This window comes from Syzygium oleosum, unplaced genomic scaffold (genome assembly GCF_021117445.2).
Source record: "Syzygium oleosum isolate NSW1041296 unplaced genomic scaffold, Sole_v2.1 Sole_v2.22, whole genome shotgun sequence".
Taxonomy (NCBI): domain Eukaryota; kingdom Viridiplantae; phylum Streptophyta; class Magnoliopsida; order Myrtales; family Myrtaceae; genus Syzygium; species Syzygium oleosum.
The window spans coordinates 4,422,459-4,473,729 of record NW_026607506.1 but is presented as its reverse complement, the minus strand read 5'-3'; the positions used below and the strand labels follow the sequence as shown (position 1 = coordinate 4,473,729).

At 38.8% G+C, this 51,271-nt stretch overlaps 2 protein-coding genes across 2 annotated transcripts; both read left to right on the top strand.

Annotated features, from left to right (window-relative positions):
• The first annotated feature begins 22,655 nt into the window (after positions 1-22,655).
• LOC115669850 (wall-associated receptor kinase 5-like) lies at positions 22,656-27,080 on the top strand. Its single transcript, XM_056321407.1, has 5 exons — positions 22,656-23,508; positions 24,327-24,476; positions 25,139-26,228; positions 26,657-26,783; positions 26,937-27,080. Exons 1-5 carry the CDS (start codon positions 22,656-22,658, stop codon positions 27,078-27,080), a joined length of 2,364 nt encoding a protein of 787 aa, XP_056177382.1.
• A 10,284-nt stretch (positions 27,081-37,364) lies between these two features.
• On the top strand, positions 37,365-42,132 carry LOC115669165 (NAC domain-containing protein 58-like). The gene is made up of 3 exons (XM_056321405.1): positions 37,365-37,769; positions 38,438-38,446; positions 41,497-42,132. Exons 1-3 carry the CDS (start codon positions 37,365-37,367, stop codon positions 42,130-42,132), a joined length of 1,050 nt encoding a protein of 349 aa, XP_056177380.1.
• The last annotated feature ends 9,139 nt before the right edge of the window (positions 42,133-51,271 follow it).

The window sequence follows — 51,271 nt, the reverse complement described above, 5'->3', positions numbered from 1 at the left end:
TGCTTTGTTTCACCAACTTGTCAAAAGAATCTAAAGTTATAGAATCTTTAGTCTATTTTACAACATAGTCACAATAAAACATCGACCTTATATTGTATTGAAAATAGAAAGATCGACAGAAAGGTCAACTCCAATATTTTTAGAAAGTTCTATAAATCAGTACACTATTTTATTGTAGTTCTAACTAATTATATCAGTAAAAAGGGTGTTTGTGCATGGCACGGTTCCTCAAACTAGCCTTCCGCAAAAGTTTGATAAAATATCAGCTGATATTTGAGAGGACTAAGAAACTTTTCTGGGTCAACCTCCCTTCTAATCCTCAATGGATAAGAAGTTTTGGCGGACTGCGTCTTCCCATGAGTAGTGGTAGGGAAATGGACAAATCTCATGTCTACGTAGCAAACAAAAACTAGCAAGGACTACTTTATCACTTCTTCTACGAAATGTCATTTTTTCTTAATGAATGCAGGACGGAGACAGGTTTGTGAAGTCCGCCTTCTTTTGTTGAAATGTCCAAACGACGAAGACTTGTCAAGTCTTCCCCCCAGGTCGCTACGGAGCCACTGTTCTCACTTGACACTGTTGGACTTGAAATTCCTGCGCTCCCAACATTACCCGTATTTGCGACCTAGATTGTCAAATACTGAGGGGTCTTATACGGTCTACGGATCTTGTATTGTAACATTCCAAGAACCTATCTTGAGATTGACTCGATGATAAGGGCGTTCCCATGCTTTCGGTTAAAAAATCGATGATTGTGCATTCAATTCTTGCCTTAAGGAACTCAACTTTAAGCGAGTGATCATGGCGGTGGGTTAATGTGCCGGTTCTCCTCCATAGCCTGCTAATTATGGTCATGTCCGTAGATTATTAAAAAAAAACAAATTATGAGAACCATTGAGAAAAAAAAGATAAGAAATCAAGAACGTCTAAAATGTGCTAGCACTATCCTCAAGGATAATAGCGTAGATAAGATATGCAATATGGATTTGGCTCTTTAGTCCCCACATTTAGACAGCTTTTGCCTGGAACTGGATGTCATGGTAGTTGGAGTTAGGCTCTTGGATGAGGAGGTAGTGATTCCATGGGAAGAGTGTATAATTGAATAATCGAGATTGCAAGCCCGAGATCTCAAATGTTAGAATGAGCGGTATTTTTCTTGAAATATATTGAAATTGACCTTGATTTAAAATTCTAATATATACTATTTTCATGGTATATGATCTTTCGTAAAGAATAAAAAGCATGTTGTATTGCAAAATTAGGAAAAAAGTAGATATCTATTTTAATTACCCTCGGTTAAATATAATATAACATTGCTTCATATCCTAAATGCACATAACTCTTTCTTTATAAAGAAGTTTACCTAATATCGATATTATATTATTCTATAATCACCATATTACCGGTTTCCTTAATGTTTATATTAGTGCTTTATGCTTTGTCGCATTAATTTGTCAAAGGAATTTAATGTTATAGAATCGTAAGCCCATTTTACAACTTCATCACAATAAACATCGACATTATATTGTTGCATTGAAAATGGAAAGACCAACAGAAAGGTCGATTCTGATGTTTCTAGAAAGTGCTAATAAATCAGTATACTATTTTATCCTAATTCTAACTAATTATATCAGTGAAAAGGGTGTTTGTTTCTGCAAATTTTTTTGATAAATATCAGCCGATATTTGAGAAGACTAAGAAACTTTCCTGCGTCAACCTCCCTTTTAATCCTCGATGGACGAGAAGTTTTGGCGGACTTTGTCTTCCCATGAGTAGTGGTAGGGAAATGGACAAATCTCATGTCTACAAAGCAAACAAAAACTAGCAAGGACTACTTTATCACTTCTTCTGCGAATGTCATTTTTTTCTTAATGAATGCGGGACGAAGACAGGTTTGTGAAGTCCGCCTTCTTTTGTTGAAATATCCAAACGACAATGACTTGTCAAATCTTCTCCCCAGGTCGCTACGGAGCCAGTGTTCTCACTTGACACTGTTGGATTTGAAATTCCTGCACTCTCAATATTATCCGTATTTGCGACCTAGATTGTCAAATACTGAGGGGTCTTATACGGTCTACGGATCTTGTATTGTAACATTCCAAGAACCTATCTTGAGATTGACTCGATGATAAGGGCGTTCCCATGCTTTCGGTTAAAAAATCGATGATTGTGCATTCAATTCTTGTCTTAGGGAACTCAACTTTAAGCGAGTGATCATGGCGGTGGGTTAATGTGCCGGTTCTCCTCCATAGCTTGCTAATTATGGTCGTGTCCGTAGATTATTAAAAAAAAAACAAATTATGAGAACCATTGAGAAAAAAAAGATGAGAAATCAAGAACGTCTAAAATGTGCTAGCACTATCCTCAAGGATAATAGCGTAGATAGGATATGCAATATGGATTTGGCTCTTTAGTCCCCACATTTTGACAGCTTTTGCCTGGAACTGGATGTCATGGTAGTTGGAGTTAGGCTCTTGGATGAGGAGGTAGTGATTCCATGGGAAGAGTGTATAATTGAATAATCGAGATTGCAAGCCCGAGATCTCAAATGTTAGAATGAGCGGTATTTTTCTTGAAATATATTGAAATTGACCTTGATTTAAAATTCTAATATATACTATTTTCATGGTATATGATCTTTCGTAAAGAATAAAAAGCATGTTGTATTGCAAAATTAGGAAAAAAGTAGATATCTATTTTAATTACCTTCGGTTAAATATAATATAACATTGCTTCATATCCTAAATGCACATAACTCTTTCTTTGTAAAGAAGTTTACCTAATATCGATATTATATTATTCTATAATCACCATATTACCGGTTTCCTTAATGTTTATATTAGTGCTTTATGCTTTGTCGCATTAATTTGTCAAAGGAATTTAATGTTATCGAATCGTAAGCCTATTTTACAACTTCATCACAATAAACATCGACATTATATTGTTGCATTGAAAATGGAAAGACCAACAGAAAGGTCGATTCTGATGTTTCTAGAAAGTGCTAATAAATCAGTATACTATTTTATCCTAATTCTAACTAATTATATCAGTGAAAAGGGTGTTTGTTTCCGCAAATTTTTTTGATAAATATCAGCTGATATTTGAGAAGACTAAGAAACTTTTCTGGGTCAACCTCCCTTCTAATCCTCAATGGACGAGAAGTTCTGCGGACAAATCTCATGTCTACATAACAAACAAAAAATGGCAAGAACTACTTCGTCACTTCTTTTGCAAAATGTCGCTTTTCGTAATGAATATTCTGCGGCACGGCAGAGCGGGAAGAAGAGCTGCTGCTTGTGAAGTCTCTGTCTTTTGTTGAAACTTCCAAACGACGACTTGTCAAGTCCGTCTTCTACGACGACTTTGTCAAATAATCTCCCTAAGTTGCTATGGAACCAGTATTCTTGCTTTTAATCGTTGGATCTGAAATTCCTACGCGCGCAACATTACCCGTCGCACACACTAGATTGTTAAAATACAAGGGGTCTAATAATAACACCACAACTGCAAAATTTACTCTATACAGACAATTTTACGTGTCGTCGACACATGCTTATTTTCCTACTAGATAACTAATTAGCAGTTCCGACCACAAAAAAAACTAATTAGCAGAAAAAGTGACGGAACATGAGACCATGCTAAACTTACCGTCAAATATTTAAACTATGAGAAAAATATCAACAATATATTTATCACAAATTAGTTCACAAAATAATGCGGCATCATACACTCTTGTGGTCGATCAATTGTCAAAAGCATGAGACCCGACACAAAGTTTACCTTCATTCAATTATCCAGCAATTACATGATGCATCATCTAGCAAGCATAGTTCAGAATTTCTTTTAGGAAAAATTAGATTATACACCGCCGGTGGTGTAAAGAAAATTTTACATAACCAGGCTTATCCATTCTTGATTTGAGGATTATAACTACTCTCTTTCAAATCATCAATATATGCAGTCACTTATGTGGCACTTAAGTGATTGGATTTTCCGGCTAGGCAAATTGTCGATGGTACTTAAGTGATCGATTTTTCAAATTTGTACAAAAATTGTCCATGCCGGCGTCGTTGGTGCCACGTAGGACGACCGGCATCCACTTCGGATTTTCCGGCAAGATAAATCGCAGATGGCACTTTCGTGATCAATTTTTCAAATTTGTGGTACTTAAGTGAGCGAAAAAAAGTTATAGAACTCAGTGCCGTACGAAAGTTATGGCACTCTTGCTATTCTTATCCCATAATTTCCCGTAGGTTAGTCTAAGAGGACTGACAAACATTTGTGATGTAGTCCTACTGGTCCTCCATAGCTATAGACAATGGCCATCACCCAGACCAAACCAAGCGAGGGTAGCTTTCAATTGTCTCTCTCACGTGACGTCCTCAATTCACGTAATACACATTTCGCCGTTTTATTTGTCAAATAAAATGGGAGGAAAGGGCATCCAACGTTGATGACTTCCTCTAAGCATTACCATAAGAGTTCCATACACGCAATATGATGTTCCATTGGAAATGCTGCTAATTCGAGCAAACTTGTCACCGTCAGCTTACCACAACATGGTGAGATTATAATCGGGATAATCCTATAACACCACATAGTTTAACATACACAACAAACGAATTATGGATTCCTGAGGTCAAGAAGCAACTAAAAAGTTTCGAACTTGTCACCAGTATGTCTCAAGAGGTCCAAAACTACTAAGTAGTAATTCTTACCCAAATGGTGATAATCCGTATAGTTCATTTTACTTTGTCTTGCAATGCTATATGTACTAAGAAATCATATTAAAAAATTTATAATAAATAATATGGCAATTTTGTCATTAGTTTCTTAAGCAAGCCAATCATTTAAAGAATGGATCTCATTTGTTTGAAAGCTCAACTGAAACTTTTATCACTTATTAATAAAGTTCTAGTAGGATTTCTTTATTCGTATTAAATTTCTTATGCTATATACTCTTATTTCTTCTTAAATACAAGATACAGCAAATTTGGTACGCAGCCTCAATACCATAGTCATGTAATTGTAGTAGTCTTCGGTATACTGTGACCATCCTTTTCACTAGGACAACGACGAAGGGCGCATGGCCCTTCATACATAAGCTGTCTTTTGCACCGGAATTGAATAAAAATCCTTTGTATATTGGTTTCTTTATTCTGTATTGCATTTCTTCATAAATGCAATCGGGTCCCTCCAATTTGTTCTGCTGATACAATTAGCCCTTCCGCCCTCTATTATCGCGCTTAATGTGTGCCTATAATTGGTTGCTGCGAACGGCTCACGCTTGAACTCCACCCTATGAACAAGGGCAGAAGCACAAAGGTCCGAAAGGGGTAAAAAAATTTGAGAGAGAGAATCTGACATTTTTTTTTTTTTTGGAAATGAAGGTAGTGCAGTGGCTTCTACCGGTGGCCATGGCCTGGTGGTTGGGCCAAGGCGGCGCTGTAAGAATTTCCTAATGTGGGCTTCATTAATTGAAATTAACTGAATTAGTTTGGTCTAATAAAGGTAAGATATATGGGTTCTTAATGAGTCTAATATTGGGCTAGCTGGTGTGGGCCGAGTAAGGCCCGGCCCGTAATGAGAGGGCCCGTGGTCGAAGACTCTATAAATAGCGCTCAAGTCCCTCTCCTAACTTGATGATGCACAATCTGACTCACATACGGATCAAGAGAGAACTTTCTTCTCGTGAGTGGCAATCTCATTAGGCCAGTGTTCTAACGAAGGGTATAGAGGAGAAGAACTTGAGTTCGTGTTCGGAAACCATCGCAAATTTCGCGTCAAGTTCGATGGATTCCAAACCAGGTACGCAAATCGACAATTTCTCCATTATCATGTTTCGATTTCTAATTATGGTGATCCTGGGCGTGCCATTTTCGTGACCAACATGTGGTATCAGAGCCTGCCATAGATTAGAACTGAAACATGCGGATTAGGACCGTTTTCGTTATATCCGAGAGGTTTTTACCCATTTTCGAAATTTTTTGTCGGTTGAATGTAAAATTTTATTACATATTCGGAATCTACTCGTCGAGACGAGAAGATTGATGGGCGGCGCGTCACCGGAGGATGCCGCACGCGCCTTCACGCGCCGACACGTGCCGTGGGCGCGGCGGCCCGTGACGGCCACGCGCGGCCGTGCCAAACCGGCACGTCTTTCCGCCGGTTACCGCAGGCTGACGTCAGCGAGGGACCCGGATCCAGCTCTTGACCCAGATCCTGACCCGACCTGACCGTTGACCTGACCCGAGTTTCGACCCGACCAGACCGTTGACCGTTGACCGGTCGGACCGGCTGTTCAGACCGGTTTGACCGGCTGAACACGCGCGCACGCGCCGCGCATTCTGACGGCGCGTGAGGGCGCGTCCGACGTCCGTTTTGAACGTTCTTGGTACCGACGCGCTCGTATTAAAATTCTCTACATTGTGGTGTATTTATTTTACATGTTTGAAGCTTTTACAGATGTGAAAATATGTATAGAACCCTATATCCGCGTATTTTTAGGGTATTTTTGCGTATTTTCTTGTATTTCTCTATGGTTTCGGAAATACATATGATAGCTCACGTGTATATCACCACATAAGGACTGTGTAGAGTGTAATTCATTGTTTATTAATGAATGGAACAATATAATTAGCATGACATGTAATTTCAGAGACATGCGCCCCTGTCTTTACGTCTAGCATTACATGTATATAGTGAATGTGATACATAAAGCTCATATCCCTGGTATGAGAGATTTTCAAAAATTCAGTTGGGTAGTGACCGCCAAAGCGGCACACTTGACTGGCTTTGAGAAATATCGGTCTCATATTGTGGTGGGATGTCTCCTGTTCTATTGCATGATTATACTCCCAAAGGAGGTGATCTCCTACTGGTTCATGGAGGGGTACATGTCTAGCACGTGCTTGAGAAATGACTGATCTTAGTGGTTCATACATCCAAAGGTGATGATTTCACAAAAGATTAGAATATGTTCTCATGGTCGCTGTCATGTGGAGAGTGTACAACTGTATGTCATATTCTCTGCCCAAATGTGATTATGTGATTATGTATGTAACTCTCTGGATAAGTACTCACATGATGCTGATTGTATTGTTTGTCTGTTTTCCAGTCACCTTTTCTATAAATGGCAATTCCGTTTCCATTGAGGTCCTTACTGGGTTGAACTTTAAGAAATGGAAAGAGGACTTTCTATTTGGAATGGAGCTGGCGGATGTTCACATTGCTCTTACAAAGGATAAGCCGGCAGATATCACGGTCACCAGTACTGAAGCTGAGAAAACGGACTATGCTGCCTGGGAAAAGAGCAATCGGATTTGCTTATTGACAATGAAGAAATCCATTCAAGAATACTTAAAAAGTGGTTTGCCAGCTGACTGTACTGCTAAGGAAATGATGACAACCTTAGAGGCTAGAAACCGCATTTCATCTAATGCTGAGATTGATACACTTCTTCAAAAGCTCTTCAATACGAAGTATGATGGTACTGCTGGGGTTAGAGATGATGTCCTTAGGATGGTAGACCTAAAGACAAAGCTTCAAACTCTTAATGTTTCCATTCCTGATGCTTGCATTATGCATCAAGCACTGAACACCCTTCCACCTGATTTTGGGATTATAAAGACAAATTACAATTCCTAAGATGAGACTTGGTCAGTGAATGACTTGATAGCAAGGGTGGTGGCAGAGGAAGAGAAACTTAAGAAGGAAAAAGGGCATCTAGCCTTATATGTTTCTGGTTCCCACAAAAGAAAGGATAAGAAGTCCAGAAATCGTACTCATAAAGGTACTCATGACACTACCGGTCAATCTGACAATATGGGTCCGAAGAAAACATCATTCAAAGGGATGGTGACCGCTGCTTCTTTTGTAAGAAGAAAGGTCACATAAAGAAGGACTGTGGAAAGTTTAAAGCTTGGTTGTCCAAACGTGAGCCTATAGGTAATGATTCTTTGGCACTTGTTTGTGAATCCAACCTATCATAAGCACCATCCAGTTCTTGGTGGCTCGATAGCGGTGCAACTAATCATATTGCGTTTACCATACAGGGATTCATAAACCGGAGGAAGCCAAATCAAGATGAGTCAAGACTCACTGTGGGAAATAACGAGAAAGCTGATGTTGTGTTTGTGGGAGATGTAATCTTGAATCTAGACTCTGGTTTTAGATTAATGTTGAAAGACACTTTTTATGTACCTTCATTTAGATGAAACTTAGTTTCCGTATCGTGTTTGGACATGTATGGCTACTCTTTTGAAATCAAGAACAATGTTATTTCTTTATTTCTTAATTCAAATAAGGTTGGGTGCTATTATATGTCCAACGGATTGTACAGATTGTGTTTGTCTCCCAATGACATATACGTCGCTTATACGGCTGAAAAGGTTGTTTCTAAGAGACCACTACCTAAGGAACAGTCTTATACATTGTGGCATAAATGGCTTCATCATATCTCTAAGGATAGAGTAGAAAGGCTGATAAAGACTAACATCATGCCTGCTCTTAAAAATGACCTAGAGACATGCGTAGACTGTTGTAGAGGTAAAATGACCAAGATAAGGAAGAAAACTGCAGTCCAAAGTTCTGACCTGTTGGAGGTCATTCACACTGACATAAGTGGACCCTATACGGTAACCTTGTGTACAAATTTTTATTTCATCACATTTATTGATGACTATTCTCGATATGCTATCTGTACTTGATTAAAGAAAAGTCTGAGTCTCTTGACAAGTTCAAGATTTTTCGGACTGAAGTCGAGAAACAGTTGGGCAAGGTCATAAAGGTTGTTAGATCTGACCGAGGTGGAGAGTATTATGGCAAGCATGGCGATGCCGGACAGCTTAAGGGGCCATTTGCCAAATACTTAGAGGATTCTGGGATAATGGCTCAGTTCACTATGCCTAGGAGTCCTGAGCAAAATGGTATAGTCAAAAGGCGCAATCGCACCCTTATGGAAATGGTGAGGAGTATGATTAGTAGGACAAATTTACCTGGTTTTCTATGGGTTGAAGCTTTGAAAACAGCTTTGTACATTCTGAATCGTGTACCTACTAAAGCTGTTCCATTGACTCCTTTTGAGTTATGGACTGGACGTAAGCCTAGTTTAAACCATCTTAAGGTTTGGGGATATCCTGCAGAAGTGAAGTTATATAATCCAACATTAAGTAAGTTGGACTCCAGAACCACTCGGTGTTACTTTGTATCTGACCCAGATCATTCGAAGGGATATCGATTCTATAATCCCAATGGAGGTACAAGAATTGTGGAATCACAAACAGCCAAGTTTCTGGAGTTTGATGTGGCCGAAGAAAGTAGCTGCTCACAGACTATTGAGGATAATAGTACGGTGGGTAATGTTGTATCTTTATCTCCTCCCATACAGATAATTGTGGAGACTCCCGCACCACAGACTAAACCTGTTGAGGTTCAGGATCCTGTTATCGAGACAGCTCCTAATGAAGTTTCTCAAGGCTCTCAGGTGCAGGATGAGGCTGCTGCTGCTCCAGTAAGGAGATCCATTAGGGAGAGACGATCAGCTATACCACCGGACTATTTATTCTATATAGGAGAGCAAGACTACGATATCGGTTCTGTGGCTGATCTAGTGACTTATGCGAAAGCTGTTTCTTGTCCTCAGTCGGAACTATGGTTGGATGCAATGAGAGATGAAATACAGTCTATGAAGCATAATGGTGTTTGGGAACTTGTTGAATTACCTGAAGGTCATAGACCCATTGGCTGCAAATGGGTGTATAAGACTAAAAGGGACTCCAAAGGAAAGATTGAGAAGTTTAAAACCAGACCGGTAGCCAAGGGTTTCACTCAGAGAGAAGGAGTAGACTATGAAGTAACTTTTTCTTCAGTCTCTTTTAAAGATTCTTTCAAAGTGATCATGGCATTGGTAGCTCATTTCGATATAGAGTTACACCAGATGGATGTTAAAACTACCTTTCTCAATGGAGATCTTAATGAAGAAGTCTATATGATGCAACTAGAAGGCTTTGCGGCAGATGATTCAGGTATGCTTGTATGTAGACTGAAAAAATCTATTTATGGTCTCAAGCAAGCTTCTAGACAATGGTACTTGAAGTTTCATAGTGTTGTCGCTTCATTTGGTTTTGTTGAGAACAAAGTAGATCAGTGTATATACTATAAGGTCAGTGGGAGGAAATTCATTTTCCTTATACTCTATGTGGATGATATCCTGCTTGCAAGTAGTGACCTTGGTTTAACTGCATGAGACAAAGTGGATGTTGTCAAAGAACTTTGATATGAAGGACCTTGGTGAGGGGTCTTTTGTCCTTGGCATTGAGATTCATAGGAATCGTTCTCGCCGACTATTGGGTTTATCTCAGAGAGCATATGTTGATCGTATCTTAGAAAGATTCAACATGTAACAATGTAAGCCAGGAATTGCTCCTGTCAGTAAAGGTGATAAGTTGAGTCTGTCACAATGTCCTCATTCAGATTTTGAGAAAGCCCAAATAAAGAATGTACCTTATGCTAGTGCACTTGGGAGTATTATGTATGCTCAAGTATGTACTAGACCAGATATTGCTTTTGCAATAGGACTTCTAGACAGATATCAGTCAAATCCAGAACACGATCATTGGGTTGCTGCTAAGAAGGTTTTGAGGTATTTAAAGAGAACAAAAGACTATATGCTGATTTACAAACATCTTCAGGACCTACAGCTAGTTGGGTATTCGGATTCAGATTTTGCTGACTGTCAGGATGAAAAGAAGTCGACAACAGGTTACATTTTTAAGTTAGCAGGAGGTGCAGCATCATGGAAAAGTGAGAAACAGAAATCAATGACATCCTCTACCATGCAAACGGAGTTTGTAGCATACTTTTCGGCCGCTACTCAGGCAATTTGGCTCCGGAACCTCCACTACAAAAAAATATGTAATTTACAATGGAAATTTGCGACGGAAATTTTCAGTCGGAAATTTGCGACGGATTATATTTTCCGTCGCAAATTAGCGACAGTTTTTTATTTCCGTCGCAAATTTGCGACGGAATTTGCGACGGATGAAAAATCCGTCGGAAATTTGCGACGGAATTTTTATCTGTCGCAAATTCCGTTGTAAATTTGCGACGGAAATAAAAAACCGTCGCTAATTCCGTCGTAAATTTGCGACGGAAAAAAGTTCGTCGCAGATTTCTGACGGAAAAAAAAAACCGTCGCAAAATATGTTGCAAATTTGCGACGGAAAAAAGTTTGTCGCAAATTTGCAACGGAAAATAAATCCGTCGCAAAAAAGTTCATCGCAAATTTCCGACGGAAAAAAAACCGTCGCCAAATCCATCGCAAATTTGCGACGGCAAAAAAGTCGTCGCAAATTTGCAACGGAAAATAAATCCGTCGCAAATTTGCGACAAAAACGAACATCCGTCGCAAATTTGTAGTTTATTAGCCCGTGATATTCCAACCCTATCTCTCTCTCTCGCTCTCTCTCGCTTTTCTCCCTCTTTCATATGTCTGAAATCAGCAAAATCCGCGCACGCACATATTAATCTCAGTGAAGCTTTTGTACCGGTAAGTATCATAGCTAGCTTCGTGACTATTCATCGTTGGATTGTAATTTCTTTTTTTTTATATATGTTTATGTTTGTTTTTTTTTCGTATCTGCATCACCGGTTTAACGACCGGCCACCGGCGACACCTCGCCGGCCTTTGGATGGGGCCGAACGGCCACGCCGTTTTGCGACAGAAATAGTTTCCGTCGCAAATTTGCGACGAATAAATGAAAATTCCGTCACAAATTTGCGACAGAATTAACTTTCCGTCGCAAATTTGCGAAGAAATCAAGGATCCATCGCAAATTTGCGAGGGATGAATTCCGTTTCCATCGCACATTAAAAATTATTAAAAAATGATTCTTAAGTGATTATTCTTTTTGGGTATGTGCCTAATTGAAGGTCTCGCAATCCAAGTGGACGTTGCAATTCTCATCAAATTGACAACTTTCTCCTACCAATATTTCAGTCAAATATTTGGATAAGTCTTCTTTACATGGTAATTTTTTCTATTTTTGCAATTTCATATTAATTGTTGCGTGAAGAACAAAAATTATAATTTCCAAAATTTTATGGTTTTAATTAAGAACAATAGATATGATATTTTAAATATTTTACCAGAATTTTTTATTTTAATACAAACACAATGCAAAGAGAAAGGGCTTGGATGTATAATAACAACTTACCTGGACGTCAAGGATTGACAAATGAGTTTCGTAGTGGGTTGGAACTATTTTTAGACTTTGCTAGTAGTAAATATGAGTTCATGGACGGAAATAAGTTAAGGTGTCCGTGTAAAAAGTGCGGTAATGGTAAATTTCTTGTGTGTGATCAAGTAGAGAACACCTTACTAGATTTGGGTTAACTCCGAACTGTTATAATTGGACTTCCCATGGTGAACCATTTATATCTGATGAAGGATATGGAAGAAGTGACCAATTTTCAGTTAGAGAAGAATGTGGCTATTATGAGCAATTAAACCCATACGAGAGGATGGTGATTGATGCAGCTAGTTATAATTTTGTCACAGAATCAAATCATGCAAGTACTAGTTTTACTCCCACACGTGAACAAGTGGGTACTAGTCATGCTTCACAATTGGAAGATATAGGAGTAACGGGTTTTGATGAGAATGTCTATAATGAAACTTTTCAATCTAATCAGTTCTGGGATGTGTTGAAAGCAGCAGATGAACCTTTATGGGCAGGTTGTGAGGACCACACTAAGTTATCGGTGACAGCCCAACTATTAAATATCAAGGCAGAGCATAATGTGTCTGCGGATTACTTCAACTCTTTTGTTGAAGTAATGCGGGAATCATTGCCTCGTGATAACATCATGCCAAGTGATTTTTATGATATGAAAAAGCTAGTGGATAACTTAGGTCTTCCGGTTGTAAGGATTGATGTATGTAGTAGGGGTTGTATGATATATTGGAGAGATGATGAAAATGCAGAATCTTACAAATTATGTAGCCAACCTAGGTACAAGATTAACAGGAGGCCGGGTCGTAATCAGAAGCGTAGACCATGCAAGCAAATGTTTTATCTGCCCTTAATCCCCAGATTGCAAAGGCTTTATGCGTCTAAAGCCATTGGTGAACACATGACTTGGCATGCAAATCATGAAACAGAAGAGGGTCTAATGTGTCATCCTTCAGATGCGGAGGCATGGCAACATTTTGATAGAACATACCCTGAGTTTGCGATGGAGCCTCGGAACATCATGTTAGGTCTTTGTGCCGATGGATTTGCTCCATTTGGGAAAACAGGAAAAAGTTATTTATGTTGGCCAGTTATCTTAACGCCGTACAATCTTCCACCTGGTATGTGCATGAAGACACCTTATATGTTTTTGACATTGATCGTGACAGGGCCGCAAAATCCGAAAAAGTTGATAGATGTTTATATGCAACCATTAATTGAGGAGTTACAACGGCTATGGGTTGAAGGTGTCCCTACGTATGACGTTTCTACCGATCAAATATTTGTAATGAAAGCTGCCCTTCTTTGGACGATAAATGACTTTCCAACTTACGGAATGTTATCTGGATGGAGTACAGCTGGGATCTTAGGATGTCCGATATGTTTGGAGAGGTCAAAGTCATTTAGATTAAAACATGAAAAGAAGCCCAACTATTTTGACTGTCACAAATAATTTTTACCGCCAAGTCATCCTTTCAGAAGGAATAAGAAAGAGTTCATCAAGAATAGGACTGAAAGAACGCGTCCACCATTGAGGTTGACCGGCGATCAAATTTGGAAGCGTGTGCAGGACTTTCCAACTGTTGTTGAGAACCCACACGGCACGACTTTTGCGTACGGAAGTACACATAAGTGAACGAAACGCAGTATATTTTGGGATCTACTATATTGGAAGGCTTATCTTATTCATCATAATCTTGACGTCATGCACATAGAAAAGAATGTTTTCGACAATGTCATAAATACTGTGATGGATGTCGCCGGAAAAACAAAAGACAACTTGAACGCAAGAAAAGATATGAGATATATTTGCGATCGGCCAATACTAGCTGTGGATGCAAGCAGCAGGGGATCAAAACCGAAAGCAGTTTATACATTGGATAAGGAGCAGAGGCGAGTTGTTTGTCAATGGTTGAAATCTGTGCGGTTTCCTGATGGATATGCTTCGAACCTCAGGAGATGTGTTGATTTGAATGAATGCAAGTTCACAGGTTTGAAGAGTCATGATTGTCACATCCTGATGGAAAGACTAATTCCAATAGTTTTGAAGGAAGTTCTACCGAACTTTGTATGGGGCGCCATTACAGAGTTAAGCAATTTCCTCCATGATATTTGCTCGACAGTGTTAAAAGCATCGTACATGGAAAAACTAGAGAGAGATATTCCAATTATTCTTTGCAACTTAGAAAGGATATTTCCTCCAGCATTTTTTGATTCAATGGAGCATCTCTTAGTTCACTTGCCTTATGAAGCCAAAGTTGCAGGTCCCGTCCAATTTCGATGGATGTATCCATTTGAGAGGTAATATTTTTTTTTAAATACAGTTCAAATTAGTTTATCATATAATATGTTCCGATAAGCTTCTTTCTATTTCAACTAGATTCTTATATCATTTGAAGAAAAAAGTGAAGAATAAGACACGTGTTGAAGCTTCAATTTGTAATGCATATATTGTGGAAGAAGTGACAACATTTGCATCATACTATTTTGAGCCGCACGTTCAGTGCAAGAGGCGGAGAGCAGGCAGAAATGATGAGGTCCCCATTCATCCCAATTGCACAACATTCTCTATTTTCAATTATCTGGGTCGACCAAGCGGCGCATGTCAGTTTTGTTACTTATCAGGCGAAGAATTTCATGCAGCCCGTACTTATATTTTACTGCACTGCCCAGAAGTCGAGCCATACTTCAACTAAGTGTAAATTTGCAAATATATATTTTGTGTGTCGAATATTTGCTAATATTTAAATGGTTTTTAATATTAGGATTTTCCAAACTTCAATGTTTGGACTACAACCAAATGAGTTTGACCGTTTGTGCGATGAATAATTTGCAGCATGGTTCAAGACATATGTAAGTTGCCTATGGACCAAAACCAAGTTATTAAAATTATATACATCATTTAGTAAAATATATATTATTGACTTTGCATGTGTAACCTTAGGTTCACAATAATTATGATGAAATTGAAGGGCAAGGATTGCTATATCATCTGTCATGGGGTCCACAGTTAAGAGTTCGAAGTTGGCCAGCATATTTCATAAATGGATATAATTTTCATACTCAAGTATATGGAATGAGAAAATCCATAATGAATAGTGGTGTGTCTGTTCGGTCATCCAATGGTGGCAGTTCAGAAGATGATTTTTATGGCTTGTTGGATGAAATCATAGAGATAGAGTACCCTGGACCATTAATGATGCGGGTTGTGTTATTTAAGTGCACGTGGTTCGACCCCGTCAAAGGAATGAAGGTGCATACGAAGTTTAATTTGGTTGAAATAAATCACAAGAAAATATATATGAAGTATGAACCATTTGTCTTGGCACAACAAGCAATTCAAGTATGTTATGCATCATATCCTAGTTTGAAACGTGACAAAGCTGATTGGTGGGCTGTATGTAAAATCAAAGCACGGAGGAAAATCGAGGAACACTGGAAGGATAGAGCCTACCAACAAGAGGAAGTGTGTAACACGGTTGAAATTGAGGAATATAACATACCAACTTTACGAGATCCGTATGGAGCAATGATAGATGTGGATCCAACTGAAATTTGTGAATTAAATGTATAAGAATGTTCAGAATCTGATTTTCAGACAGATGACGAAGACGAGGACGAGGACGAAGACGAAGACGAAGATTAAAATTTTTGTCACAAAACACTACAGATGTGTAATTATTAATGCGACAAGTGCTATTTTGGTTGTTATCATTATTGTTCTTGTTATTATTGTTATTGTGCTTTTTTATTATTGTTATTGTCGATTATTCTTTTTATTTTAATTGATCGTCCGAAATTTTGTCCCTAAATGCTGACAAGTCAAATATTATTAACGTGCCTTAACATTTCCGATATTCTAATTTCCATTGCAAAATTTGAGATGCCAAAATTTTGGACTGAAAAAAAGACGTAGCAAATTTAGGACCCAAATAAATGAGATGCTAAATTTTTTACCGAAAAAAAGACGTCACAAATTTACAACGATCATTTAGTATGTGCATATTTGCGACAGACATATTGAGTCTGTCGCAAATTTGCGACGGACTAAAATGGTCTGTTGCAAATTTGTGACAGACTATACTGGTCCATCGCAAATTTTGCGAGGGAATTTTTACCGTTCGAAATTTGCGACGGATAATTTAATCCGTCGCAAATTTGCGACGGATTTTTATTTCCGTCGGAAATTTTTTGTCGGTCGAAAATTTGCGACGGACCTAGAAAGTCCGTCGCAAATAGTGGAGTTCCGACGCAAATTTACAGCGGACATAGAAAGTCCGTTGCAAATTTGCGACGGAACTTAAAGTGTCCGTCGTAAATTTGCGACATTTGTACACCCTTCTCCTCCTCCTCCCCCTTCCCCGACGCCTCCCAAGCCTAATCTGCGCAGCTCCCCCGCCGCCGTCACCGTCGCAACCGTCGCCGTCGCCGTCGTCGCCCAGCCTGGCAGCCGCCCTGCAGCTCCCCCGCCCCATCGCCGCCCAGCCCCGCAGCCCCCGCCGTTGGCGGTCGCGGGCCGGCCCCGCCCGTCGCCCGCCCCCCCGCCGGTCACGTCCTCGCCGTCCGCAACCGTCGCCGTCGCCGCCCGGCCTCGCAGCCGCCCCCGCGCTCCCCGCCCGTCGCCGGTGCCCCAGCCCCGCCCATCGCCGGTCGCGGGCCGCCGCCCGCGCCCCCAGCCCGTCGCCCGCCCCACTCGCCCATCGCTGGTCGCCCCTCGTCCCCGCCTCGCCTCGCCGCCGACCAACAGACCGACGCCGTCACCGCCCGGCCTCGCCACCCTCGCCCTCCCGCCGGGGCCGGCCCACGCCGTCGGCCCGCGCCGCCGCCGTCGCCGTCGCCGCCCACCATCACGGCCGAGGCTCTCGCCGGGCAACCCCGCCCATTGCCGCCCTCGCTGAAGCACAGCCACTGTCGCCGCCGCCCAGCCGACTAGTCACCATTTGGGCCCACGCTCACGCCGGGACCGCCACTGTCCGATCGGCCGGTTTTTGTTGTCCTTGAACCAAGTAAGCAACTCCTTAAACCCTAGTTAGTATAATTAGGTAATTAGTCGGACTTGTTTAGGGATTATTTAAGATCACTTCTCGTTGGCTAAGTTACGGGTCGATTTCAGGATTGCATGTGGTTTTGATCGATGGTCGACTGGTTAATTTGTCTATTATGTGGATGATTAAGCGTTAAATGACAATAGGGTGATTGATTAAACGTTTTCACAGAAAATGCTTGGAAATTGAACAATTCTATAAAAAATCATGAAAAATTACGGAAAATTAAAAAAACGGTATATGTTGACAACAAATATGAAATTTGTCCGTAAAAGTTTTTTAAAATTTTTAAAAAACTAAAATTTCATAATATCACAAAATGGCAAAAATTAATAGTGACCACCCATTTTGAGTGAAATTTAGATTTTTTAACTTTCCGGAAAAAAAAATATTAAAAAATTAAAAATTTTCATAACCTTATAAAATGGCTTAAAATAAATGTGGCCACCCATTGTGAGGGAAATTTTTAATTTTTTTGGGTGAAAAAAAAAATTAAAAAAATTAAAAAAAATATAAAATTTCAAAACTGCACAGAATTGCCTAGAAAACATGTGGCCATCAACTTGCAGTGAAATTTAAATTTTTTTAGGTGGCCAAAAAAAATTAGAATTTAAAAATTTTCAAAACTTCACGGAATGGCTTATAAGGCCACCCACTTTTAGTTATATTTAATTTTTTTAACGTGCCCTAAAAATTATTAAAATAAACAAGGACAAAAATTTTGGAAACTTTACCTAATAGCTTAGACTACCTGTGGCCACCCAATTTTAGTATGGAAAAATTTTTTTATTTCACGGAAAAAATTTTATATTAAAAAATAATAATTTAAAAATTCTAAAAAATTTAAATTTTCAAAACTTTATAGAATGTCTTAGAATATCGGTGGCCACCAACTTTTAGTGAAATTTTATTTTTTTTTAGGTCCCAAAAAAAATTTAACAATAATAACAATTTTTCTCTTACAAAACTTTAAAAAATGACTTAGAATACCTGTGGCCACCCACTTTCAGTGAAATTTAAATTTTTGTACGTGGTCAAAAAAAATTTAATCAAAATGAATGCGATTCATATAGTGATATTTGATACCTGTGGCCACCCATATCGTGCTCATATATTGATGTTTCATATCAAAATGAATGGGATTCATAGTATATTTGTTGTAGGAAATTGCACGTCATAAACACTCGACATTGGCTCATTTCAAGGAAACATTTTCTCAGTCTTTCCATCAAAATGGTAAGCTTCGTCATGTACATCATTATGTGTCCGTAATACGTGTCAATAGTTCTTTACATATTCGCATAACCTTCCTACTTGTCAGTATAAACGTGGAGGTCACATGCATAGAAGACAAGCCTCTTCCTCGTCCACGTCCCCGTCCCTTTCCTCTTCCCCTGTCCCGTCATCTAACCCTCAACCACAATATGGTCCGTCACAATATGGACACGTTGGCCCTTCCTCCAACACTCAACAACATGTTACGGGACTTGGCCACATGCGAACTGAATCTCCTCCAGTTCAATCTCCTTGAGCTCCCTCTCCTTCCGTTCCACCGCATTATTCGACGGAACAATCCAATATTGACGAAAACACAAGTCAAGAAGATAACCGATTCTTCATATGCCCATTTGGAGATTCGTAAGTACTTCATTTTTATTTTAGTATATGTAATATTTAGGGCTTTAGATATTAATATCAACTGAATTGTCGATGTTGCACAATTTTCGTATGATTACAGATTCACGGATGCTCTATCTGTTGTGAGGGAATTGAACAAAATAGTAAGAAACTTTTGGATGGGAGAGTATATTACTTACAGAAGTGTTCCACAAGAAATGAAAGAAATGTGGTGGAATGAGTTCAAGGTAAGTTTTACATATTTTATTTTCTCACCAATTAAGTTTGGTGTAGTATATTGATGGTCAAGAATGATGTAAAGGGACCAGAACAACTCTGTAGTTTTCGATACCTAAAGGACCAGATATTTTCCCCGACATGAACTTTACAAAATCTGTCTATATTTGTCTGGTGCATGGTTATGGATATGTGATCATCATAATAACTTTCAATTTGTGTTTTTATTCATTTCAGCGGAAGTTCAAGTGGGAGGAAGCGAAAGATAATGAAGTGAGAAGAATTTTCGATAAGAAAATCGGTGATTTTATGCGAAATGTCATGAATAGAGCGAAGATCAAGCAAGTAAAGCCGTCTTTCATTACAGCTGACAATTGGACGGCAATTAACAGATTTTGAGCATCTGAATAGAGTCGGCAACTCTGTGAGCAGAATAAGAAGAATCGATCTTCTAGTTCTAGTGATGGGTCAGCCACATATGCTGGGGGCTCTATCAACATTGCGGAGCATCGCAAACGACTGGTAAGTCTGTTAAATGAGTTATAAGTTAATTTAATTCAATTACTCATGTTTACATTTTGTAGGCACAAGAATTGGGGACGGAACCGACATTTGAAACTACATTTGAACGCACATTTCAAAAGAAAGATAAGACATGAACTGGCGATCGAGCAAAAGCTGTTAAGGTATGTAAGGTTATACTTTGACTTATATGTAAACTATAATGAAAATCGTGAATGCTTTCAATATTTATAGTAGATACATATATAGTGATTTTATTTTCATCTACATTGTTAATGTAAGAAAAATATGATGAACTTTTAATGAGTAGTGGTAGTGGTAGTGATGATTATCCTGAGTCCGGGCCATCAGTTGATAATATGGCATTATGGATGGAGGCAACGGATGAGGTGAAAAAAGGGAAACTATTTGGGATGGGATCGTTGTCAATGATGTACATGCCGAATAATCGTGGAAGTTCATCATCCACTGCGACTGGTCGAAGGAGGACACGACAAGACGAGCAATTGACCCAAGAAGTGCATCGTCTGAAAAATGTACTTGTTCAGAAGGACGAACAAATAAATAACTTGGAATAACAAATGGCACTCGTTATGCGACACCTTAACCTCAATCGCTATGACGATCCTCCTGTACCTCCAGCCAATCCAATAAGTGATGGGCACAATGATGACCAACACATTGATGCCGAGAATGCTGATGATGATGATGATGATGATGATTTTCTCCAGACTTTCTAGTTAAAATTCTCAAAATCGGGAATAAGCTTGCTTCATAATCTTGGTTTTTCATAATTTCACTCATATTCATATGTAAGAACATTTATGTTCATCCTCCAACATTTTTTTGTTAACCCTCTTGTTATTTTATACCTAGTTCCACATCCATGCATAAACGCTTCTTTTATATTCTGGACTGATTTATGTATCGATATTTCCTCAGGTCTCGACAAAAGTGACTACTTTTGGTGTCCTGCCATCGTACCAAAGCTGCGTCTTCTATGGTTGTCCCGCCTCTTAGTTCATGTTTTGAATGTATTGTAAGATTGGATATCAAATAGCATCATGTCAGACTCTGCAACTTTCCTTCAATTATTTGTTTCAATTATATGTCATTGTGGCTGGTTTGTCAGAATCTATGGTTTGTTCGTTTTTCTGTTTCAATTATATGTCATTGTCTCCTTTGTTTGATATGGACAAGAATTTATGGCCGAAATGATGTAAAAATAGCGACGAATATTTTAAGCCGAATTTTGCGATCATTACAGTTCGTCGCTAATTTGCGACGAATACATTTTGCAACGAATTTTGCGACCAAATTTCCGACTAATTTTGCGACGAATTTTCCGATGAAATTTGCGATGAATTTTCCGACTAATTTTGCGACGAATTTTGCGACGAAATTTGAGACGAATTTTGCGACGAATTTTGCGACGGATAGAGTTCGTCGCAAATTTGCGACGAAATATTTGCGATGAATTTTGTGACGAATTGTATTCGTGGCTAATTTTGCGACGAATTTTGCGACGAATTTATTTTCGTCGCAATTTTGCGACGAACTTTTAAATTTTCCGTCGCAAAATTTTGCGACGACCTAGTAACGACGGAATTTTTTCCGTCGCAAATTCGATTTGCGACGGATTTTTCCAAATTTTCCGTCGCAAATTTCGTCGCTAATCCGGTGTTTTTTTGTAGTGCTCATTAAGGAGTTGACCGTATTTGATTTTGTGGATAGGCCCATACAGTTATATTCTGACAATAACTCTACAGTGTTGTTTATTAACAATAACAGAGGTCTCAAGGGGTCTAAGCATATGGAGGTCAAGTACCTGACTATAAAGGAAAAAGTTCAAGATGGTGACATTGCAGTAGAGCATATTTCAACAGATGATATGATTGCAGATCCACTAACTAAAGGCCTTCGCCCTTGTGTATTTGATTGACATGTCATTAACATGGGCTTAGGTGTATCATGGGATACTGTTAATTAGTGGAAACTGTTTAGTTTTGTGTTGCTCTTATGAAGTTGGTATATGATTTTGTTACATTTTATAATATTTGAATATGTATCAACTCTTTTGCATTCAATGAGGTATTTGTGAATGTAGATTTATCAAGTTAAGTACACATATTTGATGAAAATCTCGAGGCATTGTATAAACCTTGAGTACAGGCTATGGGGCATTCTTGGTATTAGCCTTAACGATATGTCTTGTTACACATAAAGTATAGTTAACTATCAAGGTAAGATATATGCAGGTTCGTCGGAAACATGAAGGATATTCTCTGGTGACAGACTAGGTTTTGTGACACTTAAGGAGAGAGAATTTGGACTAACAAAATGGACAACACATGAAATATCATTCATTATGAGGTATTGTCCATTTGACACACTACCATATTGAATCCATATCAGTAAAGTTGAAAGCACTCGTGACCATGGAAGGCTCTGCGTGAGTACATGCAGTTACCGCCATGATTCGGTGTTCGAGACTTTATGGGATCGGATTGACTATTAAGAATAATCTCTAGATCAATATAAGGGTGCGCACACAGTTCTGTTTCAATTAATATCGCTCAACCGGGAGAATGTAAGAATTTCCTAATGTAGGCTTCATTAATTGAAATTAACTGAATTAGTTTGGTCTAATAAAGGTAAGATATATGGGTTCTTAATCAGTCTAATATGGGGCTGGCTAGTGTGGGCCGAGTACGGCCCGGGCCGTAATGAGAGGGCCCGTGGTCGAAGACTCTATAAATAGCGCTCAAGTCCATCCCCTAACCTGATGATGCACAATCTAACTCACATACGGATTAAGAGAGAACTTTCTTCTCGTGAGTGGCAATCTCATTAGGCCAGTGTTCTAATGAAGGGTATAGGGGAGAAGAACTTGAGTTTGTGTTCGGAAACCGTCGCAAATTTCGCGTCAAGTTCGATAGATTCCAAACCAGGTACGCGAATCGACAATTTCTCCATTATCGTGTTTCGGTTTCTAATTATGGTGATCCTGGACGTGCCATTTTCGAGGCCAACAGGCGCTCCCACCGTGGCCGGAGAGTGCGCAACCAAGTGTGGGGATGTGGACGTACCTTATCCGTTCTGGCTCAAACTCGAGTGTGCAAGGTCCAAAGATTTTTTCCTCAATTGCACCACTGAAGGGAACCACACACAACTACTTCTCGCCGACGGGGGGAATTGTCCAATACGCAATATCTCGATCGAGGACGCGACCATGGTCATCAGCGTCCCCGACGCATACCAGTGCTACAAGCGGGATAACCAGACAAGATACAAAAGGAATGTGTTCTTAAATCTATCTTCGTTTCCACCATACAGATTTTCCGACACCAGGAACAAGCTCACCGTCCTCGGCTGCGACACCTACGCTCTCATTTCCGACCAAGATGGGACGTTCGGGAGCGGGTGCATCTCCTACTGCAGCCAAAACGTCCACTTCGCCAACGAGACCGCTTGCTCTGGTCTCGGTTGCTGTCAAACATCCATCCCGAAGGGGCTCAAGACGCTCAACATTAGGTTGAAGTCGTTCGAACAATATGAGTCGGTCAGGCAATTCAACCCTTGCGGACTGGGCTTCGCGGTGGACAGTAATTCATTCAATATCTCCGAAAGGAAACTCCCGAGCTACGAGGATATTAACAACACAACAGAGCTTGCTCTGGACTGGATGATCGAATGGGACGTGTCTTGCGAAAAGGCCAGGTCGAACCAGTTGGTCCATGCCTGTGGCGACAACACGGACTGCAAAGACTTCGCGAATGGATTGGGTTATCGTTGCGTATGCAAGCCTGGGTACAACGGGAATCCATACAATCGCACCCACGGGTGTCAAGGTAATTAACATATATGTCTCCTAATGCATTATCGCCCTTGAATGAATTTTGTCGATAACTAACTAATTAATCACCATTCGAGAGCCGGATATAGGAGTGCTGTATCTATCTATTGATTCCATCTAGTTTACCCTTTTAATTAGGGGCCATTTGATTTCGGCCTGCAAAAGCACGATGACTTCTAACAAAACGATGAAACGACTCGAGCTTAAGACAAAACCGTGAAATCCAATATAAAACGGGTCAAAGTGGATAATATCTCGAGTGAGTTAATATATGGGTGTCACATGTACAAACTAACAAGTGCCACCACCACCACAAGCAACGACTCTCTCTCTCTCTCTCCGTCTTCATGAGTCTGGCTTGTACCTCATCTCAGCAGTGACCGTATTAACTATGGCATTCTCCTTCTTCCTAGGCTTAGTCGTCCCCAATGACCATATCTGATACCACAACACCACCTCCACCGCCCCCCTCCCCGCGCGCAACGTGGGGTTCATGTACATCGTAAAATCTCCATTTCCTCGAGTTCTGTATGCGAGATCCTTTTCAAGCTCATGCACCCTCAACAGGTCTCGTATTGAGTTCGAGGCAGTGTCGATCTCCATCGATGGCAAAACACCATGCATTGTTGAGTTCGGAGTCGACATGAAGAGAAAGAAAAAGTATCTTAAAAGAGGATGGACACATGTCACGATGCCATAGCCGAAACCAAAATGGGATAGCATTATCTGTCACATAATCTGTGCATCTACTTGTTCAATTTGTTTTTGCTATTAACCGAAATAATGGTTCAATTTGTCTTGTGCATAATTTAGACATCAATGAGTGCGCGCAACCACAAGTGTACCCATGTCATGGAAAGTGCAGGAACAAGCCCGGGAACTACACATGCGATTGCTCCGTCGGAATGCGGGGCGTTGGTAATGTCAGTTGCCAAATTTCTAGTTGGGCCGTACTCGTTGCAGGTAATTTCCTTCTGTACATCCCCTCCTCATCGACCAGATGGTTCATATCCTATCAATTCATTCTTGATTTTGCCGTCGGTTTGACGTACATGCTTTTTGGATTATTCCACCGTATAACAATAAAACCCTTAGAACAATCACTTCTCCTTGTAAGTCTTGTTTTTATAGAAGACGAAAGCTTGCAAAATCCTTTGGGTGAGCAATGTGGTACAATTGTTTTCCATGTATTTCATCTTCACATTTTCCCACGTTGACTTATTTGTGAAGGTTGGAGCTTGTTTGGCTCTATAAAACCAATCAATGAGCCCATTCTTTCTGTATAAAATCCACCCATCTGGCCATTCTTTCTTATGAAAATAGTAAAAAAATAAGAAAAGTGACGAGGCCATCCAGAAGGGGGGATTAGCTCTTTTTGAGGAAAACAATTAATTCTATAGTGGAGCCCCGCACGGGGCGGTGGCCAGCAAATTTTTTTAGGTGCAAAAAAAATCAACAAATCAAAATAGATTTCTGTTCCAGAAATCAATTTCTGGAGCAGAATTAGTCATGTTTTACCAAACAGATTTCTCCTCCAGAAATCAATTTCTGGCAAGAATTCCAAAAATCAATTTCTGGCAAGAATTTGATTTCTGGAGCAGAATGATTACCATTCGCACCCTTAGTCTTTGACGTGTGGAGGAGGAGAAGCAAACAGAAAAACTTCAGACGAAATGGAGGAGAGCTCTTGAAACACCACAGAGTTCAAATCTTTAGGGAGGCAGAGCTGGCAAAAGCAACCAACAACTATGATGATAGTAATAAGCTTGGAGAGGGCAGTTTTGGTTCCGTCTATAGAGGCAGAATAGCGGGGGACACCGTGGTCGCGGTCAAGAAGCCTAAAGATGTGCATGAGTCTCTAATAAGGAGGGATTTTCAACATGAACTTGAAACTGTGATGCAAATGAACCACAAAAAAGTGGTGAAGCTCCATGGCATATGTTTGGAGACTAGAATACCCTTACTGGTTTATGAATACATTTCGAATGGTACCCTCTTCCAACACATCCATCAGAATGCGTCGACCATCTTAAGATCGTGGAAAAACCGGCTCAGAATAGCCACCGAAGTTGCTCTTGCACTCGAGTATATGCATTCCTACGCAGAACCCCTAATCATTCATGGTGACATCAAGTCGGTGAACATACTTCTGGATCACAATTACTCAGCAGAAGTGTCTAATTTTGGAACTTCGGTACTAATATCACCAAAGCATGGTAATATTGCAGCCACTGAAATACAAGGCACATTGGGTTACATCGATCCGGAATATTTAACCACTGGTATGATAACAATTAAAAGTGATGTATATAGCTTTGGAGTTGTCCTCGTGGAGTTGCTCATGGAAAACAAGCCGACAAGTTTCATTACTAAGTCCGGAGAGTCGATCAATACTATCCATTATTTCATCTCTTCCATGAAGGATAAGACACTCTCCGATGTCATAAACTTCGAGGACGCTAATGAAGAGGAAATGGAGAGAGTAGGAATAGTTGTTGAGATTGCAAAGAAGTGCTTGGACCAAAGCGGTGCGAAGAGGCCATCAATGAGGGAAGTTGTTGAGCAACTCGTGAGAATTAACCACGAGCTCAATAGTTCGACAGTTGAAGAAAATTATGAAGAGACCGAATGCAAACTGGATGAAGAAAACCTCTACTCCCATATGACTTCAATTACTTGCGACACGAGCCAACTGTTAGTAATTAAACCAAATTCGTGAATGTCCCACATACATGCATCGTGATTGTTCATGTTTCTATGTCTAGTTTAATATTTTGTAAATTCTCATAATTTTATCTCCTTGGAATGCTATATATATTTATGAGTCGATTAAAAGTATGAGTCATGTAACAAGCCTATTTAAATGCAAGTCTTGTAATCATTTTGATAAGGTGAAATAAAAAGAAAAGGTAAAAGCCTATTTGTCTCCTTCTCTTCCTTGAGTTGTGAGAGTTGTGAGCGTTTTCACCTTCAAATTATCCTATCAAATTGGTATCAAAGCATGTCATTTGTGATCATGGCCTCAACAAACACTCAATTTCCTCTTCAATACCCTTGTCTTATCAAAGAAAATTATTGTAATTGGGCTGTTATAATGAAAGCCCTACTAGGTGCCTATGGTGTATGGGAAATTGTCATCACAGGAGTCAAAATCAGAAGACTGCCTTCGAGAAGGTTCGAGAAAAAGATCAATATGTCCTACCAATCATCTATCAAGATTTAGATGGTTCTATGTTCGAGGAGGTTTCGAACGCTACTACTTCTAAGGAGGTATGGGAGATCCTTCACAACACACACCAAGGAGTACAAAAAGTTTAGAAGATTCGCCTTCAAACTTTGAGAAGTGAATTCGAGGCAATTCATATGAGAGAATCTAAATCGATTGCTGACTATTTCATAAGAGTTTTGGCAATTGTCAACCAGATAAAAAGAAATGGTGAAGATGCTCGAGCTGTTGAGAAGATTCTTCGGTCCTTAGACAAGAAGTACTATCACATTAGCGTTGCAATTGAAGAGTCCAAAAATCTGGATGCCATGATAATGAATGAGCTTCTGGATTCAATGTAAGCCCATGAAGAAAGATTCAGAAGAAACAAGCATTAGTTGCTGGAGGAAGTACTCCAAACTAGTTTGACCATCCAAGTTGAGAAGGACCAAAGTAGAGATCCCATGCAAACTCGAGGGACTAATCAAGATCGTGGTCGAGGTTGAGGTCGAGGTCTCTTTCAAGGTAGAGGTCACGGACGAAACAAAGGAGATATTGCTCAAAATGACAATAGATACCAGAATTAATGAGGTGTTGTGGAGGAAAGAACTTGAGAGGCCAATGGCATAACAAATCTAAAATTCGTTGTTATCAGTGCAATAAACTTGGCCATTATGCTTCTGACTGTTGGTACAAAGAAAGTAGCGGAGCAACCGAAAAGGCAAATTTGGTGAATGATGTAAAGCAGGTTCTTTTATTGGCATTCAAAGAAGATGAAGGTGGACAAAATGATACTTGGTACTTGGACACTGGTGCAAGAAACCACATGTGCAGGCAAAAAGAAATGTTTGTCGAGTTAGATGAAATAATTAAGGGGAAAGTTTCATCGGTGATCATTCCAAAATTCTTGTCGAAGGCAAAGGTACAATTCTAGTTCGTTTGAAGAACAACACACATCAGTCTATTACAAATGTTTATTATGTACCAACTATGTAGAGCAATATCTTGAGTTTGGGAAAGCTTTTGGAGAAAGGCTACACTGTCCAGATAAAAGATCTTAACCTTGTGCTAAGAGATCAAAATAATAAATTGATTGCAAATGTGAAGATATTGAATAGCATGATGTTTATTCTCAATATAAAAAATGAAATGACTCGATACTTAAAGGCATGCGTAGATGATCCTTCATGGTTGTGGCATTTAAGGTTCGGCCATCCCAATTTTAGTGTACTCAATTTGATTTCCCATATGAAGATGGTTTATGGCTTGCCACATCTCGATCATCCTGATCAATTATGTGAAGGGTGTATCCTCAACAAGCATTTCTAAACTAGCTTTCCAAAAGAAGCAACTTATCGAGCAAAGAAGCCACTTGAGTTGATTCATTCTGATGTGAATGGCCTAATCACTCCTCAGTCAGATGGTAATCATCAATATTTTGTAACTTTTATTAATAATTTTACTCGAAAAGCTTGGGTGTATTTTTTAAAAGAAAAGTCAGAATTGTTTGATACTTCCAAATAATTCAAGAACTTAATTGAAAAGGAGAGTAGCTATTTTATCAAAGCTATAAGGACTGATCGTGGAGGAGAATTCACTTCAACCACATTCAATAAATTCTATGAGGATCATGGTATTTAGCATTTCTTGACGGCTCCATATTCTCTTCAACAAAATGGCGTGGTTGAACGAAAAATCAAAACCATTCTTGACATGATTTGAACCGTGTTGAAAAGCAAAAGTTTGCCCAAGGAACTGTGGGATTATTGACATCTGAATTTTCCCGACTGCTATCTTAGGAAATTTTGTTAATTATGAAAAATCGCAAAGACTCGAGTCATGACCGGGATTGACCCGGCCAAATAGAGCTCGGCCCAATTCGACCCTAAACCACGCATTTCTCTTTAGAGCTAAATTTCTCATGCCACATGACACCTCCTCAATGGTCCAAACCCTTGTCATTGCAAGCTTGCCACGTGTCACTACATCACAAAAATCCTTAAAAACCTAGGTTTTCCCTTTTGGGGAGTGGGATTGGCGGCGGCAAAAGACAAAAAAGGACCATCTTCTTTTTTGAGAAGAGAAAAGTAAAGATTCGGACAAAAACAGGTAGCAAAAAAAAAAAGGCAGAACAGGGAGACGTCGTTTCTTCTCTCTCGACCAAAGAAAAAATAGAGATCTTTTTTTTGTTTAACTTCTTCAACGCCTCCTTCCCTTCCTCCAGCTCCTTGCCCTCCGCGTCCAGTCCAGCCACTCCTCCTCCTCCTCCTCCGTCGATAACACTAGAGATGATCGGTTCCGGGACGGTCTGGTTTCCACCCTGAAACTGGGAACCGAACCAAGAGGACTAGCTCTCGATTTCTGGAACCGAACCGCTTAGTCCTAGGCTTGGTCCGGTCCAGTCCGGTTCCCAAGCGGTCCAATGAAACCAATGAATTCACAATAATTATGGCAAATTTGAAGTTTAAAACACCACCGGACTACCACTGCCACGATAACGGCCACCACCAGCCACTATTGAACAACACTAGGACACGAGAATACAGAAACAAGGCAAGGCTGGGACATACAGCGTAAACTCGAATAAAATAAAAGTGAATACGAGATAGATGAACCGAAGATGAATGTGAGATGAACATCCAAGCGTTTTGATTCAAAAAATTTTCCTTAAACATGAACATAGCTTCGTTTAAGCATCATTACAAACACATAGCAGCCAATTCGGATATATAGCACAGAGACAAGTTTGCACAAGTTTGGTTCAAGTATTTCATCTAGCATGTGGTAAGCACAGAGTGAGGAGAAGACGTCGACCTTTTTTTAGAACTCGAACCCAGATTTAGACCCAAACGACCACCAAGAAATGCTCAATATCAAAGAAATCAACTCAGTTCGACACAAAACACTCGAAAACCACAGAAACCGAGTTCGGTCATCTTTTCAACAGAACAAGTTGGAGCAAAAGGGGTTTGCAGGGACGAGCATTTAATCACGGGGGACCCTACTCAGTTTGACGGCGGCGGGGTGAGTTCGAGATGTATCGAGCTACAGCCGACCACCTTGCCATGTTTCGAGCTGGGATCCTCGGGAAAGAGCGAGCGTGAGAGGCTGAGGGAAAGAACGAGCTGAAACTAGAGAGGGAATAGCCGAACACAAAAAGAAAAGAAGGCTTAGGGTTTCCGTAAAGAATTTTAAGAAGTAAAAAAAAATAGTTGGTCTGGTCCGTACGGCTTTTAGTCTGGCATTCTCCCTCTAACAATTCCCGGCGGTTTCCGGCGTTCCCTCACTGGTCCTTGATTCGGCTTTCCCGGTTCTTCAAGGGTGAGTGCTCTTCGTTGTTTGGTTCAATTTTTTTTTTTTCCTCCAAGGATCCCAGGTTGGAGACAATGAGAGGCGGCCGGCCATAGTTCGACTCATCTCAAACTCGCCCTATATTCGCCGTCTTCGAGCCGGGTAGGGGTCGTTGCGGTTAAGCACTCATCCCTGCGTTTGGGTAGTCAGCGTATTATAGCCTCTTTTACTGTGAGGGTAATGTAGAACCCCCTGCCCTACCCTGTTTTGATAGAAGTATGCGTGTCGGTTTCAACTGAGTTGGTTCTATTGATGTTGAGCATTTCCTGGTGATTCTTTTTTGGGTCTAGGTGTGAGTTTGAGTTCTAAAACGGTCAATACCTTCTCCTCAATCCATGCTCGCCACCTGTTTGATATAATGCCTTAGTTAGTGTTGTTCTAATCGTATAAAAAATGAGACCGAGATTATATTCATTTCTGTGAAGCATATGTTGGATCTGTTTGAGCTTTTTTAATCAACTTGAGATGTCCTCTTATTGATGTAGAATAAGATTAGCATCAAATATGAGTTCATCGACATGTCTTCTTATCTTTTAATCGAACGCCCGCTAGATGTTCGACGGAATATTTGAACTAAAACCCTACGAATTTGTCTCTGGTTACTAACCGGTCTGAACACGAATCATCACCCTTTCACGTTATAATGTTTGCTTTGTTGATTGCTAGACTCGATTGCTGATGCATTGGATATTTATCAAGCGCCTCTCTAATTCCACCTTTTTTTTCCATCCCGCGCCTGTATATTCCCGTAGTCACCAATGGCAGTTGTCGGCAAGTTGATGATGTTGTAGCCGTGGCCTAAGTGTCGACCATTATATGCATCTACACCAGTTTGTTTACAGCGTCCATTTTTCCTGCCTGTTTTAATCATGCCGTGTATGTGTGAATGTGATGATGTTAGAAGTGAATATTGATGGACGACAGTCCCGGGTGGCGGCGACCGATGAATCCAGCGGTGATCCGGTGGTGACCGTAGGTGGCTGACGGCGATGTTCCTGTAGCTGGTGGTGGTAGTGCTGGTGTAACAAAAATGGGCTCAATTAGACTTAATGAACCTCGAGCTTGAACAGGTTTGATCAGTTTAGGCTTTACTTGGTTTAACGAAGTTGGGTTAGCTTCGGCCTTAGAGAATTTGGGCTTGTTTGGACTAGGTGAAATTTTCGACCATTAAAAAAGAAAAGACTAGGTGAATTTGGGCTGGGATTAGTTTAGATGAGTTTTGGGTTTAATCCGATTTTGACAAATTGGGCTTCGTCTGTCCTGAGAACACTAGAGCCCATTTGTGTCCATGAGCCCAGATTCGTAAGGCCAGGGCAGCCCATGTTCGGGTAGGACCCAAAGGCCTAGCCCTAGTCCCCGCTTTTGAAATAAAAAATTATTAAAAATAATTAATATTAAAAGTAATTAAATTTTAAAATTAATTTAAAAAAATCGAAACAAAATTTAGAAAAATCAGAAAATTCTTTGAAATAGCCCCCTATTAGATTTTTAAATTTTAGTACTAAATTTAACTTAATTTCAATTGGAAAACATCCCATTAGTTTGGGGAATCTAGTTGACACTTTTGATTTAGTTTAGTCTTAAAATGTTGATCCTTTTAGAAAGCAAATTGAACTTGATTTTTTATTTTAGCTCATGGAGGTTGCCATCCCGAGGTTTATAATGAAACCATATATATTCTTTGCCCGACTTATATCGGATTTTCATTTCTGGCACCTTTGTTCATAAGCTCTCAATACTTAGGTGTTTCATTCCCGCACTTTCAATAAATTGGTTGTTCATTTCCTTTTTAGAATGGTTAGGACAAACCTCAAAAGAAGAATAAATCCAAAAAAATTGCATGAATGCTTAGCGACTTGAAAACACCTTTACGACTCATAATCGATAGAAGACCGTTTGATCACTTAGATAAATAACCAAACCTAGTTAGAGGTACTGAAGGGGCGCTAATTAGACAATTCGTGTAATCAAGTCCCCGAACTTAGTAAATCTCTAGTGACATAGAAAACGAGATAAATTCTCGTGTCTTGTTTAGTTTTTATCTAACCCCGAAAGGCTAGTGACAACTCTTAGAATCCCTTAGGATAGTCAAACTCAAAATGAAATTCAATGGAGTGCGAGTTATGGGCTTGGGAGAGCTTGCGCCTTATCGAGGGTTGTAGGCCCGCATTTTAGGCAATACACCTAAACTTACCTTTTTCCTAACCTCTTCGGAAAATTTGGGCCGCATAGGGCTCAAGCTCTCGTTTTCACAAAATCGATGTCCCACATATAGACATGAAAGCGTAACTCCACAAGAAGCATGGAGCTTGAGAACGCCTAGTATTTCGCATTTGAGAATTTTCAGAAGCATTTCCTACGTTCATGTTTCGAACCAGAGAAGATCAAAGTTGGAAGACAGGAGTAGAAAGCTATCGGGTTTGACTCCTCATCCAAAGCCTATAAATTATTTGATCCTAACACTGTGAAAGTGCATATAAGAAGAGATGTCAAGTTCGATGAAGAAGGAATGTGGGAAGACAATCCAAAAGATGAAGTGAATGTTCATGGTGATTCCAGCTAAATGGAGTTGAAGGATCACTCTTCACCTTATTCTCCAATATCTTTTTCAAGTCCATCACCATCAACTTCTTCAAATGGTGTTGATGAACCGTTAGTTTCAAAGTCGAGGAGATTGTGTGAGCTTTATGAAGCCACAGATGAGCTTCACCTTGTATGCCTTCTTGCAGATTACGAGCCACTTGTCTACAATGTTACTGTCAAGGAAGAAAATTGGGGGAAAGCCATGAATGAAGAAATTGAAGCTATTGAAAAGAATCAAACATGCGAGCTTGCTAATCTTCCAAAAGGACAAGAAAGCGATCGGTGTCAAATGGGTGTACAAGGCCAAAAAGAACGAGAAAGGGGAGGTGACATGGTATAAGGCTAGATTAGTCACGAAGGGGTACAAGCAAAAGGCTGGAGTTGACTATAATGAAGTTTTTGCCCTTGTCATCCGCATGGAAACGATTAGATTGATCATTTCTATTGCAGCTAAAAATGGTTAACAAATTTATCAAACATTTTTAAACAGGATCCTTGATGAGGAGATTTATGTTGAGCAACCCATGGGGTTTGTTGGGAAAGGTCATGAAGACAAAGTGTTGAGGATGAAGAAAGCTCTGTATCGGCTTAAACAAGTACCGAGAGCATGAAATTCTAGAATTGATGCCTATTTCTAGGCAAGTGGCTTCTCTCAATGTTCATGTGAGCATGCACTTTATTTGAAGAAAAAAAAGGTGACATTCTATTGGCCTGTTTATTTGTAGATGACCTTGTTTTTATAAGAAATAATCCAGTAATGATTGATGCTTTTAAGACATCCATGGTGAAGAAATTTGAAATGACTAATAATGGTTTCATGAATTATTTCCTTAGCATAGAAGTGAAGTAAAATGATATGAGATTTTTATTTCCCAAAAAGGATATGCATAAAATATACTTGAAAAATTCAATATGAAAAACTGTACACCGGTTCATACACCAATGGAATGCGGAGCCAAACTTTCAAAGTTTAATGATGGCATTGATGTTGATTCAATGTACCATAATAGCTTGATTGGAAGCTTGAGATATTGGACATGTACTAGACAAGATATCGTGTACAACGTTGGAATTATGAGTCGGTATATGGAGAAACCAAAGTCATCTCATCTTAAAACTGCAAAAAGGATACTTCGCTATGTCAAAGGGACTGTTGCTCATGGCTTACACTACTATCAGTCTAAATCCTTCCGGTTTATAGCCTATTCAGACAGTGATATTGGTGGAGACATTGATGATCAAAAAAGCACTATAAGCTTTGTGTTTTTCTTGTGTTATACTACTTTCACATGGTCATCAAAGAAGCAATCCAATGTTACTCTTTCAAAATGTGAAGCTAAATATGTGGCAGCATCTTCATGTGTTTCTCATGCAATATGGCTGAGAAGACTACTCAAAGAAATTCATATGGAGTAGAAGAAAGCAGCAAAGATTTTTGTCGATAATATTCCTACTATTACTTTGGCGAAAAATCCACTTTTTATGAACGAAACAAACATATCGATGTTCGTTATCACTTTGTTCAAGAACAAGTGAAAGAGAAGGAAATTGAAGTTTCTCATGTGAAAATGGGAGATCAAATAGTATATATTTTTACTAAACCTCTGAAGATTGATGCATTTCGGAAGTTTAGGAGTTTGCTTGGAATGATTGATGGAAGAGAATTTGGCTTAAGGGGGTTTGTTAATAATTAAACCATTTGTGAATATCCCACATACATGTATCATGACTATTCATGTTTCTATGTCTAGTTTAATATTTTGTAAATTCCCAAGAATATATCTCCTTGGAATGCTAGATATATTTATGAGTCATTTAAGAGTAAGAGTCATATAATAAGTCTATATAAAGGCAAGTCTTTTAATCATTTTGATGAGGTAAGATTAAAAAAAAATAGAAAAAAGCCTATTTGTCTCCTTCTCTTCCTTGAGTTGTGAGAGTTGTGAGCTTTTTCACCTTCAAATCATCCTATCAAATATGAGATGTCAAGCTCTCTTTTCTGATCTGGGAATGGATTTAGCAGGTTCTAGCATCTTGTACCTTTATTACTATAGTAACATGTCTATTAATTGTCCACGAGTACTTCTAGGGTTGAATATGTAATCTGAATATAGGTTTGCCATTTGCTATAGACTTATATTTGTACAAGCATTTGTGCAAGTTTGAGTGTCACGATCTAATATAATATCTGCAATGTTGTGCATTGATGTAGACTTATAGGTGGCTGACATAAGGCCTTATGACATTATCATAATCTCTCTTTCCCTTTATCTTTTCTTCGTTGTCTTTTTTTCCTTACATATAATAATAGGTCAGAAAAATAATCTAATTACTCGCAAATATGAAATAATATTCATTTGATCTAATTCTTGTATTACATTTTAAGGTGATTCTTCTTTTGCTTTGTTTACGTCAATCTTCTATCACATCTTTAAAGAATCATACTTTCACTACTTTACTTACAATATTCTAATGCTAAATATAGCTTTCTAGGGTAAATATTACAAAATCTATGAACTTAAGCGTATATGTTCCAAGAAGAAAAATAGATATTTTGATAAATAACAACTAAAAAATGATATTCGAGTACCATCCACTGGTATATGAGTAAAGTTACCGAGAGACTAGTAATTTATTTTTTCCGTAAAGAGAGACCAACTAGATTTTCAATATGTAGATAAAAGAGCTAAATCGTTGGGTACATGATCAGAAAACGTTAAAAGAATTGAAAGTCCACAATTTATATCCTTTGCATACCTAATATTTACTTTTCTCATTTGTCAATTCTCAAATATTAATATTCGTTGTCTCTATTTAAATACTTTTTTGCTATATTGACCTAAAAATTATGAGATATTAAATCGAACATGTTCGTAAACAAGCGTTTGATATTCAAAGGATTTGACTAGCGCGTCGCATCTCAACAGTTGGAAACTAATGCTCCGGTTGCCCATCCTATGTAAAAGAGAATTTGTAAACCTGCTCGCATTGTTACTACTTGTCTGTAACGATGCCGTTATGCTAGCCAAGCTCTTATCGTAATTAAGAATATCACATGTTTTGTTTTTGTTTATTGTAGACATCTCATATATATTAAAAGGGCCGTGTTCCTTTTTAATTTTAGATTTTACTTATGTAGAAATTAGCATTGTCAAAAAGAGAAATTTATAAGAAACCTAATCCTTTCCAAAGTTCATAAAAATTAATTTTAGATTTTACTCGTGTAGAAATGAACATTGAGATCCTTATAATTACGTAAAAAGGATATACCAACATGAATACATTTATCACTTTACACTCCTGATCCTTTCTGCCGCGCGCGCGCGTGTGTGTGTGTTTTTTGAAAATATGAATACGTGTATACATGATAATGACATGGCATGTGTATGGCGATGAAGTGGCGAATATGCATGAGTCCTATATGAGATGTGCATGCATGCACAATTGGTTATAACTATTTATTTAATGATGTGTGATTATAGATGCTTTAAAAATAACGAAGTCAAGTTATATTTCTCCTATTACCTTCCATGGTTTGACTTATTAACTTTAAGGCTCCGTTTATTTCACAAAAAATAAGTAATTTGAAAAATATTTTTATAAAAATGATCGATTGTATCGCTTGAAATAATTAATCAATGAAAAATATTTTCGTTATCTACAACAATTTATATCCAAACATTTTCGTGGAAGATAAATATATTTTTGGTTTATTCATTTTTTTGAATGATAGAAGCAAACTTTTTTAAGAAAATATTTTCCAAATTATTCATTTTCTGCGAAACAAATGTACCCTAAGAAACAAATGATCTCTAGTGCGTATGAACTAATATATTTCTCCTTCTACCTTCCACAAACCATTGTGTCCAAATTTGGAACGACAGCTCAAAATTCAAGCATAGACATTAGTGCAAAATATCTAAATGAACTTCGACAAAACAATGTTTACTATTTATGAATCTATTATTAGCCCAATTCAGCAGAGACGTGATCAGTTCTAAAATTCTAATTTTATCTTGGCAAAGTAACGACTATGGTTATTTAAGTAACTGATTTTTTAAAAAAAATTCCGCATAGTTACGGTACTAATTTTCCTAAATCTATAGTAGGGTTACTCGTTTTTCTTGGCACTTTCTAACCGGGTGGCCACGAAATTTTGAAATAACCTTGAAATACTCCACCAGTGGAACCAATTGATGGAATTTTCAATGGAATTTGATTTGCTGTCAAATCTGGTCAAGCTTTTAAAATCTGGAAGCATGGAATTGATTCATGAATGTGTTCTCCGCTTCTTCATTCGGGCATTACAGAAGATCGTCCGAACCAGTTAGGTGAACAAGAATCTAATCCAACTACTTGTGTGCCAGTTGGATATAAGCAAATCACATAATTAAATCTAATGGTTAATTACAAGGATTATCCTATTGCAAAATCAATAGTAACGGCTTTATTTGTCTTAGTTATTACGTCCTCCAATAATCTCACGCCACGCAATATAGTTTATTTAAGAATTATCAAGATTCAAGATAAATACTCCATCAAATATGGAAGTGAGATCTCCTACCTGTGTACATTAATCCCATGGCCTTCACTACAAAGTAATCGGTCCACGTTTATAAAAGCACATGAGAGCAAACACCTCTCATTCGAAAACAACAAAAAGCCAGAGAGGAAGAAGGAGAGATACCGTCATCGCTTTCAAGTTCATTACAATGGCGATTAGGCATCCCGGGTTTTACTTTCAACCCACCGACGAACACCTCTTTTTCCATTACTTGTTGCAGAGGCTGAATCAAGAACCTCTGCCCGATCCAAACGTTGTCCGCGATTGCAACGTGTACGGCGGTGATCCCTGGAAGATCTTCGGCAAGGATAGGGACAAGAAGTTCTATGTTTTCACTGTATTGAAGAAGAAGAACAAATCGAGAGTGGATAGGACTGCTGGCTCGGGTACTTGGAAAGGTGAACGGAGTGACGACATCAGGGATTCGCAAGGTAAACTAGTTGGCTACAAGAAACTCTTTTCTTTCAAATCGAAAGCTAGATTGAGTGCAAAAGCCGACAAGGCCGAGAATGGGCACTGGATCATGTGCGAGTACTCGACGCATCCACACAATGTAAGTGTCACTTTCCTCTTGGGTTTTTAACTATTGGAAGTACGTGTCGTACTTTTATTGATATAAACCGTCATTGTCTTAAACGTGATAGCTGATCCGGGTCAGCCTTTGACAATTTTAATTTTGTTGGTTAAGAAACAAATGACGCTTAATAAGTTTGGTGCTCTTTATGGATCCTAACTATTTTGATCCAATTTTAAAGCATTCGTTAGGGTTTGATCGATAATATAGTTGCATTAATGATCCGTCCACAATGAACTGCAAAAAAATAATAATAATAAGGTTATAAACGGAATTCTTTGATCAATAGATTAATTGTACAAAACCTACCATTCTCATTGTAACTTGGTTGATCAAGATAGTATCTGCTTTTAGCGTAACTCAATTTTGGGTTGCATGTACATTTGCGGCATAATTATTCTATCATACCTTCGATATACGTATTTTAGTTGTTTAATTTCTTTCTATTTCTTCTTTTATCAGAGGAAAAGGATAATTTAATTTGATTAAATATTATGAGGATTAATTCAAGAGGGAGTGAGATTTTCCTCATGATGATAAAACACTTATATCAGGTTTCAGAACGTCTTCCCATGTACAATTTGTTGGAGTTGGCGAATACTTCGGGGACCCTTGTTTCTCACACGGGTACGCCCACGTGAGCTTAGGAAACCGAAGTGTTGTCCGACGACATGTGACCCATGCGTGCGAGAATGCGGGGTTCGGGGGCGCCCCCGACATGGGTGCCCCGCTGCCCGGTCAGCGGGCGGGGGTTCGGGGGCAACGCCCCTCGACAGGGGTTCCGCTGCCCGGTCAGCGGACGGCTGCCCCGCTTGCCGGTGAGCGGGCGGGGGCTCGGGGGCAGCGCCCCCGAAACCTCAACGGGTTTGGGCTGACCCGTATGATGCGAGATTAAGAGATTTCATATAGGTTTAGGTTTTGGGCCCGTTTGGGGCATATATATATTTTGCTCGTTTTTCTTATCATTGTAACAAGTTGAGTGGCTGTAAACCAAAAATATAGTGAAATCTCTTTGCAGGACGTAGCCCTAATCGAGGGTGAACCTGGGTAAGTAAATTCGTGCATCGTCTATTTTCTCTGTTTTCTGCGTGATCATTCTGTTTCGGTTCTCGATAATTCCCTTCACAATTATGTTTCGTTTTAATAAATAGATGGTGGTGAAAAAATATCGAATAGGCTCTCTTCAAGAGTGTCCTGAGGCTTAGAGTAAATAGATAGAATTTCTTTTGTAATTAACTTTATCGAAAACCAAAAATTTATTCTCATTCATAATGATTAATAAGTGTTCAATGGACACTCATTAATACAATTTTTCTATAATATGAGGTAAAATTGACCAACTTAAATTAAATTAGCTATATTTTTATACTTCTTAGTAATAATGACGGTAATATAAGTGAATAGAGACATTACATATAAATTTCTTCTCAAAATTGTATTTTTCTCCGAATTAAGTAAGTATAAAATTCGTGAATTAATTTATTTTTGTCTAAAAAATTATTTGAATGTGTTTAGAATACTATTAACTTATCAAGAACGTCAATCTCGTGAAATGAGTCATAAAAGTTAAATTTCATTTCAAACGTCTCATTGAGGTTTTTTTTTTGCCATATTTGAATTTTGTTTACCTGATTTGACCCATTTAGGCTGCGCATGGTAACCATTCTGTTTCTCTATTTCTGTTCCAGAAATAGGTTTGGAACAGAAATCCGTTTGGTAACACAATTTTAATTTCTATTTCTGGAACAAATTTTTGTTCCAGAAATAGATTTGAAAGAGAAATCAGAAGCTAAAATTTTTAGCTTCTCTATTTCTGGAACAGAAATGAGAAATATAAATTTTTCTCATCGCTCATCCTCGCTACTAGCCGGCCACCCCCGTCGTCGCTCACTATTGCCACCGGCTGCCTCCCACCACCGCCGGCTGCCGACCACCGGCCACCTCCCGCCACCATCGGCCGCCAGCTGCCTCCCGCCGCCCAAAAAAAAAAATCCAAAAAATCCTTAAAAATTGAAAAATTCCAGAAAAATTCATAAAAATTTCTAGAAAATAAAAAAAAAGTCAGATTTCGGGAAAATAGGAAATTTGTTCATTTTCTCCAAAAAAAATAAAAAAATTTCAAAACTTCACAGAATGGCTTATAATACTTGTGGCCAATCACTTTGAGTGAAATTTAAATTTTTTGAGGTGCCAAAAAAAATAAAAAAAATCAAAAATTTCAAAACTTTACAGAATGGCTTAGAATATATGTGGCCACCCACTTTGTGTGAAATTTAAATTTTTTGAGGTGCCCAAAAAAAATCCAAAAATCAAAAATTTCAAAACTTCACAGAATGACTTAGAATATCTGTGGCCACCCACTTTGAGTGAAATTTAAATTTTGAGATGCCCAAAAAAATTTAAAAATCAAAAATTTCAAAACTTCACAGAATGGTTTAGAATACCTGTGGCCACCCACTTTGCGTAAAATTTAAATTTTTTGAGGTGCCCAAAAAAAACCAAAAAATTCAAAACTTCACAGAATGACTTAGAATACATGTGGCCACCCATTTTAAGTGAAATTTAAATTTTTTAGGTGCCAAAAAAATAATAAAAAATAATAAAAAAATTTAAATTTCACTCAAAGTGGGTGGCCACGGGTATTCTAAGCCATTCTGTGAAGTTTTAAAATTTTTTATTTTTTGATTTTTTTTGGGCACATCAAAATATTTAAATTTCATTCAAAGTGGATGGCCACAGGTATTCTAAGCCATTCTATGAAGTTTTGAATTTTTTGATTTTTTTTGGAAAAAATGAACAAATTTCCTATGTTCCTGAAATCTGACTTTTTTTTATTTTCTGGAAAATTTTATGGATTTTCTGAATTTTTTTTAGATTTTTAGGAATTTTCCAGATTTTCTAATTTTTTTATTCTATTTCTAAAAGAAATGAAGCGATTGTCCGCCGCCCACCGCCGCCCGCCGGCCACATGAGAAGGAGAAATTTTGTGCCATTATCAAACAAATTTCTGTTTCTGAAATAGAAATTTTGTGTCGTTATCAAACATGTTTTTTAGCTTAGAAACTCCTCCAGAAACAGAAATAGAAAAATCAATTTCTGGCCAGAAATTGATTTCTGAAACAGAATGGTTATCATTCGCAGCCTTAATGAGTTATATTTCAAAAAAAAAGAGTTATATCGCATGTTCTAATACCTATTCAATAAATAGGTCATGCTCGGATTGAATTTTCTGACACAATTATTTAATAGATCATATTTAGATTAATTTACTTAATACTATAATTTTAAATTGACATGACCCGCCCGACTCATAAACACCAAATAGGTATCACGAGTTAAGTGTCCTAATAATATATCTAAATTGGTGCTTTTTATGAATTCTAACTATTTTGATCCAACTTTCATGCATTAGTTAGGGTTTGATCGATGATATAATTGGGTTTATGATCCGTCCACAAAGTGATTAGGGTATAAAAAGGAATTCTTCGCTTAATCATCTAATTGTAAAAAGCCACGAACAATCATTATTGTTGTAACTTGGTTGATCAAGAAAGTGTCTGATTTTGCCCTCACTATAAGTTGCATGTACATTGCTCGGGCCCATTCTTGCCATCATACCGTTCATACACGCATTTTTATTGATTATGATCTCTTTTTAGAGGGAAATGTTTATTCATTTTGTTTAAATATCATGCTGGAAACAGAGTGTGTCCTATGCGTAATTAGAAACAAATACGCCGAGAAAGTAAACAAAAACGGGTGCCGTAATCTGCACGGCCGCGTGCAACTTGAGGAAGAGAATCGACGAGCAAAGAAGGCGGCACGCCCACTCCGCTACGATCACGCAAATGCCATCGACGATCCTTCCACGGCATTGCCACTCTCAACTCCGGCCGCTGCTCAAGCTCGACCGGCTGCTTCCCCAGCGATCAACGAAGACGCTGTCCCTGATCCACCTCCGACCGTGACTCCAATTGTGACGTGGACCGTTCCACAATATATCTGCTGCGATGCAAATTATGTCAATTCACTTCCTACGACCACTACGACAGTGCAACAAGATACTTGTGGTTTCGGTTCCCTGGCCTTTGGCGGCACTGCGTGCCTCAATCCTACGACGACAGCGGCAGTGGCTGTGCAAGACGACATCTTCTACGCCGCTGATTCCCAGGCTTTCGCAGCAACGGAAACACCAATCCTCTTCCTCCAGCGGCAGCGAACATGCAAGGAGATACCTGCAACGCGGCTTGCCGGGCTTTCGGCGGCCCAATTGCCGATCTGCTTCCTACGACCAGCACGGCCGCACAAGGGGTTGACCGTAAATGGGCGCATCAGTCAATGAATACGGAAATAGATCCGTCTGTCCAGTACCTCTTTCATACAGTCGTCAAGCAACGCGCTCGAGCTCTTCATGCAAGGAACGATCTCGTTGAATCGCACCCGGAAGGAGTTCCAGCTGATTGGCCTGATGAGTTTCTGGACTTTAGCCATTGTATCTAGCTAGCTAGCTATTAGGAGAATTGATGAACATCACGTTCTCAATTGTAATTCTCACTATTTTCTGCTCCTTCGGATGATGCAAACTATTATGACTTTGACGATAGATGGGATGTTCGTTATGTTCAGGTTAAGTTTTCTCGAACAGCTCCGAATCAAAATCAGCAAAACGCCCAGATGATGATGTTTATATTAATTGTAGACTCTCTGTAGTGGCACCGAATGGCCTCTGTTTACGTGAATAATCATAGTACAACCTTTTCAATTAGCAGCAGGCACAAAAACTTTGAACTATCAATGGATCGTAACTCACTCATGTATGTCGGCTTGTAAATCTTATACATTCGATGATGAACTCCGGGTACAATGGCTGTGGCAATGCGGACTCATGATATGTGGCGGGCAACGGCTAATACTATAGGGCGTGAATGATAACCATCTTGTTCCCGGGAGCAATTTCTAGCCAGAAATAGTTTTTCTATTTTTATTCCTTGAATGAGTTTTTGAGTAAAAAAACGTGTTTGATAACGACACAAAAAGTTCGTTTGATAGGCCTCAAAATTTCTGGGCGGTGGGCGGGCAGACGGAGGGCGGCAAGCAACGGGAGGCGGTGGCCAGCGAGAGGCAGAGGTCGGCAAACAGCGGGCGGGCAGCGCGGACGAATAATGAGAAGAGTTTTTATTTCTGTTTCTGTTCCAAAAATAGAAAAATAAAAAATTTCCACTTCTCATTTCTATTCCAAACTTATTTTTGAGCTAAAAATTTGTCCCGAAAATAGATAAATGAAATTGCGTTACTAAACAGATTTCTGTTTCAAACCTATTCTAGTAAACAGAAAAATGGAACAATAAATGAACAAAACGGTTATCATCCGCATCCTTAATAGCCGATTTCTATGTAAGTCGAGCATATTTTATGATGAAAATTACCATTGTCATATGCGTTGCCAATTATAACTCTTACAGCATATCGGCTGCTTTTTTTTATTTATAATTTGCCCTTGATTGATAGTCATCATCAGCTTACCCAGCACAAAATTCGAACAAAATGGAAAACCCCTGTACTCCTACTGTGCTCCTCGATGGCCATAGACAATGGACCGAGCGATGGCCATCTCGCGTGATAACACATTTCGTCATTGTGAAATCTCCCGAGTGACGTCCTCAATTCGCGTAATTCACATTTCGTCATTGAGAAATGTCTCGTCTGTATGCTTTTTTACTGTGGCTTGTCGTCTTTGTTCTCCGAAAGACTTCGAGACGACTCGGAAGTCTTCATGCGCCAAGTCGCCCCTGTTGGTCACCAGGCGTTGGGCCCGGTGGCTTTAGTGCGGATCCCAAGCCGCACATGTATGAACAGGGTGCACAAGATCCCGATAAATTTCAACCGTTAGATGAGGTCGGTCTTGTATGGGTCTCGCATAAATCAACGTCGGAGATCGACTGGGCTCGTTCACGTGCAAAGCATGATATTACTTTTTTTTTTCTTGGGTCCAGGGCCGGGCCAACTGGGTCCGAAGCCAGAACAAAAAGATAAAGGTCTCCCCATCGGTTAATTCAAGAGTTAATTCAAAAAAAAAAGCATCAACTTTAGGTCGAGGGATAATTTTGGCCCAATTTTTTTTTTGTTCCATAAAAAAGCATCAATTTTAGGTCGAGGGACAATTCTGGCCCGAACTTTTTTTTGTCCCGTAAAAAAGCACCAACTTTAGGTCGAGGGACAATTCTGGCCCGAACTTTTTTTTGTCTCGTAAAAAAGCACCAACTTTCACTTAAATCCCAAATCTAGCCCTTATTGACTTAAAACCATTGATTTTCCAACTTGACTATTCCACCTTAGCAATAAATCCACGTGACTTGCTGACTGTATTTAAAGCATTATTCATTGTCTTATTCTCTCAACCACAGCTGAAGAATAACGGTGAAACCTGTTCGTCTCCTTCACTTCACCTGGCAAGTCAAAAATATCTCTAGATTGAATCTTTCTGGCCAAACTTCGTCGTTTATCGTAATTTGAAGCTGTAGACCACCGCCCATCGACAGACGCCATGGAAGAGATTCGCCAAGCTCACCACCATAACTTTTTTTCTCAAACAAGGGTAACTTCAGACAGAAAGTCAATGGGATGCCAAATTTGGGATTTAAATGAAAGTTTGTGCTTTTTTACGAGACAAAAAAAATTCGGGCCAGAATTGTCCCTCGACCTAAAGTTGGTGCTTTTTTATGGGACAAAAAAAAGTTCGGGCTAGAATTCTCCCTCGACCTAAAATTGGTGCTTTTTTATGGAACAAAAAAAAGTTCAGGCCAGAATTATCCCTCGACATAAAGTTAGTACTTTTTTTTGGAATTAACCCATTAATTCAAGGTGCTTTTCTATATTTAATTTTTCTGGTGTAACACATTTTACTTTAGTTTGGTTAAGAGAGAGGGGCGCACTGGTCTTTGCATCTAATGTATGACATGATGGTTCGAAAGGCCTCTATGATCAAAACCATTTGGTGATAACTTCCGGTCAAATCATCTTGTCTTACGATCTCGAACTATTGACCGAATGATCAAACATCCAATTTGTCTGCGATAAATTCCATCACGACGTCTCATATTTAGGATAAGTCTCGCCAGCCACACTATAGAAGAGCTTTACACGATGCTCGTGAACAAGTGAATTGTGTGTTCGTGACATTTGTATAAGTCGAACGGTCCGGATACTTTATACTATAAAAAAAATGCTAATAACTTATTTTGGACTACGTGTCAAGATTTTTGGGGTGGTGAAAGCAGATCAATTACCCTTGTAAAATAGGATGATTTTAATCAAATTTAAAATACAATTATTATTCTATTCACCGCCTCCTATAAGTGATCTTCCTTATTGCACAGAGTACCACTAATAGTTTAGAGATTTAGATTGCACCATCATGCGCTACAATTATATAAATTTACAGATATTAAGCAGGTGTCACCTCATGATACTTATTAAGTAACCAAAAAGTATATGACTGATTTATATCATTTTATGGGTAATTAATTATTTACAAATCAAATCCTTTTTCATAACAATGTGGCGTTAACTTTCAAAACTCAAACGCAAGGTTTACTAGAATTTTGTATCACGTGGACATTGTGATTGACTTATTGCATCATATTAGTATGCGACCGATCCATAATATTAACTAGAAAACTCTAGAAAGGGAGAGGAATCCATCTTATAGGCGGTCCTAACCATATTAATTGCCAACTACCGAAATATTACATACAAAAAGACATGACTCGTAAGTTCATTGCCTCTGGACTTTTAAATAGAAGCAATTTTCCAACTACAACAAACTATGACCATTGAAAGTACGTTACAGTAAAAAAAGAATCTCTTGTCTAGACTCGATCCATCGATCCAATGCAATTACAGCCATTGATCATGTGGGACTCATTTGTGCGGTATGCAAGATCAATGGTTATGATAGATATGATCCGGTGGTCCTATGTGCATGAAAAACAAATTCTGGTAAAGAATCATGTTTGTTTTTGTTGGTCAAAAGTAAAGAATCACGTTTTGCAGGAAGTTTTCCCTAGAGAACACAGTTATCCCATTGATAGATTGGAATAACATTAATCATTTCCCCATAAATTACGTGGTTAAAGGATAAGAGAGAGTTCCTACTTTGGGTCCTATAATAATAACAATAATAGAGAATGCTTGGGACTCTTGGGATCTTTATCTTCATGCGACACTCCGGTCATGCCGTTCCATGGTGACAAGTCATCCGCCTTGCCCCCGTATGGGAATGATCAGCAAGTGGTTCTTAGAAATGAATTTGTAGGCTCAATTGGACTATGCAACTATGCAAGGGATAAAAGTGTGTGTGATAGAGAAACGAATGCTCTTAAACACCTTAGGACACTTAAATTTTCATTTAAGTTCATCTGCAATAAAGACATTCGAAAATTGATTCAAGTGAGGGCAAGAAAGTTCATTCCATTTTGCTCACCTTGTAGTAACACTTTTACCTCCGTTCTATCCCAGTGTGGGGTAGTTCTTAACAGGGTTAATTTGAGAGAAATTCTTCCAGTATTCAAGCTCAAAGAGGGTTAAACAATGGTCTACCTACTCTGTTTAGGCAAAAGAAGTGAAATGCTTCTCATCATTTTGGTCTGTGTACCTTTCACGAGAAAACTCTTTACCTTGAGGAGATGAAATTTTTATACTCATCCCATAATGTATAAACAGGAAGCTGTCTATAAGATAGGGTTTGCCTGTTGTCATCTTGTCACGTCTCATTTAGCATTCTCAAGTAATACCATATCATTCATCAAATTAGTTTATCTTGACCATTATTTGGTGGAATTAGTGAATTACAGGTAAATTTATCATGTAAAATCTTTGAGCATTTTGAACGTATCGACTTTAAGCACAAAAAAGTTTCTAACTTCGAATAGACAATTTATCATACTCATCAAAAGCAAGAGAAGCATAGTTTTGAGCATTCATTTAAAAAAATTATCCTTGCAAGAAGTGTTAGATATCAAAAATATCAAACACTTCAAATGAATCAATTTTTTGTAGTTGTTCAGAATTTCAGAGTCCACATGACTCATAATTTGAAAATAACATAAGTTTGCGAGAGATCGCCTTGAATAGAAAGCTTGAAATTACAAAATAAGATCACAGAATAATTCAAAAAAACATAGGTCCATCATGCATATCGTGTGTTCTTACCTCAATCAACACGTTGGTGGGATTTTCAAAAAAGCTGCTTTGGAAAAACGACATACCATGTGGTACCCCTTCGAGAGGCACACCATCACAGCACAGCTTTTTCATGGAACTTCATTCGAAAATGGTTGATATTTTAATAGACAGAGACAGCTTGTAGAAAGTCTCATGTCCATATGATTGCTACTTTAGATCTCCCATATAGTTATTGGGGTTAGGATTAGTGCATTGACGCCGAGCAAATTGAATCATTAGCGTTTATCAACTGATCTATCTTTGTCTTTTAATTCTATCTACCGTGAATCAAAATAATAATTTGTACACAAAGATCTAAATACGATGTTGAGGTCGTATATATAATTAATTTATTGAAACCGATTTATTTCATGGGTAGAGGATTGAAAAGAAAAAGGTTTCTGTTCACGATTTTAATCATTTTAAACTCAGTTTGGAAATTCCTACGACCGATCGCAACATGACATCGTGAATCAGGCTCCTAATAAAAGCGAACCTCAAAATTTGGATTTACCAATTATTGAAGCTGGAATCATATAGATAAGAGTTGGCCATGCAAGTCGTTGCTGTGCTTTTCATGTCAAAGTCTTGTCAAGGATTCTTTAGTAAAGAGAGGGGGACAATGGACGTCTTTTAGGCCCACGATTTGGAATCCAGCGCTGCTTCTGTCAGTTGCATGTGATGGTTGGACAAGGACTGGCACTGATTATATATCTTTGTTTAAAGCTAAAGGAGCACAGAAAGTTGCTCCTCTTTGGAGGGCTAAAATCAAGAGCAATAGTGATAGAAATTCTACTTTGATTCTTCTAATATTATTTGGTTGAAATCAGGTATGGCTGGCAAACGATGAAGACCAAAAAATCAATGGGTCGTTTTCGTTTTTCTTAACTGCTACCGCAAAGTATGGCAATAAACTGCAACTTAATGCCATGTTATCAGCACTTTCGTCAATTTTTCAAATATATTGCCCAATACAAGTAAAAAAAAAAACACACATATACTTAAAGGACCCAGTCCCAAAAAAAAAAAAAACATTACGAGCTTGATTGAACATTGTAAAAAAAGTTATGATCCAATAGTTACACTGTCAAGCCAGAGAACAATCTGAGGATAAAAACACGTACAAGGTACTCTGGCAGCTATATTCATCTGTTGGCACATGAAAAACCATGTCAGTTAATGGCTGATTTTTCTGTAAGTCATATTTTATGATGAAAATTATTTGGGTTAATACCGCGAAAAACCTTAAATTGGTAGATTTGTGATAAATTTACTACAAATTAATTTTTTAACCACCAAAAATCCCAAATTTTTACATTTGTGACAAATTTACCGTCCATTAATTTTCGTTAAATTAGATTAATATCACGAAAAATCACAAATCAGTACACCTATGACAAACGGAGGGTAAAACCCCAAACTAGTACATCCGTCAACTGCCAAATTTAACAGAACTAAGGCTCCGTTCGTTTGGCGGAAAATATTCTTCTTTTGGAAAATATTTTCCCGGAAGTCATTTTCCTGAAAAATATTTTCCCGGAACATAATTTTCCGATGTTCGGTGATCAATATGAAAAAGTTTCGGAAAATATTTTTCTCTTGCGACCGGCCGGCGGCAGCGGCGGCGGCGCAGATGGCGCGGCGGCGGCGGCCGGCGGCGGCGTCTGCGGCGCGGAGTCCGGCGGTCGGCGGCGGCCCGGTGACGGCGGCGGGCGGCGGTTGGCCGGAGACCGGCGGCGGGCGGTGGGCGGCGGGCGGCGGGCGGGCGGCGGCCAACGGCGGTGACCGGCGATCAACTTCCTCTCCCACGGAAAATATTTTCCCTCCCATGGGCAATTTTGCCTTCATTTTCCTCAAAACAATGAAAGATTTGGGGGTGGGGAAGGAAAATGTTTTCCCACGGAAAATATTTTCCGCCCCCGAACACCAGAAAAAGCGGAAAATATTTTCCGGAAAAATATTTTTTCGCAAACGAACACAGCCTAAAGGATGGTAAATTTTTCACAGATGTACCAGTTTATGATTTTTTTTTGTCAAAATTTATCACAAATTATTAGTTTTGGGTTTTTCGTGATATTAACCTATATTATTATTATCATATGCGTTGCTAATTATTACTCTTACGGCAAGTCGGCTGCCTTTTTGTTTATATTTGCGTTTGATTGATTGTCAAAATCAGCATATCCAACACACAACTACAAGGCGACTACTGTTATATTTGTTTGAAACTACAATTGCAAATGTGCTTTTTGGAGGCTAATCTTATTCAACCAATTACGGCAATATATTATTAGAAAATTCTGGAGATTATTGCAAGATTTTTTTTTATGATTTTAATACATCTTTATATGACCGTAAACATGGTTATGGGTACATGTCTAGACAACACGGAGAGCGTACATATAGGAGGACTACTTTTTTTAAACATTAGAACGTCATTATCTCTGTGATCCGAGACGTAAAAAGCGACTTCTCTTAGAAAATAATAGTTCCCTGAGTGAAAAAAGTAATTCTCCACAGAGATAATGATTAATACTTTCTTCTAGCATAGGCATACATCTATACTATATGAATTCAACATTTTCTCATGATTCATACAGACTTAAAACATATAAAAGTAGTATAATTAAATCAGGTGACGATGTTAGACCTCATTGAAATGAAAATACTAAAATCTAAAATCGGAATGCAAATCTGCGGAATTGCGAAAAACATCAGTATCTTCTTTTGGGTTCCGCTGCTGTTATAATTCATCTTCTTGCTCGGAGAACGAGAGATCACCAGCAGAATCCCCTAGGTTTAAGTTGAGGAGGACTGAGAAACAGTCTGTGGAAACCCTGCGCTCCTCCTGGTCGTCCATGGCAATAAAGAATGGTCGACTGACGACCATCTCGCGTACCCCATGTGTCGTCATTGAGAAAGGTCATCCTCCGGATGGATAACACCGAACCCCACGACGTCGGTTTTTTTCTCTGGCATGTTTGTCTTTGTTCTTAGAAAGACTTCGAGACGACTTGTAAGTCTTCTTGCACCGGAGAAAGTTCTCATGTCGCCGTCGCCAGGCGTCGGGCCCGGTGGGTTTTAGTGCGGATCCAACCGCACTTGCATGAACTGGGTGCGCAAGATCCCGGTGAATTTCAACCGTTAGATGAGGTCGGTCTTGTATGGGGCTCACGTAAATCAACGTCGATGATTGGCTAGCCTCATTTACGTGCGGAGAATGTTATTATTATTTTTTTCTTGGGTCCAGGGCTAGGTCAGCTGGGACCGAAGCCAGCATAAAGAGTTAAAGGTCTCCCCCGCTAAAATCCAAGGTACTTTTCTATATTAAATTTTTGTGTGTAACACATGACACATGTTACTTTAGTTTGGTCAAGAGAGAGGGCCGTAACGGACATCGCATTTAATATAAAAAATCATTGTTCGAATGGACTCTATGATCAAAAAAATTTAGTGATAACTTTCGGTCAATTTTTGTTTTATAATCTTGAATTATTGACTGAGTGATTAAGCATTTAATTTGTATGCAATGAATTCCGTCACAATATCTCACATTCAAATTAAGTCTCGACAACCACACTATGGAGGAGCTCTACTAGATGCATGTGAACATGCGAATTGCTTGTGTTCATGACATTTGTTTAAGACGAATAGTTCGAATACTTTGAACTGTAAAAAAATAATAATAAGCTAATAACTTATTTTGGATTAGGAGTCAAGATTTTTTGGGTTGTGATAGCAAGTGAATTACCCTTTTAAAATAAGATGAGTTTATTAATCAAAATTAAAATACAACCGTTATTCTATTCCTCGCCTAAGTAGTTAAGTAGAGCCTTCTCCTATTAGTAATCTTAATTACCATACATAGTACCACTAATAGTTTAGAAAGTTTAGATTGCACCGTCATGCCCTACAACTATATGAATTTTCAATTATTAAGAAGGTGTCACCTCATGATACTTGTTAAGTAACCAAAAAGTACATATATTAACAATTTTTAATACTAATTTTTATTGTTATATGTTTAATTACTATTTACAAATCAAATCCTTTCCATTACAAGGTGGCATTAATCGTTCAAAACTCAAACACAAAGTTGATTAGAATTCGTATGACATGGATTTTGTGATTGACTTGTTACATCATATCAGTATGCGATCGATCCATGATATTGACAAGAAAATTCCTGGAAAAAGGGAGAGTATTTCATCTTACAAGCTATCCTAACCATATTAATCACTAAACCCTAAAATATTGCA

Excerpts from the sequence above, each read along its gene's own strand:
- LOC115669165 (XM_056321405.1), top strand. The coding sequence starts at position 37,365 with ATGGCGATTAGGCATCCCGGGTTTTACTTTCAACCCACCGACGAACAC.
- LOC115669850 (XM_056321407.1), top strand. The coding sequence starts at position 22,656 with ATGGTGATCCTGGACGTGCCATTTTCGAGGCCAACAGGCGCTCCCACC. Across the intron at positions 24,477-25,138 it reads TTGGGCCGTACTCGTTGCAG|TCTTTGACGTGTGGAGGAGG; the intron begins GTAATTTCCTTC and ends TCGCACCCTTAG. Across the intron at positions 26,784-26,936 it reads ACGCTACTACTTCTAAGGAG|ATAAAAAGAAATGGTGAAGA; the intron begins GTATGGGAGATC and ends ATTGTCAACCAG.